Source organism: Periplaneta americana, chromosome 4 (assembly GCF_040183065.1).
Source record: "Periplaneta americana isolate PAMFEO1 chromosome 4, P.americana_PAMFEO1_priV1, whole genome shotgun sequence".
NCBI lineage: Eukaryota > Metazoa > Arthropoda > Insecta > Blattodea > Blattidae > Periplaneta > Periplaneta americana.
The window spans coordinates 158,899,488-158,952,354 of record NC_091120.1 but is presented as its reverse complement, the minus strand read 5'-3'; the positions used below and the strand labels follow the sequence as shown (position 1 = coordinate 158,952,354).

The following is a 52,867-nucleotide window of genomic DNA, read 5'->3' as shown; positions in this document are numbered from 1 at the left end:
TCAACTTCAAAATCCATTAAAATAATTATACAGTGATGGTTTTGGATTTATAATAAAAACAGCATGAATGTAATTTTTTGCATTATTTTGTTGATGAAATCACCTCAGTATAAAAAAAATTATGGCAAAAGTATATGATGACGAAATATCTTCGGTGATTAAATCTCCTCTCATGATGGCAAAATAAATTTAATGATCAAAAAACTAATAACGAAAAATAGGTGACAAACTATAATGGTGACGAAATTTCTGGTTACAAAATGCCCTGAACCTGGAAACCATTACATCTCATATTCACAAAAAAACTAAATATATGATATTTCTGTGTCAATAAATGGAGAAAATGACCAGAGTGAATCCCTGAAGTTATTGCTAACCAGTCAGTTGGTTGATCAGCCAGAAGCACTGAGTTGTTCAGGTCAGGTCAGATCAGTACTGATAATATCAATCTAAGCAATATCCAACATTTTTACATATAGAAGAATATAATCAGAATGAAATAACATTACTCTGAATACTCCTTGCTATCAAGTATTGAGTTTGGTTACTTTCTTCAATTTTTAAATATGGTGCCAAAAATCTACAGTTTCTTAAGGAATAGTGTACTGAAGATTTCATAGCGATATCTTTATTCTAAGTTAGAAATTCAGTATATTCCATGTAAGTGGTTACTATATTCAAATGTGTATTATAAACTGGTTAGTTGGTTGGTTTCTAATGTGGAGTCACATCTATGAATGAATCCGTTAGCAATCTAGCTTTCCAGTATTTTGTATGATGTTTTCTTCTGCTGTGAGGGCTATACAGGATATAATGTGTTGATCATCCATGATATCTTCTTCGCGACGTAACACACAGTTTAGAGAATATTATAAACTTTAAAGTGATTTTGGCGCAAAATAGAGTTTTTACGTTTTAACTTACTAGAAATAAGCTATTTCCTAATGGTTACACCTAGAGTAAAACTTTGCACGCATATTCACAACAGGTCTGTGCATGAAATACTGCATTCAGTTACACTTCTGATTATTATTATTAAGGGATAAATAAAAGTCAAATGTTCAAGGTCGTTTCCCTGCTTCAATTTTGAATATTTCGTAGATCCTTGACTGAATATTAGCTGGTAAGCTACTTATGACACCTCAACAGTAATAATTAACTTTTCCTAACGTCAGTGATCACACGTGACTCTGAGGCTGCAAATTTCTAGTTGCTCCAATAATGAACAAAGTGAAACGAAAGAATGACTCATAACAGTGCTTAAAGAAAGGTATTGGTACTGAAATCACGTTATCCTTAAGATCATGGATATTACAGGGAAATACAGTTTAAAAATAAATTCGTATTGAGTGTAAGTCCGTGTGTAACTGTTGCAAAGTTAATTATCTCTATTCTCTTGATGTTAAAAAGACAGGAAATATGAGTTCACTAAGATTGAAGTGGTTGGGGTAATTTAATTCGTCCATTTGTAAGAGAAGAGGTTCCGATTTCTACGTCCAGTAAGATCAGATCTCACAATAAAATTTTGAATCAACTGCGAACAGTCGCCTTATTAAGATGAAAAAAAAAATGCTTGCCGGTTTCTAAATGGAAAAAAAAAAAAAATTACGAAAACTGATTACGCCTATTTTAAATTAGCCATTAAAGAATGAAATACCAGAGATTTTTTTGATGGCCTTTATACGCAAAAGAATATTTTATATTTGTTCATTTCATTTATTACAATCTTGACAATCTTATATACAGGATGTATGTTAACATGTGGGAATTATTTCAGGAATGGATTCAGGGCTATAATAAAAAAGAAAATGACATGAATATACATTTGATTTTGCCTTGTTTTAAGTTAACAATCACTTTTATGTTCTAATTGTTTCCACAAACATAAATTATTTAATTAAAATATGTTATAAATAACATTTCATAGTTCATAGAGGGTTTTGCTGCAAATTATTTCAACCAGATCTTGCAGTGTTCTTTAAACTGTTTCTTGTAATTGTCTTAATAGACAGCATTGCATTTCAAACTTGTTTAAACTGTGTACTTTGTGATAATGAAAGCTAACTCAAATGAAGAGATGGTGGACATACATCTTTTGTGTGGTTTTGAAGAATGAAAAGCAGCTATGACAAGACGTATGTACTGTCTGCATACCAGGTTAGAAATCCTCATTCCTGGTGAAATGGAGAATGACTGCCACATGAATTTTACGATGTCTATAGTTAGTGACGGTTGGGGATGAGTTTACAGTTTACTGAGAAAGTATTTGGCCCATGAGTAAACAGCCAGTATTCCACAATATTGTCACAATAAGCAGGCCCGAGTTCAAATCCTGGTTGGGACAAGTTACCTGGTTAAGGTTTTTCCGGGGTTTTCCCTCAACCCATTAAGAGCAAATGCTAGGTAACTTTTAGTGTTGGACTCCGAACTCATTTCACTGGTATTATCACCTTCATCTCACTGAGAAGCTAGATAACCACAGTAGTGGCGATAAAATAATCAATTAAACAAAAATAAACATTAAGTTGAACTATGATCAATGATTACATAGCAGTAGGTAGTAAAATCTCTGTTTTCAATCAAAATCTTTGTTGCACTTTAAGACCTCCAAACATTCCAAATTGAATCAAAGAGGTGTTGCATGAAGTAGAACAGGTCTCTAAACATCATCTGCTGAACAGCAAAACCTTTCTTGGGATATATAGGCTTTTACAGACAACTGTTATGTTATTGTTATCTAATGGCGAGACATAAGGATTCAATCCATGGGTCTTCTAGCATTCCAGTACAGTTTTGAGAGGTTCTTTGTCTTCTGGAGATTAAGATCCAGTTTTCGGCATTGAAGTAGATATTGTCCGCGAAACTTATCTGGGCAGTTAAAAGAGAGACGCGCGGGGTGTAGAGAGGTCGCTTCTAGTGGAAGGGAGGAAGGAGAGGGGAGGACAGTCTACGAGACGGGTAAAATACATTTGCTTGCTTAGCGTGATTGAAGAGTTCAATGTACTTACAGTTATGTATTATTATTATTATTATTATTATTATTATTATTATTACTACTATTTTACGGTATACTTATTAATATTATACGATGTTCTAATAGAACATATTCGTGAATATACTTATAAAATCATTGAAACTTAATTTTTTCACAGCCATCCAATATCTAACAAATTTTAACGTGTGTTTAATTTTGTATAATAAAAAATGCTTGTATCATTATTACACTTACACAATATATATATATATATATATATATATAGTCAACAGTTATTTGTATATGGTAGCTAAGACACTTAACATAACAGAAAAATCCATGGAAACAATCAAATGTAATAAAATATATGTAATTTTATTTTAAAGTTCAAGGGGGGGGGTTCAAACCTGGTAACCCCCCCTTGCGTATGCCCCTGTAACAGATCTATAGCTCTTCTACTTGGAAGACTTCATGTATCGCATACCATCAATAGTTCATGGTCAGATACGAATTGTAATAATTGGAGTTCTGAATATAGATTACTGTATTGTATGCAGACGAAGAAAAATGTAATTTATTTATGTGTTATTTTGTGAATCCATACACTTTCATCTACCATAGCCAATGGAATGCAATGAAAATAAATACTGAATGATGTTTTTGTAACTGTACGTACAACTGCTGCAGCGATGGTCAGGTAGCTAGCAGATAGCTACAGGACAGTGAGAGAGCACTAGGGAACCCAACTGTCTAGGTAACTTGCATGGACAATAGACAACTGTTATTTCAAATGAATTAAACACTGAAATGACCCAGCTAATGTGTAAAAGAAGCTGTCTGTGAATCTGACAACATCCAGCAACTTCAGTAAATTTTTATCAGGTTTACATTCAGGCTCATGGAAGTAATTTTGAACATACTTTATAAAGACAACAAGTTAGTAGTTAAAATACAAAAATGGTCGTGACTCAGAGCTAAGGCAAAATCAGATCTAAGTTTACGTGAATTTTTTAAAACTGTGTTCAAATCCAGAATCCATACTTGAAGTAGTAGTTCCACATATTATTACATACACACTATATAACACGATAGGCACAAATCATCTAAATAAAACTACATGCTCATGTTAGACTTAAAAATTTCAGAAAAGAAAAGTGCAACTTACATGAGAGTGAACAAGGGGAAGATATCAAGTGAATAAATATGGCACTTTGTACAACTGTCAGTCTTATCTCAAACATAAGAATGAAGAATGTCTAGCTCACCTCTTTCCGCTAACGTAGTCAAATCTTGCACACATTTGTCACAACTGCCACATACACAAGGCAGCTTTATATGGCATCCAACACTCTTCAACTTTCCTATTGATACTACAAATATTTCACACAATGGCAGTGTCCTGCTTTAGCAATATTACATCGTAACAATGCATTATGGTGCAGGTAAATGGCCAAATCTCAAGAGAATTCTAATGAGATCAATGAAAATAATTATTTTGGATGAAACAGAGGGGTCGGTTCTCCAAATATCACTGAGATAACCTCCACACAGTCTTAATTTATTATTAAATAAATACTTATTAAAAGATATAACGTTGTGGTTAATATAAAAATGAGTTGAATTTTTATATAAAGTTAATTATGGGAAATAAACTTTTGTGAGAAATGTCCAAAAGAATGAAATGAAGAAAAATTCTTGAAAGTTTATATGTGATACATAAGTGATTATTCTTCAGTGTTAAACTATGTTACTAATTTCTTGTAATTTTCGGCCTTTTACTTACTATAGTTAATATCAGCGGTGGACAACCCGTGGCCTGCCACTATGTTTGCTGAGTCCCGAAACTAAAGTTTCAAAAAATATTTGAACAGACTTGTATTATTAAATATTATAAATTACAGTAATCACTAATTAGTAAGACATTTATGTAAATTATTTATTATTGGAGAATGTCTGTGGCCCTCCAAAAGAACTTTTTTTTTTTTAAATAATGGCCCGCAGTATTCATAAGGTTGAGCACCGCTAGTTAATATCATCAGTCAATCTGACTCTAGAACTGTTGTGGTAAATATGTGTCACTACACGTACAGAATGAATCAAACCAGAGCCATAAGATTGCTTTTTGAAAGGCAGTGCATTGGGTTTTTCTGGTTAGTTGTTTCCTCTAAAGTTCACAGCAGGACACACTGCGTGGGTTTTCCTTCCTAACTGTTAGATTAAGCCAACAACATAATTCTAATGGTATTTTACAATGTCAGTTAGTGAGCTGTCTGAACTGTATTGGGAAATAGATATTTTTAACCACAGTTAGATACATAGTACAATAAGGTATTTCTCTTGTTTAACATATCTACATAGGAAATATGTCATATGAGTTGCGTTTATGCAAATTTAGGTGTCTTTTTCAGAGGCTACACAACCACTGAAGCAGTGTGTTAAATTATTAAATAAATAGCAAAAGAAATAGGTTCTGTTCTCGATAAGAAGAAACGTTACTTGAAGCATGAACACTTTTATGACTTCAATATGTATGTATGTATGTATCCAATGCCTACCCACTTCACTTTACATGATTCAGGTTCCGCATATAGTGGATAGATGGCAGGACTGTGACCCATTTTCTAGTTGCACACCACTTCGTCGGGCCATGTTGTACATGGTTGAGAGTTATGTCATGTACTAGGGTGAGTGTATGTGTAACTGTTCATGTAATGTAGTATATGGAATGGATGATGATGATGAGGAAGGGAGAAGGAGAAACCTGGTGTCGGCACGTAGCCTACTCCTGTTGAATAGCACCAAGGGGCCGCCAGGCTTTATGTCCCCATTTGACATTCAACAAGGAAAATGCATGTTGAATCTTTCGTACACTACTTTTAATACTTGAATATAAATAATTGATTAAATGGCGATCTTACTCGTGTTAATTATGTAAGCATGTGCGGCTTACAGCTGTTTCGATGCTATTCGACACCATCCTCAGAGCCTACTCTAGGCTCTAGGCCTAGGCTCTGAGGATGGTGTCGAATAGCAAACAGCTGTAAGCCGCACATGCTTACATAATTAACACGAGTAAGATCGCCATTTAATCAATTATTTATAAGGAAAATGCATTTTTGTACTGTGTATCCAACTATAGTTGAAAATACGTTTTTCTCAATACAGTTCAGACAACTCACTAACAGAGACTGACAATGTAACAACAGAATTGTGTCATTGACTTAGTGCAAAAAAAAAAAAAAAAAAAAACCATGCATCATGGTGCTTGTCAAAAAAAACAGCTTCATAGCTCTGTAAAAATACTAGTAACTCATGTGTATTAATATACGGAAAAGAACTACATTAAAGAAAACGTTTGCTGAGATATAAAAAAAAATACTCTACATGTGATTTATTTGATTCTTTAAAAAGAAAACACAAATTAAATTTTACGACTTACTAGATTTTAAAAATTTTCAAGAAGTAGAAACAACACGTGGGAAGGATGGACGAATATCGCCACCAACTGCCAGAGATCCACGAGATATTGGATTGAAAAAAAAAAGATTTTACAGCAAGAGAACATTGACTTTAAAGTCTCAAATGTTGATGCTGATGATGATGATTATGTAAATTGCTTTTGAAGATCCTGATCTGCCACAAATCACCAAAATGCATGTTAGTATGTAATAATGGCAAAAGAGAGACGTTTAACACGTAAAAATGGTAATTCTTTAATAGATTACCTGTCATACCCATTAGTGAAGGACTACCTCTCTGGATTTTCCACCATTTCACTATACAACAGTTAAAATACTGTAAAAATGGTAAGAAAGTGAAAAGAGACATAAAATGAAGTATGACCACATAGCTTTGATAGAGAAGGGAGAAACATTAAAACACAATGGCAACAGAAGACTATATGGATGCTCGATATAATCCCTATAACTTCCGGAAATCAAATGCATTTGTAATAACAGCTAATGAATTACAATGTGGTTAAACAGAGGGATAACTTAATCGTCATCCTGAGTTGGCTTCACTTGCTGTTGCCGAGACAAATCTTCAATGAGCTCCAGTGCCTGCCCCACAGGCTCGGGACGGCCATCCTCCCCGATTCTGCATGGCTGCACGATGCCATCTCTGTTTAAGAGTACATAAAGACAACTCAATAATTGTAACAAATATCAGCGCAATTTAATCTGTACATGAATATGGAACCAATGTTCCCACGGAAATTATATTATTCACATATGTTCTTGCAAGGGGTTGATGTGTCTCACCTTCACGTGTAACAATATGTATGTTGTAACCGAAAGAGACAAAATAATGCCATGCAGTCCAATAAGCCAGTGAGACAAATAGAGTGTATAACACAAAAAGCTCTTATAAGAGCTAATAAATTTCTAAATTATAGACATCAGCTCAAAGAATTTTGAGTGACCACAAGGGTCCTGAATACAATGAACATGTACAATAATGTGATGTGATACATTAAAGAAAAAAGAAAGTTAATTGTTGAAGGCAAATATAAGTTGATTAATTGAAATAGAGATGATAATGTAATATTTGAAGAGAATCCTTGATAATATTTATAAGAATAGACATTACATAATCAAAAGGAATGTGAAGTTCCTTAAGATAATTCCATGTGAACTTTGTGATTGAACCTCTACTGCCAAACAGCAAACCAATGACGGACCATTGTTTAAGAGGGACGTTGTACTTTTGAGAAAGATACGGCAGACAAGGTTCATATATAGACTTCTTCTCAATATAAACTTCGGTGGCCTGATTTAGGTTTCTTTCGAAACGGATAGTAGGGTCAAGAACAAGAGCCCGTTTTAAGTGTCCGTTGATAGCAATAATGTCTGTCCGTCTAAAAGAACCATCTGATGATACACAATGTACTTCCTCACGAATCTCCCAATTTAAAGTTTTTAACGATATCGCCAAAGCATGTCGTACACGATGATGTCTAGCATTGATCAGCAGCTCGCCTTTGGGGCATTGTCCAAGCACGTGTCCAATTGTTTCAAGCTCGCTACAGTCTGGATGACGGCAGCGGGTTGTGCTTAGAGTTCTGCCCGGTATTGCTTGACATTTTTAAAGCATTGGTCAGGTATACCTGTCCTGTTCTGGAATGAAGGAGACCTAACAGCAACAAAATATTCAGAACTGAAAAATCCGAGAGAACGCAAATATTTTTGAGTTGCACAAGCTAGTGCATCAACAAATAATAAGAAGTAATATTGTAGTAGTACATATCTATTGCTTCTCCATTCGCCTTCTAGCTTCCCAGTATAATTTAGAGTCCAAATCCAAAAGATTTGATGCCAAAGCTGGACATTTTCGTTAATATTCTTGATTCATCAAAGAGTCTTCTAGGTTACACAGGATGCATTTTGGTGAACCAAAAATTCCAATTTTAAACAGGTGTTCTGCTAAACAGTCATGGCCAGTTAGCATCCGAAATTTTGCTACTGCATCATGTCGAGGAGAATCAGGTATATGTTCTTTTTCAGTAAGTAATAATGACCAAGATTTATTATTACTGTTTTCTTGAAATTTCTTTAGAATTTTGATTTGAAATTGTGTTTGTATGAACAATTTGGCACTGTGATAAGATATCTTCAAGGATACTTGTAATATTTTAGTTCCTTTCTTTGCCGAACAATCTGCAATCTCATTGCCCATAATACCACAATGGGCAGGGATTTATTGGAGATAAAGGTTTTCATTTTGTTTTGCCAGTATGTGTATGGATGATTGCATTTCCGCGATTTTGGAATTTGTAGGAATAATGACTGAAGCTATGGTTTGGTTTGCAGAAATTGAGTCGCTAAATATAACAGCATTTTTGAATATATTAACTTGATAAATAAGTTGTGTTAATGCCCTGTTGATTGCTGCAATTTCTCCATCAAAGTGAGTAGAAGGACTCCATATAAAGTAATATAAAATACAAGACTACAAATAATACCGTATATATTCTAGTCAGACATAGACAAATCTCATCCAGTAGGGCTATCAATCAGCCAAAAAATTATGATCGGTTAAGTGGATGCCTTTAATCAGTTAATCGAATTTTAATCGATTTCAAACACTGTTTGTGAGTTTATTTTACAATAATTCCATATGCAATAAAGAACACGTGTTTTCACAAATATTTTAAATTTTTGTATTTTTATTATTAATATAATGGTACAGACATGTTAAAAGGGTGAAAGATGGAAGAATACCAAAGGAAATCATGCGATGGAAACTAGACGGAAGGAATAGGAAAGGAAGATCTAATGAAAATTGGTTGCCCAAGTTCAGCACGAATCAATGTTCTTAGTGATATACCTACTATTCTTGATCAAGCTACAATGCTGAAGTATAAAGTTCCAATATCTTTATGATTTGCTGAAAATATTCATCATTGCAGAGTTAGTAGTATGATGGATGAAATATGAAGAATTATGGAACTGAAAGGACTATAAGATACAGATACATTAGACAGGGACCAATGGAGGAAAAAAATTAAATGAACAGTGTGACTCCAGCTTAACATGGGAAAAACATATCGTTATTTATTATACGCTGTTTGATTGAAGGAAACTACAGCACTGTAGAAAGTGACTCACGTGTTGTCCCCTGCCTAGATAACGCTATACTCGTATGGATTACAAAAAATGACATGATCAATTAAAGGGAAAAATTACAGGCACATCAAAGACAGAACAGATATATTCAAGATGTCAAGGAAAAATGCAAAGATGATGGAGTGGTTCTTGACAGAAACCATCTAGAAAAATACAAGGACTCAGCAGCAAAAGCCTGACAGGCTTATATTGGGAAGCTAGAGGAAAAATGATCTCAGTCAACTAATCCCCAGTGCCATTAGTTAGTAACAACATGTACGAATTGTTGCTATTTTTGAAAAATACAATATTATTCATGCTCTGCATTTAAACGTTCTCCAACATCACAATAGAAGTAAATTTTATTCTTCTCTGTCAATGAAGAACTATACCTAAATATAACGAAACAAAATGCAAAACATTGGAATTGCATCACTAACATACTAATGAATTGTAAAAACATGCGACTTACTTGGCCAGTTGATCTATCATCTGGACCAGCCGGACGGCTTCATATTCCTTCTGCTCCTCTGTCATGGGGGCCATGGGGTCAGGATGGGGCTTCTCATAGCAGCCAGTCATGATGTTGATTCTGGCACAAGATAGTGTACACAAATTGTTATATTCACTTACTTTGCTAGCAGTTTGTCAACTTGTTACTACAAGTCCCATTTAAAATTATAAAGAAATAGATAATGCGACAATGAAGGGAAATATTCCCCTTCTTGTAAATATCCTCGGTCCACTGTTTTCAATGGAATTTTATGACTGCAGACGCAGACAAGGTTATCAGTGCATTAAAACAAAGCGTTAATTTATGATTTGGTGATGCAAATTTGCAATTCTAAAGATGAATTTTACATTTTATTTATTTTTGATAACGAGAAAATTATGAGGATAAAACACGAAACTTAAAGGAATAACAGTAATTTGTTTAGCTGAGATCAGTCATTTCTTACAGTTCATGACTTAGCTTAAAACAAAAATAACTACTGCATTCAAACCTATGGGCTATTCCATATGAAATCTATCAGTAAAAAACCTCGCATTTTTTTATACTCTAATTTTTTCCCTATTTATACAAGGTGCTGAGGAGAGTGCATTTTCAAAAATATACCATCGAAAGTCAAATTGTTTTCGTATCATTGAGCGACAAATTTAGCGTATTTTATAAAAACAAGCCTTTTTCAGCACTCAGAACTCTGGAACCATTTACTGCAGAACATTGAATGACAGCTTATTTTGAAGCTGACATTTGGTAGGTTATGTTAAGAAGTAATCCTTATTTTTATTGTACACAGAGGGACAGATAATCTGATTTTATTTACTTTTAGGCTTTTTGCCAATTTGTAAAAATGTAAAAAATATTGAGAAAAAAACCTTGCATTATTAAGAGCGATTCGGCATTGTTTGCTTAGTGGCACAGCAATAAGTTTCGAGGGTATTAAATAGATTATTTCCACACGCCTGGACTTGAATGGCACAGTACCACACGCACTGGCCGAGAGCTGAAGATAAGCGAGCACTGGGCGTCTTTTACTCCTGTGTTTATGAAAACCTGTGATTAAGCTAGCACAGCCATGACTGCTAGACGATACATCACGTGTTTATGTCTCCTGGCCTTGCTTACCTCAGCTAGCTCCCGCCTCACAGTCAGCTGGTTAGTTTTCACGCGTGTACTATTTATTTTCTTTATTTGATTTTTCAATACTTCCTTATCAACGTGCCATCAGTAAAAAATATGTGTTTATTTGTACTTTCAATGCGGAATCTAACTATATATTTTTAAAATATTTTTTCCTTGGCAAAGGCGTCTTAATGAGGAAAAATCTAAATTTCTCCATTTTCATAAAAAGTAAGAAAATCTGTTTAAATGTCAATATAAACTTTAATTTCTCAGCATCAAAATAAACCACGATTTTGATCACTGGGTGAAAGGGTTTTGGAGCTCTATCAGTTTAAAGTTGCAAATTTTATGAAAATACGATAAATTTAAATATTTTAAATTTAAACACTAAGAAGTTCTGATGCCTCAAACCTTGCACAAAGCATTGTATCACAGTTCTCTACGTACAAAAAAAGTTTTATTGTATTTAGAAATTGTAAGGTCAATTTTCTCTATATTTCGGTCGATTTGAGATGGAATAGCTCCTATAGTTTTAGCCACTGGGAAAGAAAAGAAAAATTGCGGATGTATGAAAAAAGATGTTGATGATGACGATCATGGTGATATACAGAACAATTTTAAAAGATACAGGTACACTATAGTGATGTGAGGTTGAATCTGCCACTTACTGGGGTTTGAACTTCTTGTACTCCTCTGTGTCACTATCTTCACTGTCAGATGAGTAGTGCGCCCCAGAGCTGGAGCCAGAGTTGCCACTGCCACCGAGCATCAACCCTCTCTTCGCCAGCAGGCCTGCCGCATTCCCATAGCCAGTATACTTCACCATACGCATCACTGCAACAGTTACGTGGAGCCATTTTAATATCACAGACATGTTTTGCTTTCCTAAATCACGTAATAAAAAAGGACAACATACAAAACTATTCCAAATTTCTCGGACTTTTTATAGACTCCAGTTTAACATGGGAAAAACATGTCGAATATATATGCACAAAGTTATCAAGAGTTATATATTTATTACAGAAATTAGTGACCTGAGTTTCTCAAAATTATTTAAGATGTGCCTACTTTTCATTCTTTCAGTCGATAATTCGGTATGTTTTAATTTTCTGGGGAAATGGTAGCAAAATTGGGAGTGTCTTGATTTTGCAAAAGAAAATGATTAGAATTCTGTGTCAGTCAAACTATCTTGAACATTGTCGACCACTTTTCATACAATCACAGATATTAACTGTCATAAATTTATATATATATATATATATATATATATATATATATATATATATACACACGACAGTCTTTTACACTCGACAAAATATAGAAAATTACTCAATAGCACCGGTAGCCAATATACATGATCATGAAATTAGAAAATAATGAACAAATTAATATTCCATACTGTAGATTACATAAAACTATAGATTACATAAAACTAGTACAAATTTTTCTGTCATGGGGATGAAATTATATAATAAGCTTCCCAGTTAATATTATAAGTTACCAACCAATAGTTTCAAAACTAGATTTTATAATTGGCTTTTAATTAATTCTTTCTACTCTGTAGATGAGTTTCTTAACATGAATTCATACGGAATTGTTTTTTAATAAATAAAGTCATTTACATTTAGTTACAAATGTTACATTAAGAGTGAAGTGTTTTCATAAACTTTTAGAGTTTCAAAATGTTTTGTGTTTTCATTCTAATTAAACTTTACTGTTTTCAATTATGTGTGTATTTTCAAAATGTATGTCCCCCCCCCCCTTCTGTATTGTGGCGAAGCCTATTACTATATGTTTAATGGCTTAATAAATTGAATTGAATATGCTTGAAGTATGAAGTACCAGCTTCTCAACATGTGAATCAAGAAACACTTCATTCTGACAGTTTGTATTACTGACATTTATAATTTGGTCTAGTGGTAACTATGCTTGCCATTAACATTCAAGTTTGTAATATCTGCTACTCAAATAACATCTCATTTCGAAAACCATTTAGCATAATTGTATTTACTGCGCATTTTTACGGAACTCGGAGATTCACAGTGTAAATTTTTGTCATTGAATATATGCAACTCCATACATTTGAAGTCATGAGCCACCACTGCAACTTTAGTGAGCCAAGGGAAACTTGCTGCTTGTAAATGTCCAACATTGGTGAACTTTATGCCAATACGAGACGTCAAAGAAAGGAGAATGAGGAGGAGAAAGAGGAAGGAAAGGGAGAAGATGCAAGAGAACAGAAAGGAGAAGAGGAAGACTAGGTAATTTTTTTTTAATTGGTTATTTAACGACGCTGTATTAATTACTAGGTTATTTAGCGTCAATGAGATTGGTGATAGTGAAATGGTATTTGGCGAGATGAGGCCGAGGATTCGCCATAGATTACCTGGCATTCATCTTACGGCTGGAGAAAGCTTCGGAAAAAACCCAACCAGGTAATCAGCCCAAGCAGGGATCAAACCCACTCCCGAGCAGAACTTCAGACTGACAGGCAAGTACCTTAACCAACTGAGCCACGCCGGTGGCTGACTAGGTAAAGGAAAGAACTAAGATGAAGAGGAGAAGGTTAAAGACAATGTGACTGTGAAACGAGTGTGTCCAGGTTCAAATCCTGGTTGGGATAAGATACCTGGTTGAGGTTTTTTTTCCGAGAACTTCCTTCAACGAACTGAAGTCGAATTGGTGGGTAACCTTCAGCATTGTTGAACTTCGGACTCATGTCACTTTCATCATTACCACAGTCCAGACTAAATTCACGGTACAGTTTGCTGTATATGTACAAGAGCACAACATTTGGCAATAAATATCATTCACAGAAGGTAAGGACAATAAATGTCAGGCTGCAGTGCAAGACTTCGAGCCCCTTCTCCAGATAAAGAAAAAAAAGTAAATACGTAAATAAATAAATAAACAAACAATAAATAAAAAGACGATAGAGAAAAAATTTCAGAGCGTAGCAAACCATAAATTCTGATTATTTTAAAAAGCACATAAATTTCAATGAGGAAATAATTTATTTTAATAAATATATAAATAATCTACACTCACCATTTTCTTTACAGAGAATGAAGAGAAAATTTGCAGCCAGATCACACACTTGCGTCACAGGAGTGGTGAGCAGGCGACAGAGTTTGTTTCGTAGAGTGCTGCCCTCTTCAGGCCGTGTGTGAACTTCTGTCAAGGGAGGTAGCACCCGCTGCCGCATGAACTTGCGCAGTGCACGGTGATGACGCGCACACTCCACAAGCACAGACAGGATGGGGCACAGCAGTTCGTGCTGAGACCTCTTCTTCTGCAGAGACACAAACAATAAATCATCACAGAGAGCGATGCCAAGAAGAGAAAAGATCACTCTGTTCTACAATGCATGCACCCCACCTGCTCTGCCAGGTTCAGCTTGTAGTTCAAGAAGTCTAGCAGAACAGCCACTGCCTCCATGTTCCTGCCATCATACTCAAACTCTTTTGGAGGATCGTGGGGACTCCTCTGCACAGGGGTCATCAGCTCCTCATAGCAATTACTAGGGATGCTCATCAGAAGGTTCACTGTGTGGCTGGAAAATACAAATACAGTTCATGAAATCTTCCAACATAGTCAGTTATAAGCTTGGGTTTCTCATGCCTTTTAAAACAAAATTTCTTGAAAGAAATTGGAAGTAGGAGGTATATCAATTATTACTATATTTATTACTATTAATTATTATTATTTTATTTATCATCGATCATGTTATTTTAAGTGATCATGCTTAATTTAATTTAGAATGCTCCCTGTTACTATTATTATTATTATTATTATTATTACTACTACTATTAATTATTAGTATTAATTTATTATTAATTTAATTTTTTTATTAATTGCCATTATTCAGTGTATTTAGTTACCACTGTCACCGGGTATTTACCCATTTGCAATGTGAATAAATACATACATAGATATATACTCTTATTATATCACGAATATCATGGCAGAAAGCACAACTTCGTAGAGTCAAATGTTCATTCACTTATAGTCTTCTGCCCAAGGGCAGGTCCTTCACCGCAAACTCAACAATCTCAAATCTTTCCTATTTTCTGACTTTCAAGTCAAAATATGTATATTTAAAATACAACTGAAATATAACAAAATACAGCGAAACTTCTTTTATACGTTTTCCACACTAATTCATATATATATATATATATATATATATATCTCGCTGAAGTCCTGGCGAATTTCCTATGTTTTTCATGTTAATCTCATCACAATTTAGGTATGGTTAATTTATTAGGAGCAAACAAAAACAATCAATCCAAAATAATCACATGTAATTAAAAAATGCTATATCAGGCGTTACTAAATGCCAAGTTATAAGTTTTTGTGACATGAGTGTTTTTAGACCCCCATAAAAACATATAAATGAGGTTTTACTGTAGTTTAATTCTAATGGCCTGGGTTAATCCACCAGCACTCCAATGTAATATCTTTTCGGAATATGTATTACATGACTTTCTTGTGTTAAATTCAATTGTACCTAGTTTACATGTTTCAACTGGTCGTTGCTGGTCTTGGCGCCTCTTGTTTTGTTTCCTGTGAGGGTGTGTTTGTGTGGTGTAATGTGGAGTCAAAGAGTGTGTGTGTTCTGAAATTGAGTTGTGTGTTGAGAATTTCATTGGGGGTGTGTTTTTGTGTGTCTGTATATTTCATATTGTTCTAGTGTGTTTAGTTTCTGGCTTTTTGGATGGATGTGTAGTATTTCCATGTCTGTGTTGATGTCTCTGTAACCACACTTACAGATGTGGATGTATGCTTACTTACTTATGCCTTTTAAGGAACCCAGAAGTTCACTGCTGCCCTCACACAAGCCTGCCACTGGTCCCTATTCTGAGCCTCCTCAAAGGTTTTTTTCCATCTGACCTCCCAACTAACACGCTATATGCATTTCTGGATTCACTCATATGTGCTACATGCCCTGCCCATCTCAAATGTCTGAATTTAATGTTCCTAATTATGTCAGATGAAAAGTACAATGTATGCAGTTTTGCGTTGTGTAACTTTCTCCATTCTCCTGTAACTTCGTCCCTCTTAGCCCCAAATATTAGATAGTAAAAATGATACAGTACTATTATTTCTTAAATATTGTCTGGTTCTCACACAAATGCACGAAAATGCCTGAACTGTATAGGCCTACACATACAGACATAGTACAGATATGGAGAATCGAACTCAGGTCAGAAGTGTATTAGCCAAGTGTGTTATCCAATGTCACAAGCAACTAGGTATGTTAAAAAGGTTGAACTTCAGTTAGTACTTCTGGGAAACAAGATAGATGAAATAACAGAATAACTTTAAATTCGTTATCTTGCTAACTGCACTCTCATCTGAATAGAGATGAATGGACTTCAAATTATTTCAGCCTCAAGAATGTGCTGAATCATTTCTGATTAACAAATGTGTGTCTCAACGCAGGTGTGCATGCGAGTGTAAATACAAAGAGAACATTATCTACTCGTATATTTGTTTTTTTTATCACTCTTAAAGATTAATTATTTATTACACACATTGACATAAAATAGCTGAACAATTTTCCTTAGAAAGTGTAAGTTCATGCTATAGGCAATGATACTTGCAGAAAGTATATTGGTGGCACAATAATACAGAGTGGACCACTCGAATGTACCTAATTTCAATTGTAAGTGACTGGTAAATGATTGAAGATAGAAACCTACAGTAACGTTTATATGAAAGGAAAATTCAACAAGTTTCGATATGCACATCACCATATCTCTACATGAGCTCCAGCTATCACTGTGACGATATCGAGACGATTTCTTGCCAAGCATATTGGAGCATGTCTTCTGGAACGCTCTCCATAGCCTCTATGATGCGCTCCCGAAGATCACGAAGGTCTCTGACTGGGATGGTGTACACTTTATCTTTGACGTAGCCCCAGAGAAAGAAATCGAACGGTGTTAAATCCGGAGATCAGGGCCGAGACAGTCTAGCATCGTATTGGCGAATTCCACTCGTTTGGGTTTGTCATCCGGCTCCAGACGTTGCATTAACTGCACTATGTATGCGTACAGTTTGAGACATTTGTGGACAATTCGTTGCAATGTTGATTTTGGTACTTGAAGTTCCCGCAAAGTCTTCTGAATGACTTCCGCGGGCTTCGCACATACGTGGCTTGAACATTTGCAACCATTTCATCGGATGTTCTACAACCACCACATGCTTCTTCAACACTGATCCTGTAGCTAAAAATTTATCGTGTCACTTCTTAATGCTTTTAGCAGTTGGAACATCATGGTTAAACACTCGCTGATACTTCCTTTGAACTCTAATAATTGATTTAAACTCCGCATACCACAACACAGTTTGCGCTTTCATCTGCGGTGTCGCCAATCGATTCAATCTACGAAAAGAATCCGTGTCTGCGCACCATCTACAGACAGGATTCGAAACTTGTGAGTTCTTCTTTCATATAAACGTTACCGTAAGGTTCTATCTTCAACCGTTCACCAGTCACATACAATTGAAATTAGGTACATTCGAGGGGTCCACCATGTATAACATTTTATATTTATTAAATAAAAATTATTTCAGAAAATCTTCCAACTTTTGGAGAGGGTATTATATGTAACAAACCCTACCACATACTACCAGAAAATGAATCTACTGACTAAGAAAAAATAATACTTAAAAGCAAATACAACAGCTAGCAACAAACACTCACTTATGAAGTTCGTCCTGCTTTTCACAAGACTGGCATTCACACAACAAGAGATCGTGAAGAATGGACACAAGGCGCAGAAAATGGGCTTCTTCTTCTTCGTCGACCGAGGTCTGGTCACCAGACTTCACTGTCAGATTGAAGAGGACCTTCAGCACCTCACATGCGAGCGTCACTTGATCATCCTGGAGGTGTCAATCAACACTCATTATCTTCATAAAAAAACTCTAAAATTCTCACATATGGGGGGGAGAGAGAATTTTTATTTCAAACTTACATCAATACAGAATAAAGAAACATATTCTGTTACCATCAAACAAAATGAGGGCTACTGGAAACAAATTTCAACAAACTATAATTCCACGAATATCATTCCAAGAGATTGGAAATGTGTGAAGTTCTGCTATGAAAACATAACGAACCATGAAATCTGGAAATGACATAACCTACAATCCAACATAAAATGTACCGGTATGCAACAATGAATTGTAACATTATGCACATACATGAAATACAAACCTTCCTCTGCATACAATCAGAAACAAATTTACTCACCATTTTGCTTGCAGAAACAATATTTATTCTTCTTTATTTTGATAAATAATTATTTAGGTCTTGATTGCTAAACCAAGTTCAACTATGTTGAACTGAGATGTCAGTTACATTTGGTTTTAGATCAAGATATAACCAAAAATCTAAGTTCAGCTTAACTGATAGTCATTGTCAATGGTTATTAGAGGAGAAAAATTCGCTCCGGCACCGGGGATTGAACTCCGGCGTAGCTCAGTAGTTAGAGTACTTGGTACGTAGAACCAAGGACTCGGGTTCGATCCCTGGCGTCAGAGCGAATTTTTCTCCTCTAATAACCATTGTTTCCATAACTGATATATTCTGTGGAACCAAAAATTAATCTTTATGTAGATTCATTGCCTGAGCTGAGGTAAATGTTTATTCACTAATCTTAAAAAAAAAAACAACAAAGTGGCTAATTTCCTAACATATCTGACAAGCCAAAAATATTCAAGTTTTCAATCCTCATATTCATACTAACAGACAATGTGATCTGTATGTCAGATGAGGTGGCCCCTCTCTCATCACCATGGTCCTCTCCGCCTGCCTCCTTCAGAATGAGGTCCAGTGTCTCCATGAGGTAGGTTAGTCCGTGCAGCTCATTTTTCAGCTTGGGTCTCACTTCGGCACAGAGGGCCGTGATCAGGAACAGCATCTTCATATCGAACACCTTGATCTCGTGGGGCAGCTCTGGGTCCCGGTAGGTTCGCAACCGCATCACTACACCCTCTATCGAGTGGTTCTTGGAACTCAGAGCTTGTGCACACGGACTGTTGAAGATGATGTTGCACAGGCACTTCTGTGCTTCCAGCATCACTGAAAAAGAGTAAACATAAGCAAACAGAACCGTTCTGTGAGATGCAGAAAGATAAACAGTAACTTAAATAAGTTTATATATTTTAAACATGTAACATGCATAGGAAAGTAAATAACCATCATCATCATCGTCATCATCATCATCATCGTCGTCATCATCACCATAATCATTCGGAGATTAGACTTTAAACCATCTTTCTGCATCAGATATAATTTCAGACTACAGTTCATTACATCTATTAAGAATATATCTTTGACATCCATTCTGTTTGCATGGTCATACAGCAGCGTGCAAATTAATCCGAACACGACATATTTTTACATTTTCTGTCATTGTTGGCCTCACAGCTGCTCATACCGCTTTAATTGACATCTGTAGTACGTGTAATTCCATTGTTGAAGGTCTGTCATTATTTTTTTTATAATATGTGACATTTTGCCTGTCGTTTTGTACTTAAAAGCATTTCAGTTGTGTTGAAGACTTAATACTGCAATCCTGTGTACATTCTGTCGTCTTCACAAATGGATACAACTCCACGAAAACGGTCTAAAATTATAACATTAGCAGAGCATTCTTCTATGACACAGAGGCAAATTGCTGCAGAATGTCACATCGGTTTGGCTACTGTTAATTCGATCATAAATCGATACAGGGAGACTGGATCCATCACACCCCAGAAAAAAGGAAACTGTGGCTGGAAAAGGAAGACTTCACTTGCAGATGATCGTTTAATTGTCAGGAAAAGTAAATTAAATCCTAGACTAACTGCTGTCGACTTAACCTGTGAGTTAATGGCTACCACTGGGGCGAATATTCACGTCACAACAGTGCGGCGTAGGCTTTTGGAAGCTGGACAAAGGGCTCGTAAGCCTATTAAGAAGCAACTGCTAACCCCTGTTATGTGCAAAAAACGCTTAATGTGGGCAAAATTACATCAACACTGGACAGTGAATGACTGGAAGAATGTACTTTTTTCCGATGAGTCTCATTTCGAGGTCCACGGCCACCGTGTTTCTTACGTACGGAAAGGATCCGAAAAAGTAACAGCAGCTCATCTCCAACAAGCACCCAAATACCCCTCTGAAGTAATGTTTTGGGGTTGTTTTACACATGAAGGGCCTGGAGCATTAATACCTATCAAGGGAATGATGAATTCTGACAAATATATTCACTTATTGGAAACCAGAATCGTACCCCAGCTGCAAAAATCATTTCCGGATGGCAGAGGTGTGTTCCAACAAGACCTGGCACCATGCCATACGTCTCGAAAAACTACAGAATTCTTCAACAGAAGAATATTCAGATACTCCCCTGGCCAGGCAACTCACCCGACATCAACCCCATTGACAACTTGTGGTCCATTTGCAAAAGAAGAATGCAAAAAATGGATTGTTCTACAAAGGAGAAGTTGATTTCTGCCCTTGTTGGTGTATGGTTTCGCAATGAAGAAATGAAGAATATTTGTGGGAAATTAGTGAATCCATGCCAAATCGTCTCAGAGCTGTTATTAGGAACAAGGGAGGCCACATAGATTACTGAGGTTTGTCTCAGATCCTTTTTTTTTATCCCGTTTGAGTGTTTTTGCATAAGTAATTACGTTGTTCGGATTAATTTGCACACTACTGTATTAGTCTTGGATGGAAGACCAGTACACTAGTGCTGAGCCATGGATGCAGGTGAAAGGATTAGCAATTTTAAGTTATAATCAGAGCTACGAAGTTGGTACCAAAACGATTAACTTGTATGAGCTTGGACTATATATCTACCAAATGAACATAAGTGATGCAACTCTACATTTTTTTTTATTATTATTTTAGTAGGTTATTTTACGACGCTTTATCAACATCTAAGGTTATTTAGCATCTGAATGAGATGAAGGTGATAATGCCGATGAAATGAGTCCGGGGTCCAACACCGTGCAACTCTAAACGTCAACATACCAGCAAAAGAAACATGTACAGTCGGGCGGTAACTAAACTTGGCTTTGTACCAATGGTCCACGGCATAGAATAAAAAACACAGCAAGGAAATATTATAAAGACACTAATTGTCACTTAGAACTTCGTAATTTACAATCTAAAATAATTTATGCATACGTAGAAAAGTAACAAATGAAATGCATAGTGATATGTCTATAGACTTGTTACAAAACTTAATAATGTACATTTTCAGTTATGGCATATCCAGTGAGGGTAGTAATCGAAGAATCGACATAATTGCATTTAAACCTCCCTCTCTTGAAGGTTACATCATACACCCTACCTCAAAATCTGTGCTTCAGTGGCTGGTCATGATAATATCTTCGAAAAATATTGGAGTGCAAGAGGTCAAATGATTTTATTGTCAAACGCCTGGCATTAGAAAACAACAACAACATCATAGACCCTACTGTGAGATTCGAATCGCATGAACACCAGCCAGAAGAAGTACATCAGGAAAAAAGGAATATATATATATATATATATATATATATATATATATATATATATATATATATATGAACTCTCCATCAGTTTTTATAAGGGCAAATAGTCCACACCTGTGGAGTAACAGTAAGTGCGTCTGGGCGCGAAACCAGGTGGCCTGGGTTCGATTCCCGGTCAGGGCAAGTTACCTGGTTGAGGTTTTTTCCGGGGTTTTCCCTCAACCTAATATGAGCAAATGCTGGGTAACTTTCAGTGCTGGACCCCGGACTCATTTCACCGGCATTATCACCATCTCATTCGACGTTAAATAACCAAAGATGTTGATAAAGCCTCGTAAAATAACCTACTAAAAATACCATCTGGAATCCATCGTCATTACAGGACTAATGATAGGAGCCCGTGGGACCATGCCCCGGTTCCTAGTAGACTTCTGTAAATCTTTTGGCCTGCAGAAAGATATTTTAAGAGATCTAACAATTGCAACACTTAAAGGATCAATAGCTATTTGAAGGCATCATACATATGGACCATGACTTTAATTGGCATCTTCTTGACGTTACTTCATTTATTATCATGTGTTTCAATCTAATTCAAATTATTATTTTTCACTCTAACACTCTAACAACAATTCAAGGCACTTACTCTATTTATTGTATCATGGTACTCTTTCTCAATGGCAACCTGTAGTAGTTACAGGAAGAAATAAATAAAAGAAATACTCCTTCTGTATTCAGAAGAACTAATTGTATGTAGGAAACATTCGTTCTATGTTACAAGACGTGACTGGAGTAAATCTGAAATATGATATAGTATTTCTTACTATATCAAGTGAACAACAGCTTTGTGAATCTAAGAGTGCATCCCGTAAGTGGCACATCATATTAATCCATAATTCATTTCAAGAACACTTTTCATATTTTCTTTAACGACTATAAGGCCATCTGCAGATTGATAAATGATTGTATACTTGAACAATACTATTCTTCCAGGTATTTCATGGCTTCAGTCATTCTCAAATTTCTGAACTGCAGCAGAATGATTGCTGTCATAGACAATTCAGTTGTTTAAAGGCATATTGCAACATACCAGCAGTGTACATAATCAATAAAGAATTATGTATACTTGACTTGGGTTTTGAAGAATACGATTATCTTCTTCACTGTTGCATTTCCCATGTAAAAAGAGATATTCCAGAGCACAGTGTTCCTGAACTACTATTCGTTTTATAGATTATATTTTCACATTACATAGATAATTTCCAGTAAAATGTTTCTCCATTTGTTAATATGATTACCAGCAATCTTTTTTAAGAATTGCATTCAACTTCGTGTGATTGAGGATTCAACTTCTGTTATGTTGAAAACCGCTCATTAAACTGCACAGCTCCACTGCAAACGTTAGTACATAATGTTTCTCTACTGTGCATATTATTGTACGTAGTAAGTGAAGTCATCCACCCAGTATTGCAGATATACTTGCAGGGGCAATTTCTCAGGGCATGCTATGCTTGCTGCGCAAGCCCAATATTTTCGTAGAATGTGTATTTCTCAAAATGGGTTTACATACATTAAAATTTATTTTGATATTTGGAATATTGTATAGGTGTAATACCATCTGCAGGTTGCACACCGCAAGTATCGCAACGCTTGCTCGTTTCTCGGAGCTACAGGAAAGATGTAGAATCAGCGAGAATATGATGCACACGCAAGTGCCTTCCTCCTTAGTCCGTCCTAGGCGCACATGCTTCTGTTATGTGTTGTTTGAAGCTCTGGTCCGAGAGCTACACCAACGACTACTTAACGTTACACAGAGCAGTATTGACAGCGGGAATGTGCTGTGATTTGCGAGTGCAATGTAAATGTATGAGCGGAATGCATATGTTGTTAGCTGCTGCATGTATTATTAATTCTTGCAATGAGTTCGGAATTGTGTGTCATTGAAACCTTATTATTAAATCCATTTTCCCGAAGGACTATTCAAGAGAAGACAGACATTATAAAGAATATGTGTGCTCGTTCAGTGCAGCTCAATATAACAATATGCATTGGTTGACAGGGTCGAAAAAAACTAAATAGACTGTTTTGTTGGCCATGTTTGTTATATCATATCGAACTTCTACATCTGATAAGCGAATATGATCCATGACTCATAATGATTTCATAATTATAAAATAAATTATTTATGTGGGTCTGATTATTTTTATTCTTCCTCTATGAATAAAAGAGCAAGCCTAACTTTCGTGACTAGCATTCGCCCCTGATACTGCGAGTTGTTTATATGAAGAGTATAGTAAGCTAGTTCAATAGATTTATATGCCTGGCTGCACTCAACCTGAAAACAGGTGTTTTAGTACGAACTTCCTAAGACTGATTATAACCCCCTCCCTAATGATACCAATAGAAGTTTATGATAGTGCAATTATAATTCTACTGCACTAAGCATTCGCAGAGTAGAAAGATAAGAAAAAGGCAGTAAAACTCACCTTCAAGCTTTCAAGTCATGCATGTGCGCAGCTCTGTCATGTTACAGTAGCACTATATGGTTTACCTTCATAATCGACAGGTGACTCATTGATCTTGCTGAGGGCCTCCTCCTGGGACACCAGCCCAGCATGCCGCAGTAGAGTTTCCAGCCATGACCCACACACCAATTCATTTAAATCAGTCTTGTCTCGACTGCAACATACCAACATGCCCGTCACAGTCATACACAACTCAGCATTGGTACGACTGTCATTCTGCCAGTCTATAAAACTAGTGTTAATAGGAAGGGTTCAGAGCCATAGTGGGCCAAGCACCATGTATTAAAAAAGGAGAAAACAAGAATTAAAATTAAGTGAGTACCATAATTTAACGAAACATATAGCAAGTAAGATGAAGTATGCACATTAAAATTAAATGATATGTCAATCTTCATTAAATTATGGTATTTACTTAACTTTAACCCTTGCTTTCTCCATTTTTAATAAATGGCGCTTGGCCCGCTATGGCCCTGAACCCTTCATATCACAAAGAAGATATTGTGAATATACTTAATGTACTCACAATGTAACTATTTCACATATGCCTATTGCCTATACTAGTTAAATTCAAGAGCATGATAACGAAAGATAAGATCATGAGGAACAGAAGGTTGCTAGGGAACACTTCCATCAGAATGGACAATGACTGGAGTTATGAAGTAAGGACCAGAAGACGGGTTTTGGTCCCTTTCCTGAAAGAAGCTAGGAAAAGAGGTCAGTTTGTAAAACTGTATAGAGACAAATTAAATATTAACAACTTAATCTTTAGTGTAGAAGAATGTCTCGAAAGCATTGAGGAGTCAGAAGTACATTCGGAAGAAATTGAGAGAAACAGAAGAATTCCGAAGGAGGAAATTAGGGGATTAGTGTCGAGAAGCATTGGAAAATATATCAATTTGGGCAATATTAATGAAAATAGCAAGGTAAACACAACACGGAGTTCATCAGATAGACATGGAATGCAGGAAGAAGTAATCTTAAATGATCGAGAGAAGCCTATGAAGTCATCTGACAAGGAGGAAATATCAACACTTAGCGTAATTCTACAAGCACGTTAGAATTCGTGTAGTCAGAATCTTGGGGTGATTCCAAGGCAAGTACGAGAGTTGCGAAGTCAGGTAAAATAACAAGGCAAGCGAAGAAAAATGAAACTGATCCAGGGTGCAGTGATGAAGGAATGAAGGTGAATAGTAAAAAGAAAAAATCTTATGATTTAAGGAGTTGGTATAGTGGGGAAGTAGTGGGGGAAAATACAAGAAAAAAGTAGGTAGTAGAGGGGGCAAGGATATCAATGTGAAGTAAGTGAAGTGAGGAGAGGATATAAGTGTGGGGGACAGTAGTGAAGAAGTGGTGAAATAATAAATAGATAGATAGGCTGGTGACAAGATGACAAGATACATTTAAAGGGAACATGAGTGGAAGAGAGAATGAAGTAAGTTATAACATGCATAAAATTTGCTGTGTAATAAAGTGGGATGGCACTGTATACAAAATATGTGAAGTACCATCTCACCAGAAGTAAGTGCTTAACGACAAATATATATATCATATCATAATAATATCATATCATATCATATCATAATATCATATCTTATCATAATATCATATATATCATATCATATGCCTATTTAAGAGGAGATTGTAATGTGTATCCCTGCCATATTAAATGTGTCACATAGACACATACATTCCTTAACAGTAGTGAAAAATGTTTTATGCTCGACCATGCCGAAATGTAGTAATTATACACCTGGTAGCAGTCCTTTAATGCATGTCATTAAAGTACACCTATTCATTAAAGTTCAGGTTTTCAGGATATGCAATCGAAAGACGAGGGAAACATCACGGAGGCTGGAAATCCAATACTGTCGCAGAAGGTTATGTTCTGTTACTATAATAATTAGCGTTAATTGTAAATAATATTCAAATAAATTCAATTTGTCATCTCGTTTTTAAATTCTAAATCAATTTCCAGGTTATATCAAAATTAGTTCATGTTATTCTTTACATTACATCAAGGTCAATGACATTATTGTTCCTCGGAAAAAATCAATACTTTCGCGTCTGCGCACATCTCACAATATACGAGCTATGCACAAGGTCACTTCCGATCTTCAGTCAGATACAAATAAAATGAATACTTCTGAATAATTTCAAGTTAGAAATATGGTCGAGCATAAAAAGTTGTATGAAACTTGCTATCATTATAGGCTCGTTGCATAATGTACTATAATTATTTTCCAAATATTTCCTACGAAATAGGTGGGCTTTCATATGTTAAGGAAATCGTATTGAAAGATACAATTTTTTCTCAGTGGCATATGGCAAACTGGACATTTAAATGTCATATAAATCTTTTAAATACCACTTTGGTGCAAAGGACTCTGTAATATTATTAATTACGCTTGTTATAGGTTGACAAATATTTCCTACGAAATAGGTGGACTTTCATATGTCAAGGAAATCATATTGAAAGATACAATTTTTTCTCAGTGGCATATGGCAAACTGGACATTTAAATGTCATAAAATGTCTTTTAAATATCACTTTGGTGCAAAGGGACTCTGTAATATTATTAATTACGCTTGTTATAGGTTAACAACTGGGAAAACTCCGTTAAGGGAGGTTACTAAACCTTACCACTGCGCTGGAGGCATAGTCAGAGTTTCCCTCCATTAATCTGAACCATTGTTGCTACTCATTGACAAGTCATCTGATGCATCACTGCTATCAGTTAAACATTCTCCTAACGAAATTATTCTGTCTATTACATTAGCACTAGAAAATTATTGTTCTTTGTTATTTTTAACGTGCTCAACACATTTCTTCCACTTGTCTTTTCCATAATCTGCAAAAAGGAGGTGACACAGACACAATCGTTCCTTTATGTTAATAAGGGACCCAATTTCTGTTACAAAAATCCAATTGGAAAGACTGGAGATAACTGACTAAACATTTTAGTCTGTCCCTTTAAGTAAATGAAACCAATCAAAACAATCAACGCTTATTTTTAAAGAATGGTTGGGTTTTGAAAATAAAAATAATGTTTATGTACGCACTACTTGACCAACAATGAGCAATCAAACATAAACTTAACAAGTGATGATATTTTGATGACTCATTCTATTAACATGTTTTTTTTTTCAACATAAAGTAGAATCTATTTAGACAATTTCATACACTGCAACTAACCACTTATCTCTTCAAGAAAAAAAGTTTCTCGCTGATCGTTTTTCTTCTTCAAAAAACATTTTCCCACACTACAGTAGTATAAAACAAACCTCAAAATTAAGAAGTTTTACATCTGAAGACATTATTACAAAAACAGCCCTAGTCATTTTAATCAAATTGAGTTAAGGACACATTTTCTACTATTTCAAATGTTTATAGACTCCAAAAATGATCCATGTCAGGTGCAACAGCCACAAGGATAAACACCAGTTCTACTGAAACAGCTGACATGTGTTATTCTATTTATTTTTTTATTGTTTTCTTGAAAAATAGCAATTTTGACAAGGGTTGTTTTTGTAATAATGTCTTCATTTGTTATATTTTAGTGACTCAAACATCTTAAAAATCTGCAAACAATTCTCTTCAACATGCCTTTTTCCTTATTAGAATCTGACTACTACTTTAAGTATAAAAAATGCGAAAATATTCTGCTTCATTGAAAGCTTATGTAAGTAACGCTTTCTCCCATTATTGGCTGACAATTAGGAAGGAGGAGGTGAATAGTAAATTGTGTCACTCTTTAAGATTGACGCATGCACAGATCAACAGTTTTCTAAGTTGAACATGATATGTGGGTCCGACAAACTCTTTTACAATAATTGGATAGGTATGTCCGTCAAATTGCTTATCAAAATCACAATGATATAATTAGCAAAATATTACAACATTTACAGTGTTAAACGTTTTTGGTACAAACTGCCATCTTCAGAACACGTAACAATTCAAGAATATGAATACTTCATGTGGAAACATTATGGCTAAGATACATGTTGATTACATATTAAAAATAGGCCTATTTAAAACTACATTGTACATGACATTGACATGGAAGTGGTAAGACAGGATATGGTCAGTGGAGTTGTCTGACAATCCTCTCTGCTAGGTCATGTGGACACGTTAACCAATGGCAGATGTGGTTCTGCAAACAGTTTGGGGCTTACATGTAGGTGATATAACCACTATAACATAAAATATGGTGCCTACATTAAAACATTTATTCTTTTTGCTATATCACTCTCCTATAATGGGGAGGAAAACAGTAATGGCATTATTGCCAAGAACTCAGCATTGGCTAACAACAATATTCTGTGTCATAGAATTTACTTCGGTGGTTTGGTCATGTTGTTCGAATGCAGGAGAACCGAAAACCACAACAAATTATGGAAGCGAGACTGCAAAGAACACGAATACAAGGACGTCCAAGAGTTACTTATGAAGACTGCATAGCTTGGGAGAAAGGCATCAAAGACTAGAGTGGAGCTCATGCATGGGGTTGGCACTAGACAGAAGGAAGTGAAAAATCTTTACCTAGGACTTCTAATGCTTCAAAAGGCATATGGGGAAGATGAAGTCATGTAATTTGGGCATTAATTCCGATATTTTGAGCTGATTTTAAAGTGCTAATCAGTTCCTTGTAGTCTCGCGCGTGGTCTAAGTCCGTATGGAATACATGCTGGCTCAAGTCTTCATGAGAAAAGAAAATTCTGTTAGTGTATGGACTAGTGTCAACTCAGCATCGTAAACAAAGTGAGGCGCTACAATGATTAACATATTTCATTCTAGTAAACTAGCCTTAAAGGCTGGAGGATCAACATGCTGATCACATTTTAACCCACTTATCAGATGGTCGTTCATCTCTACTTAGGTAAAGATGCATGAGCCAGGCCGGAAGTTGGCTGATAGACTTTGGCTCTATTACAGCTGTTGCATCATGGATTTAATTGGGTGTTTCCGTGATGATGATACAAACTATTAGGGATGATGGAGAAGGGCAATTGTATCAACTTGAGATAAGGAACCCTGGTCTGAAAACGTCTCCATCGCATGTTATAAGCCAAAGCTGTTTTTCGTAAGTTGCAGGTGATATAACAGTAGTAAGGGTAGGCAAACCGACCAACATCTAGGCGTACATATGAGGGATTGTAGGAAAAATCCGACCCATACCATGTTTCCGAGATTTTTCCAACAGTTAAGGGAAACAGAGCAATTGGTACTACAATACCACGACCGAAGAGAAAAACGAACTGTACAGACTCCCGACATTGATGAAGCAGTACTTGATTGTGTGGCTGAGGAGCCTTCAATAAGCACTCGATCAGTTGTGTTGCACACAGTACTGTTTGGAAAGTAATATGGGAACAGCAGAGCAGCTGCACCCCAACCACCCACAGAAAGTGCATGCTTTGACTCCTGGTGACTTCGCATCTCGTGTCGTTTTCAGTCAACGGTTACTGCAGCACTGTAGGGTCGATCCTCACTTTCCTGCATATAGGTATACTTTTCATCGATGAAATCTGTTTCACCAGAGACGGAATGTTAAATAGTCGGAATAGCCGATAAGAATCCCTGCACTACAGTTGTAAGGTGTCATCAACACAGATTTGCAGTGAATCCTATTTCTAGGTTTTGAGAGGGCTCTAGAGAATAGCTCATTGGGACTACTAAATTTAGCTATCTTATATTCACAGAAGAGGCCCTTGTAGGATGGCATGGGCTATTTCCATTTCTATATGATTTTTAAAGTCATCTAGCCAAGTAGCCTACAACTAGAGTTCCTGGGATCTCCCGTACTTGCGCCGAATTTTTAACAGTCTCCCGACTCTCGTATTTTTCTTCTTTTCGAGCATTTTCTCCCCTATTTTTCCATAATGTAAAGATTTTTATTCTAAACATTTGATTTTGCCGTGAATGGTAACTGTTTATATGATGAATTTTGTTGTTCAAGAGTATGCAGTCTTTATAGAAAGTAATGCTTGCCAAGAATAGGTTTCAGTGCTCACCCGTTTAAAATCAAAGTGTTAATGTTATAAATTTGGAAAAACTGGCATACCAAGCATACCAAGTACTAATGCTCATACAAAGAGAATGTTCTATCTCATGAACAATAATTGGACAGGATGTTCGAAACAGGAGCATGACCAGAGCCTTCTTCAGTTACAAGCCAGAGCCATACGTCGGTAACACTGTAATTAACTGTCAAGTGGAGGACTACGATCCAGAATGTGTTTGTGCTAATGCCGATTTTCATTGTAAATTAATGTTACAATATAAGTGTGTGTCCATGGAATTATGTTTGCGGTCGTACCAAATGTTAATTGTTGATGTATTATAAACTAAGCGCGTGTTGGCGATAAAAACAAGACAATAAATGAATATATGGCTGCAGTCAATTTTTATGGTTATTATTAATGATAAAGTGATCGACAATTCTCCTAGATATTAAATATTGTATAAACTACATTTTTAGTCTTACTTGTGATTTGTGGTGTATCAGAATTCTGGTCAAATTGTTGGGTCTCATCTGATATATCAAAAAATTACGCCGTTGATTTTCAAGTTCATTGTAAACAGCTGTTTTATGATCCCATAAATGTTGCAGCTTGGTTGATGATTCGGAATGCCTGCTATATGTCAGAACTACCTATATTTTGTAAATGCATATACTCACTTTGTTGGTTTTCAAGGTTTGTTTATTAATATTATTTCTTTTGTAATAAATTAGTTATAAACATGTTTGTTTTCACTTCGTATTTACAGGATTTAAAGTTCACTGAGTTTACACTAATTGGCACATACTTAATAGATAATAATGTGTTTTGTTACGTATTATGTTGAAGGTATGTTCCTTCATTTTTTCATAGATCTTTATACTTGGCCTAACTGTATTTACATCCTCATACTTTATTATAATATGTCAATAGTTTCCTCTCTTCACATTTTTATTATACTTGCATAATTTACATTCTTAGCTTGTTTTCTGTAGTTATATACCTATATTTAAAATTATATTTTAAAAAGTTTATAACAAATAATTTAGGATAACAGTATTGTTATGGTGACTAGACAGGTTCAAACTAAAACTGGCTTCCTAGGCATCTGAAATATTTGTAGAAATGCACGACAGATAATCACATGAAATTAAAAGTATATATGATATCCTAGACCTTTCACGTCAGAGGTGAAACAACATAAAGCAGCAAAACATTGTCAATTTACTAGCCACATAATGGTTAATTGATTGGAATAGAGTATTACGAAAGTACGTCGTTATTTTATTTATTTTTGGTACAAATAACATTTTTTAAGTATTTATTTATTTTCCCTTGTACTATCAATAAAAACATGTATGGTTTTAGTTTTTTTTTAAGTTGTTATAAGTGGCTGTATGCAAGTACTTACACGATATTCTGAAACTCAAATAAAATACCATTTCGGATTTCGTAATAAATTACGTACATCAATACACTGAATCATGATCATATGCACTTAGTTTTGTATCAATTAATGTCGAAAATGTACACGTGACAACGAAATCAAAGCACTAAAACGTCAAACGTCAAGCCTTTATTTCGCCTCTGCCCGCCTCCACTCAGCATTGCCAAACCTACCCATGCTCCGACTTGTAACTGAAGTTGGCTCTGGCATGACACACTTAATCAAATCAGAGCTGAAAACTGTAGTAGACTTCAACTATTACGCGAGACAAAATCTGTCCCAAAATACTTTTAATTTAAGCCTTGCTGCTGAAGTGTAAAATAAAGTTGTTTTTCAGTAACTGAACCGATTGTTTATTTTCTAAGTGAAATTTTGCTGATTCCTTAGTCTCTCATATTTTTTTCAAAAAAAGTTGGCAACCCTACTTACAACTGCAGATGAAATCTGAGAAATGAAAAGGGCCAAATGGAAATGGGTGATAAAAAAAAACAATGTTATAATGTGTATCAAAAGGAATCTGGCAAGTTTCACTATATCGTGTGCAGAGCCTCAAGCTCCATTTGGCATACATTTGATTTTTCAGGAACAACTTGTAACTTATGACACTGTAGAAACCCTTATGAGAATTTCGGCAGTGCCAGGTATTGTCGAGATCGCATAGGCCCAATAATTGGATTAATTATTGCAGAGAGACCATTTAAGAGTACATTATACTTGTATGCATATGAAGATAAAAATGGAGTGAAAACATTTCAATGTTGCCATTTTTCTTAGAGGTCAATAAGCTTAAGGAATGTGTATGCCATGTGAAGCACATAAGCTTAATAAACACTAATGGTAAACAATGTGGCCATTAATGCTCTGAAAACATTCATCACAACATTATTAAATGCACTGCATTGACATAGCCTATCAAATACAGAGACTATTTGGAAAACACAATATCATGTGTTGCTGCAAGAAACACTTGAAGACTATTTACAGTGTTGATTATGAACAATGTATCCCATTGCAATTAAAAACTTCGTTTACATTTAACACGTGAAAGTGATCATAATAAGTATATTAAGTGATATAGTGTTAAAAATTGTGTAATCAAGATGTATAAAAAGTCGCGCTTTCTCCTTTTGTTTTTCTCATAGCAACACAGTACTAAAAATCATGCTTTCAGGAAAATTTGTCATCAAAAGAAAAAGAAACCATGTAGGCTATCTGTCTCGTATAGAATCCTCCAGAAATTAAAATGTGCAGAAGGAAACAAGTCCTCCTTATTAGGACAGACAAAACACCACCAGAGGAGTGGTGACTGACCCAGAGTTTCCCATTACGATTCTCTTATTAAGTGTGCTACGAGTATATATGTCTGCTCCATGAACAAAGCCGCACAAAAGATTCTCTGTATACTGTATGTGTCCGACAATGATAGAATCTAGTTAATTATCGGGAAATATTACACCTAATTTATTGAGGGACCGAAGTGGCAGGAGATGGGCGGAGGCAAGCAGCCATTTAACAGTACGGTCACTTCTAAATTCTGACAAAAGTATTACGACTCAGTTTTGGAATAGCCTATACTAAGATTTCAAGGATCTGCATACTGACATGAAAGAGGTATCTACAATAGGCCCTTCCAGTGTGAAGTGTTCAGACTTGATCTATCCTGCTTATAGAGGACAAAACCTAGCCTATTATCTTTCTTGGGAGTTATGTCTACTTTTCATCTACGTACAGCATGCATAAAAATCAAACGCAAGAAATCAAATCAGACACTTACCTCAGTATTCTTATACAAGTTAGACAGTTTTTGTAACAAGGAACCTCTGCCGGATTCTCCAAACGATCAAATAGGCAGCTCCATAATTTTTGGCGTCTTCCATTTTGATTTAATTCATGGAACGTGAAGGTCTGATTGTGCTGTAAAATTGCAAAAGAAAATAAATAAATAAAACATAAATATATGTATTCTTTCAAATTATTAAATGCATATTTCTTTAAAAGGCTACGATCGCTCAGAGATCATTTGTGCTCACTCAGAAACGAAATCAGCTGATCAATATGCGCGCAAGAAAGGCATATTTACATTACCCTCGCCACCTGAAGGCTAGTGTAAAATAATATTTGAAGCCTAATATTTATAAAGATGTAAATAGGCCTACTTCACTGAAGAACAAAATATTACCGGTAAGAGGTAGATGCTTTATGGACTTCAGGTTTGCTGAAATCTTAAAATATGAGTGCACATTCAGTATTACAATAACTTTGATGTGATTAGACGTTTGGATAATCGTACGTTAGTTATGCAATAATAAATAACCTACTATTTTGTTTTCGTTACTAGAACTGTCAAACATCAATGTTAAGCGAGAAATGGCTGCCGGTTATGTATAATTATTAACAACCTACTATATGAAATGGGTGATTACTTCCTCAATAATCATCAGTTTAGTTGCCCGTTACCAAAAAAATATACATAACACTTGTGGGCCAAGTAAATCTCGTTTACCATAACAAATCCGTTGACAGTTCTGAAAATGAACCCTTCCAAGACGACGCAAACTTAATAAACTTAACTTGCCTTTTCTATGAATTTCTTCAATATTTCAACAGCATCTTCTGTTGTTCCCGTTTCTAAACTTAACAAATCACAGTCTTCCATTTTCTAATATTATCATTAAAACTTCTTCTCTTTGCAACAGTCTTCTACACATTTACGATTTCAATCCATTACGACGCCATTACAGAATCATGGTGGCCAACATTTTCTCAGTTGACTGTGTGATACAGAAGTTTGTTACCTCTTTCTTGTTGCTCTGTTGACTGAGTGAAGGGCATCATCATTTTCATAAAATATTGACAGTTACACAGTTTATATCTATTACTTATTATCTGATATTATTCTTAGTTATGTTGTAAGTTAATTGTTCTACGTTACGAGTAATGTTGCGAAGCCTGCTAGTATATGAAGTATTCATCTGCGTCACTCGTTAGATGTCACTAGTACAACAATTTCCGAGTTGTGTGAGCATCACGTACTACAAGCTGGAAAAGCGGGTTGCCTGAATTTGTGTTCTCTACGCTACAACAGAATTCAAACCCGCAAGTCATCGATTAATGGATAATTAAATTGATGGAGAGCATTATTAAATTGTTGAGAAGGGGGAATGGGATTAAATATGTATAGCGTGGTTATGAATAATAGAGTAGGAATGTATAGTCATGAGGAGAAAGACGATCGCAACATGTTTTAGGCATTCTAAGTACATTAGCTGTCAGAAATGCAAGGATGGGGGAGAGAAGAGGATTTATGCAAATTATATAGACGAAAGTGACGGCTTTGATTGATATAGAATATGTATAACTAGAATTCAATAAAGGGAACTACATTACGATTTTAAAATTCGTATGAATTAACACGTGCACTACTTCTGTTTCTCAGCAGCTACAGTTATGCCATAAATTGGAGGATTTATTTCAGCACCACCATTTCTTTATTTTAGATTAGAGATTTTATTTCGCAGTGCTAAGCACTGGAAAAATCACATTGATTCCTTTTAAACTGTGATCAATAATTTAAATGCAGAGTAAAAGTAGACCTATTAAAATATTTAAAATCACTTCACATAACTTATTACTTAGAATTGAAATCAATTTTTTATGGTACACTTTCTCCTGGTTATAGGCTACGAAGTTTAATAAAGATATATTACTATCACACAAAAATAATTTCAAGATTTTCACGGGCTTACAGATTTTCTACATAACTTGTTTAATAACACTTCTGTCAGTTCGATTTACTAGGTATGTGGTCCTTCTCTTCTGAACTAGTTAACGAATTTTATTTTAAGAATTAGATCATCTAGATTCTAGAATATCAATAATTTTCGCTAAGCATCGGCATTTTATTAAAATATGTAGTAGTTTAAGTAATATTTTAGTTTTTAACTAGAAGAAATTATTGGGGATCATTAGTGTGGTTTTAGGCATAATAGATCGACTATTGGTCAAATTTTTTGTATTCGACAGATATTGGAGAAAAAATGGGAGAATTAGGGTATAGTACATCAGTTATTCATAGATTTCAAAAAGACATATGACTCAGTTAAGAGAGAATTTTTATATAATATTCTTATTGAATTTGGTATTCCCAAGAAACTAGTTCGATTAATTAAAATGTGTCTTAGTGAAACTTACAGCAGAGTTCGTATAGGCCAGTTCCTATTGGACGCTTATCCAAAAGCAAGGAGATGCACTATTACCTTTGCTTTTTAACTTCGCTCTAGAATATGCCATTAGGAAAGTTCAGGATAACAGACAGGGTTTGGAATTGAACGGGTTACATCAGCTTCTTGTCTATGTGAATGACGTGAATATGTTAGGAGAAAATCCAGAAACGATTAGGAAAAACACGGAAATTCTACTTGAAGCAAGTAAAGCGATCGGTTTGGAAGTAAATCCCGAAAAGACAAAGTATATGATTGTGTCTTGTGACTAGAATATTGTACGAAACGGAACTATAAAAATTGGAGATTTAACCTTCGAAGAAGTGGAAAATTTAAATATCTTGGAGCAACAGTAACAAATATAAATGACACTCGGGAGGAAATTAAACGCAGAATAAATATGGGAAATGCCTGTTATTATTCGGTTGAGAAGCTTTTGTCATCCAGCCTGCTCTCAAAAAATCTAAAAGTTAGAATTTATAAAACAGTTATATTACCGGTTGTTCTGTATGGTTATAAAACTTGGACTCTCACTTTGAGAGAGGAACAGAGATTAAGAGTGTTTGAGAATAAGGTTCTTAGGAAAATATTTGGGGCTAAGAGGGATGAAGTTACAGGAGAATGGAGAAAGTTACATAACACAGAACTGCACGCATTGTATTCTTCACCTGACATAATTAGGAACATTAAATCCAGACGTTTGAGGTGGGCAGGGCATGTAGCACGTATGGGCGAATCCAGAAACGCATATAGCGTGTTAGTTGGGAGACCGGAGGGAAAAAGACTTTTGGGGAGGCCGAGACGTAGATGGGAGGATAATATTAAAATGGATTAGAGGGAGGTGGGATATGATGGTAGGGACTGGATTAATCTTGCTCAGGATAGGGACCGATGGCCGGCTTATGTGAGAGGGGGCAATGAATCTCCGGGTTCCTTCAAAGAAATCTGTAAGTAAATAAGTAACTTTATAATTAGGCCTATTTTGCTACTCGGATAGGCATTGTGTAATTGCAGAAGTAGGTATCAGGCTCATAGATCCTCAAGTGTTAGGAACCATTAAGTTGAAGATCCATCTCACGCTCCTGCGGTGGCTGAGTGGTCAGACGTTCAGCTTGCAGGTGGCCCGGGTTCGAGTCTCGTTCAGGTCTGGGATTTTTTCTTGAAAAATCCATAGTGTCATTTGTGGAGGACAAGGTCATAGTTGAGATTTTCGTCGTGATTCCCCTATTTCTCCATATTGGGCATCGGATAAGCAGCATCTCTTCATTTCATCGTCATTCCATATCATTCTCCGAACTTCGCACAATGGAGCAACGGGCCCTGACAGTTGGCATTAAAACAAATGAAATAGCATACAAACATTCGTTTCTATAATTTTTCAATATGTCACTATCCTATGCATAATGAGAGCGCTATCTTACGATGAGAAGTGCAGCTCTTATCTCCGCCAGAGCTCTCGGTTGAAGTGAGTGTCTGCCCAGCAGAGTAGGCGAGCCCTTTGATCTTGCTCGTGCGTTTTTTTAAAACGTTTCAGTAAATCGCAAAAAGTGGGTAAAAAACGCAATTCGGTCAGCTGACTACAAAATGGTGGACAATTAATATTGGCTTCTATTACTGCAGTAATAAATTTAACCTTAAAAGAAACGAACGTGTTAAATAGTTTGGAATTCAATGATAATGACTAGTGCTGTTGATCGATCAAAATATTTAATCGATTAACTATACGAATTTAATCGAGTTTTGATCGAGTTGAAAAAATGTTTTAATATACTGTAATATACAATTATTGTTAAATTTAACTTGTGTTCGGTGATAAGCATAAGTATTAAATGTTGTATATCTATATATATTGTATCGTTGTATTACAAAACAACTATTTTAATTACTTACTAACGTATTTATTATGAGGCTTATAATTTATTGTGTAACTTTCTCCAGGAATTTTTGAGACATACATAAGTAACAAAAAGTATGAAGACTCATTTAGTTAATACTGCTTCATCCATGATTTTAAACATGTGAGTGCATTCACATGCTCCGAATTAAGTGCCGCTCTACGTTTAGTAATAATGTTTCCCGCATCACTAAACATGAAAAAAACTTTTTTTTCTGTCAAGCACTTCTCCACGATCGTTCAATTTAAATCCAAACGTTTCACCGAGTTTACCTCTCAAATTCTCATATCACAATCATGATGGAGTTTACACTTTTCACAGATTACATAAAACTGATTTTTTTTCCTTTATCAAACTAAACACACAAGCTTCATATACAAACTCAGTACAGAAACTGCGACTGTGGTTCAGCGGTCGAAACAGAAGACTGGTCCCTATTGTAATCGAATTACCAGATTTTAGAAAGAGAAGAAGATAGTTACGCTCTCACTTGCACACATTGTAGACATGGCTATTTTATAAGGGATGAGGGGGACGAATCACAGAAAAGTATGTATTTCATATGCTAGGGAGATGAGCTGACAACAAGGTGGAAGTTTATACAAATCTAGCTTTCAGGTAGTAGCTCCCTGTAAAGCAGGTTTGAATAATTTCAAGGAAAAATTGTTCCGGAGCCGGGTATCGATCCCGGGACCCTTCGCTTAGCGCGCGAACGCTCTTCCCACTGAGCTACCCCAGGAACTATGCACGACACCGCCATAATTTTTCCTTTGTATCCACACGACTCAAATGAGCTGGCAACGCCAGAAGTCAACTATGAGTGCACACAAATACTTGTGTGACTTAACTGGAGGTACGTTAACAGAAAGCCACAATTTAAGTCACACAGTACTTGTGTGCACTTATAGTTGAGTTCTGGCGTCTTGTCAGCTCATTTGAGTCGTGTGGATACAAAGGAAAAATTGTAACGATGTCATGTATAATTCCTGGTGTAGCTCATTCGGAAGAGCGTTCGCGCGCTAAGCGAAGGGTCCCGGGATCGATACCCGGCTCCGGAACAATTTTTCCTTGAAATTATTCAAACCTGCTTTACAGGGAGCTTCTACCTGAAAGCCAGATTTGCATAATACATTCGTTACTGGAGGTACGTTAACAGGAAGCCACAATTTAAGTCACACAAGTATTTGTGTGCACTCATAGTTGAGTTCTGGCGTTGTCCGCTCATTTGAGTCGTGTGGATACAAAGGAAAAATTGTGACGGTGTCGTGTATAGTTCCTGGGGTAGCTCAGTCGGAAGAGCGTTCGCGCGCTAAGCGAAGGGTCCCGGGATCGATACCTGGCTCCGGAACAATTTTTCCTTGAAATTAGGGGAGAGTCGGGTAGTATCGGACATCGGGTAATATCGGACAGTGAGTTTCTTTCATCTACCACACGATGATAGTACCTGATTGACATGGTTACGTTTCTGTGATGTCGCATAGAGAAACGTAAGCATGTCATTCAGGTACTACCATATGGTGGTAGATGAAAGAAACGCACTGTCCGATACTACCCGATGTCCGATACTACCCGACTCTCTCCTATTCAAGGTGGAAGTTTTCTTGGAAAACCATAAAACTTAATAAGGGTTTCGCATTGTGTTTCAACTTTCAATAGAGGTGTTTGTGCAAATATTTCCCTACCCTATCTGGTTTACAGTTAGAAAATAACAGTACTATTGTGCTCTTAAGTAGGCTAAGTAATTTCCGAGAGAGAAATATTGTCGAAATTTTTAGTGTGAGTTTCTATTAACAAAATAATAATTAATATCAACTACAACCGATTAGCTATTAGTTCACACCTGAGGAGTAACGGCTAGCGCGCCTGGCCGCGAAAATAGGTGGCCCGGGTTCGATTCCCGGTCGGAACAAGTTACCTGGTTGAGGCTTTTTCCGGGGTTTTCCCTCAACCCAATATGAGCAAATGCTGGGTAACTTTCGGTGCTGGACTCCAGGACTCATTTCACTGGCATTGTCACCTCCATCTCATTCAGACACTAAATAACCTAAGATGTTGATAAAGCGTCGTAAAATAACCTACTAAAATAAAAAATACAATCGATTAATTTTAATCGATTCGATTATTCGGTTAAATATTTTTGATCGATTAATCTTACAACAGAAATTGATTGATTAATCGATTATATCCCACAACACTAATAATGACAAGAAATTATTATTACTAGACGATTTTAACAATAATCAGCGTTGCAAAAGACCAAAACACGCATTCCGCCATGGTGGATCGTGCAGTAAACTCGTAAGTTGGCGTTTGGATTTGCTCCACGGTTGCTGCAGCGCTGCTGCAGCGAAGGTAAAGCAAATGCAACGAGTTAGAAGAGAGTAATCTCTCCTCTAACTCGTTGAACAAATATAATAAAAGAAAGGTCTTGCTGCAGCGCTTCACGTTTCACTTAAAGAAAAAACACACGGTACGTCTGCCCTGATGATGGAACCTGTATGTAGTTCTGAAATGTTGGAAATGTCAAGTTCCAGGCCACGGTGAAATGCTAAAAAATCTAATTCTGATGACAGTGACCATGAAGGCCTAAAAACTCTCATGTATGTTAAGTTGTTACTCCAGGGAATTCTTCAATTGCAAAAGTTTAATTCTACAGGACAATTATTAAATATAGCCTAAGTAATGATCTTATGGTGAGCGTATGTACTGTACAGATTTATCATAAACTGATTTCATTAATTCTGTACTGAGTTTTAACACAATTTTATTTTATTGTAGGCCTACATAAAAATCTATGATGAACTTTCGTATTTAGTTTCTTTTTGACATTACTTACAACTTTTAATCTCTTTGTAACTGTAAAAATTAAAACATGCTGGTCGTTTGTTTATATATTTACTTCGACTGTACAAGCAGGTGAACATTGACTTTCTCCTATATCGACGGAGCAGTGTATGGCTCCCAGCACTCCCAGATATACAGGCCAGTTACTTTATGGTGACAGCTCTGGCCTCGCGACGCAGTGGTTTGGGCGAGTTCACTGTTTGTTCGAAGGGGTGTTCCTTTCAGTCTTCCCCTGGCTGCGCTAGCGGTCACATCTCGGGAGCGTTAGTGTGGGCGTACAGTCGCGCTAAGGACGTGCTACACCACCACTGTCTTGTATATTGCAATTTAGTGTGTTTGTTACGTACATTTCATTTAGTTACTTAAATAGTTGTAGTGCTTCTGTTTTCTATTGTTTAGTATGTAGTATTTATTTTCTAGATTCACAACTATTTTCTGTTTGTGAAAATGCTGCCTGTTAGAAGCAAACTGAAAGGTCGGGTATTGCATTCGCAGTCGCGAGAAGTCGTGAGCAACGTGTAGCGCTTTATGAAGATAGCGTCGGAAGAAAGAACGTAAAAAATGTTGGAAAACTAGTAGCAGAGTTTACCGCTGTGTCTGAGAGCTGTGTTAGCCAAATAATAAGGGAGACTAAAGACATTGATAATCGGTGCCAAAATCAACTGAGGACAACTTTAATGAAGCTGTCATAAGATGAACCAAAGCACGAGTTCTATATTTCACAGAAATAGCGGCCTACACTTATTGAAATTGAAAGACTGTCGACTTTCAGGGAGGTATCTCGACTTTGAGGAAAGTTATTTTGAAATTAGGATTTCATTTAAAAAAAAAAACACAAAATAATCGCCAAATTCTGGTCGAGCATCACAGCATTAGGGCAAAAAGTTTGCAGTATTTGAGGAAAATAAAGAAGTACAGAGAAGAAGGCCGCTCCATCTTTTACATGGATGATGTTGATGATGATGATGGTGGTGGGAAAGGTAACACTGAAGCACTGATGAACATTACCGATATTTCCGCATGAGTATATTTCATTGTTAATTAGTGATTAACTGTTAAATATAGTGATTCGATTGCTGCTCAGTGTATTTCCACATTATGTTTATTAGTGATTATTGTTTCGAACTGCTGCTCATTGTATTTCCACATTGATTTACTTCTTTATTGTTTATTATTGTTCCGAACTCCTCTAATTGTATTTCCATTAGTTTACTACTTTAGTGTTTATTAGTGACTATTGTTCCGAACTGTTGCTCATTGTATTTCCATGTTAGTTTACTATTGTTCCGGAGTATGAAGTGAACACAGTGACAGGAGCTCATTTCTGATATGACTGTATTTCCCTCCCTCCATTCGCTCCGTCTCGGATCGGTCTCCCTCCCACGGTCGAACCTTCTCCTCTCTCGCGTCGACGAGCTGTCACCATAAAGTAACTGAGCTGTACGAGTAAATACAATACCTTTAAAATTTTAATAATAATAAAATATGGAAATGATTAATAATATAACTGCTTCAAAAGGCAAAAGTATGTATGCCTTATACTGCATTTTAACATGCTAACAAAGATCTAAGATCTATCTATCAATGGTTTATCTTCATCTTAGAAATTCTCCATATTTTAATGTCCTTCATTAACATCGTGAAAAACTAGCAAACTATATCTTGCGAAAGAAATGTGTGAAATTCGAGGTGCTGTATGCCGGAACGAGTAAAACAATAGCTGTAGAACTTCCCTCAATTCCAATCATCAAAGAACTAATAATGACAAAACCTGGCGTTCAGCTTTCTGCAACAAAAGACGGGAACCACATTGTATGTACAAACTAATCTTTAAGGAAGGGTATGTGGCATGATTTAGGTCGGGCTTAGAACATTTTATCTGTTTTTAACAGTGTTATACGTGCATTCCCCGAAGCGTATCTTCCTTTGTAGCCAGAGTGTGATTACTTTGATGGAGAGGAAACTGGGAAGCAGACAAAAAGTTTCCAGCTCCGACCTTCGGCGACAAAACAATTTTAACGATAGCGATCTGAATGTGCGCGGGCCTGTCTCAATGTGCATCTAGGCCTACAGCAACACACGGGTGTACTGCAATTTGCGTCACAATGACGCCTGTCATGTATAATGGGAACAGCCCTTGAAGAATGAACTGTGGCTAATATGCAGGGTTGTGCATGGAAATTTTACGTTTATTTCTTTCATTATTATCAATTAATCTTATGTCACCGATATAGTCAGGAGAAACGTTCTGGACTCTTGAAACTCGGGAGTGGATTCATATCCCATTACGGCTATTATCTTTTTTTTATTTGGTTATTTAACGACGCTGTATCAACTACTAGGTTATTTAGCGTGGGTGAGATTGGTGATAGCGAGATGAGATAAGGCCGAGTATTCGCCACAGATTACCCGGCATTCACCTTACGGTTGGGGAAAACCTCGGAAGAAACTCAACCAGGTAATCAGTCCAAGCGGGGATCGAACCCGCGCCCGAGCGCAACTTCAGACCGGTAGACAAGCGCCTCATCCGACTGAGCCACGCCGGTGGCTGGCTATTATATAGTTAGGTTTTCTTAGAGGTATCTCCCAACTGTAAGACGAATGTCAAGTGATCTCATGGCTACTTGTCGGTTTTATTTTGCAGAAATACCACCTTGCTATTACCAATCCTACTGACGTTAGACAACCGCGGATTTCATACAATGTTGTTGCATAAGTGATCAAATCTAGGCTTACACAGAGAACTCCATAGGCAAAGGACTTCACGGAACATTGCCTCCCACAGTATGCCTGTAGTACGCATCGAAGTTCAAGGACGTTTATCGGTCATTTCATGCGTGCAGTTCATCTTAACCTATTATGAGCTACTGAAGGAATTACTCATTCGTGAGTAATGTAGTGCAAGCTATTGTATTTTTCTAATTATTTAAGAACAATTGTGTTACTCAGTCCCGCGTAATGCAATGCAAGCTATTGTGTTTTCTAATAACTGTTTGAGAACACTGAAGGGTTTCGTACAGTGTGTAATGGAAGCTATTGTGTTATTTTCTAATTGAGAATGATGTATTGCATATTGCACCGAGATTTTGTAGTTTTAAGTTATGGAAAAGTGGGAAAATAGTCAAAAAGTAATTTCGAACATTTCGAAAGAAGAGATTGGTCCAGTATTTCAGGATAAGCTTGAGAAATGTCAAAAATGTATTAAAACAGGAGGAGAACACTTTGAACATACTGTATTTTGTAACACAGGTAAGATGCATTTGTATTAATTTTCAAGACTTTTATAAACATTTTCCTTGCTAAACAGATTTTAGAAACTATAGTTACTACCGTAGAAGTGCTAAGCTTGCGATGGCGCTGAGCTTACTGTGTGAGGAAGCATCATATATGGAGAATTCTGTAATAAGTCGTCTTGGTCCGAGATAGAAAAATTGGCGTTTTTATTTTTTTGAAATAACTGGCTCCATCCCCTACAGTTTTATTGTAGTAATACAGTCGCCTTGTCGCAAACAATAGGAATAGTTCGTGATACAAAAAACAAGCGTCTTTTAAATTACGTATATTTTCAGACTATGTTACGCAGAGATTGAAATAAAAAATACAATAAGAAAAATTTAGTAAAACCATCCAAAACCCTACATTTTTATGGAGGAGCAGCTTGAAGAGCAACACTGCAACGTCTAGTGGGCTTATTGTGCCTTACCACTCCTATCGCAAGAAAGACGTTTGAAGTCTGAACTGTCGAACTAATGTAGATTATAGTGACACAGCTTTGTCGTGCCATCTTTCGATTTGAGCTTGCACTGCGTTAAGGTTCTGATGTAGCCTCATTGCACTGCCTTCTATCCCCCCCCCCCCCGAAAGCGTGCTATCACAGGCTGATGCCATCTGTATGTCAGTCATAATACTATATGACGCTGGCATCGTTTTGGTAATGCTATTGTAATGGTGCTAATACATATGGAGCGTGATGGTGAAATGACAGAGTGAAATGGGAAATCTTTAGTTTTGTCCACTACAAATACGACTCCGTCATCACTAGGATTCGAACTTGGATCCGCAGTCATCATAAGATTACCTCATACCTTACAAATTTCTTTATTTCGCAAATATACCCAATTCATACTTCTGGAATTCTCTAAGTAAGGTAAGGTAAAGATAGCCCCGTTACATGCCATGAAGGCACATGGGGTGCATGGAAGTAAAGTCCCATGCCTTCTTGACCACGGCACTAGAAGGAGGTGGTGTGGTCGGCACCACGCTCCGACCGCCTTTTTACCCCCGGGAAAGACCAGGTACTCAATATGATAATTCTCTAGGTACCTGATTGTATTTCCTACATCTCCGATACAAAATAGGCTCCTGAATTCCCACAAATTATCTTTCGGGTTTCCAACACATGTAATTAACGTTTAATGAAACTCAGATAAAAGGGTCAAAGTGAAATAATCCAGCAGATTGAAAGGAACGATAGCGTACACTTAAATGGAAAGAAAACCTATATTACGTTTTGTGATTAAATGCACGGTTAGCCTAATTAGAAAATTATGTTAGAAGTTTCAGCTGTTTGACAACATCGCCGCTTGCACACTGCTCTTTCTTCTCGTAATACAAATGTAAAAAGTCAACGAACTCAGGTCTGTCTCCCTAGGTGAACTACCTCCCACCTCCCTGACTACAACGTTGCAATCTGTTCGCATCGTTCAGTGGCTTGAAATTAGTGGCTTTCAAATTAGGTAAATGTACACGAAAACAGTCCATGCTAGTGAAATACGCCAGAGGGATAAATGATTCTTAATTAGATTTTCTATCGATACGGATAAAAATCACTATCCTACTCGTAATAGTTATCGAATAAGACTGTGTTAAATATTTACGGAAAAAACTTTTTTCTTAGAAACTATGAGCTTTCCACCAATAATAAGTATTACAAATTTTTATTACATACAGTACAACATTAGGTATTCGCTCTGAAAAGCTGCAGGGCTATTTCACTTCCACTCTGTATAAAATTGGTACCATAGAAATATAAACTCTCAAAGTTTTGTTTGTTTTGTTTTGGCTTTTGTTGTTATTCATCAAAGATGAAATGTTAAAAAATAACTATTCTAAAAATAATTCATAATTAAAACCATTCAAATAAATGTATAATATTAAAAACAATACTAAAACAATAAATTCCAGACTTAATAGTTTGATGCATTTTGGTAAATAATAATAATAATAATAATAATAATAATAATAATAATAATAATAATTAAATGTATGTACGGTTTAGGCAATTTCCGATATCAAGCATTTTGCGGTTGCTATCTCTTCATTGATCGTACAACGCTTTTCTCTTGGAGTTGGTAGCTATAATTTTTTCTTGGTATACGGTGGTACCACTGTCGCGCATTGTTTGTAGACGACAGACGAGCGTTTTGTTTTTTTTTTTCATGTTAACTCGCCTACTTAGGATCAGAGAGACGTATCTACAATTTCCCCATTTTTTAACTGACACAACTGTAAGAAACCAGGATTGAGGTCTATCTGAGGATCAGACAAACGTATCTGTATCTTAACTAGTTCCAATTTTAGGTGCTAGCGTATCTACATTTGATGAATAATAGCACGGATCAGACAAACGTAAGCGCTTATCCGTTTTGGATTCTAAAAAGCAATGCCAATATTTGAAACGTAACAGCGCTTACGTTTCTCTGATCCTAGATAAATTGTTATAGTTCGCATCATTCCTCTTAAACGTATCGACTATTACCCATGTTCTTTCTCAGCAACGCATTAATTTAAATGATGATTTGTATCAAGAAGAGTGTCATGCAGAAGGGAGGGTAGCAGAAAAATTATGGTTCTATCGGCAAATATTCAAAACAGAATTCAATCTGAAATTTCATAGGCCTCGAAACGATAAGTTATGTGTGATAAGTGTTTAAAATTTGCAAGAAAAAAAAAAGGACGACGGTTTGGAAAGGGAATAGGGATATCACATTTAAAAAAAGAAATGGCAAGAGACTTAAAAATGTTCAGAAGGAAAAGGCAAAAAAGGTGAAAGTGTGTTAGTTGAATTCGACTGATTTGGGAGCTGTGCTTTGCTGTCCAAAAATAAATTCAAAGGCAATATTCTGCAGAGGAGATTATCTGTTTATAACCTTACTGCTCTAATGTAGAGGTAAACAAAGCATATTGCTACGTGTGGGACGAAACGATCGGAAAAGAAGACTCGGTAGATGTGGCTTCATGTGAATGGAATTTCCTAAAAATCACGGAGGTGGGAAAGAAGTAACTTTGTTTTCCGTCATATGTGGGGGCCAGAATAGGAATGTGAACTTCAGTATTATGTGTTTACATGCAGTGAATGTAATGGATATTCCTATAATTAACCAGTGTTTCTTCGAGCCCTGACATTCACGTATGGAAGTGCACTCTGTCCATGCTAACATAGAAAGAAGAAGTAAAAATGTGATGTATTCGATTTTACTGGATGGTATACTATTGTGAGAATGAGATCAGACAAGCATATGGTAATAAAGATGGATAACACTCACTTTTCAGATTTCAGCCAACTCCATAAGAAGGTGATAAACAATAAGGAAACTGCAGAAAATTGTGATACTGTAACGTGGTTGAAGATGGTTTAGATAAAATACCGGAAAAAGTTCCTTGCACGATACTCTACTAATATTCCTACAATGACGCATTCTAGGTTCTACGAACCAAGAAAACAGCTGGTCTACGAAGGTTATCAGAATCTGAAAACAATATTATTCTTTGCTCCACTTATGACGTCCCCCTCTGCATAAGCAGAGAAAAGAAAAAAGATTTCCTAGATTTGTGTCATAAGAGTATAAACCCCTTAGGTACCATGCATTCTACCAGGGTCTTAATACTTCTGACCTCGTGGGGGATGAGTCAGTGGAGGATAACTAGGAGTAAAATACACAGTTTTATTTTAGTTTTCATCACAGATTTATTAAATTAATTGGAAGTATTATTATTCTGATATTAATTTATTAGTTTCTAAGTGAAGTATGCAGTATTCATTTAACTATATTCTGTACTTTATTAATGCTTATTTTTTAAGTTTGGGTGAGGTATCAATGAATGAACGATGTAGTAGAGCCTAAATAATATTAACAAATAATTTTGTTTAGCTAAATATTCTGTACTATGTTAGATACAAAACCTGGTAATGACATTTACTTCATAATTTATTATCTCAAGTTCAAAGTCCTGTACATTATTAACGTTTATGAAAACAATTCAAGGACTTTCATTATTGTATTGTATAAACACCAACTATATTGGAGAGGAAAGTCTTTGTTACTGTATTTCAGTCTCTGAATCTCACAGACTCATGTTTATGCAATTCATGTCCAACAGCTGCAGTGAAATCAGATCTCTACACTGCGTTCCATAATGTCTGACAGGAGACTTAAACATTGTCGGCAGAGGTAGGGAGGCGCATAATTGCTACGCAACCAACGGCAGAGGTCACAGGCCAAGGCTTATCTTGACATTGGGCGGACAGAACGCTTCAGACCGCCCAACTTCAAGATAAGCGTGGAATGTGATCTCTGCCATTGGTTGTTTAGCAATTATCCGCCTTCCTACCTCTGCCGACAGTGTTCAAGTCTCTTGTCACACATTACAGAACGCAGTATAATGTTACTTAATACTGTAATGCCCTTTTTGATTGCCGTAAGTTGAACTGCAATTTTGAATTTGTTAAGAATCAGACAAACGTATCTACATACATATATTAAAATAATAGTTTATTACAACTTATTAAATGGCATAGGAATAAGACTATCAAGTCATAACATCATAACATTAAGTGTAATGAAGATTTACAGCAGAATATTCGATGGAAAAATATTACAAAGTATCTAAATTCTAAGAGCAAATCTTTAAGTCTATTTATCTCAAAACTATGATTTTGTAGATACGTCTCTCTGATCCCAAGTAGGCTGTCTGTAATTTAGTGTTCAACTACATTTACAGAATTTGGTGCAGAGACATCGAGTGAACCTACAACTCGCAAGTGGCACTCCAATTTTAAGGTAAGGGGGATGTCTTTGTAAGAGGAATCGTGAAATCAACCAGACGCTAGGCAGTAAGCGAGGAAACAGTGAAGCTGATATTAGATCAAGAAAATTCCCTGAAAATTACATTCGTCAGCATTTGTTTCTTAACCAGTATATCAATCTAATGGCAAAGAAAACGTGACATTAGCACTTGTTTCGGAGACAGAATTGACACAGTCATTAAAAAGGTTTCACGAGTTACGACTTAATTTGGTTGTGATATAACTGATATTGATTTAATTTTATTAAACATAAGTACAAATAGTTCCCTTTAGCATAAATACTATTCGGAAGATCTATTTATAAAGATTCTATTTTGCCGTTTTTTTAATTACTCAACACATAACATGCTATTAGTGTCGAGAGAGTAGGATATTACATGAATTACAGGTTGAAGATGTACAAGTTCACGTGCATTTTAGATGACCGATATCGGTTCTTAGTACTTAGTACCTCCAAATTTTGAGACGAGCTAGAAACTTTGCAAAGGATTTTTTGAGCCTTGAATGAATGAATGAATGAATTAATTAATTAATTAACAGAGGAAATGAGGCACATTATCATGTAAAATGGGGTAAGACCGCGTGGAAAATCAAGACACACCTGGCATGTGACACACAAAACATATATCAGTAGAGTCAGAATGTACCCGAACTTCGATTGGCAACGCCATGCTCTGTAGGAAACTTCTCTGTCTTGTCCATTTGGGATATGGTCTATTCTCCTGGCATACAGACTCTGTGTGCCGACCGATCAAAGGGGGAAGTAATGCTTGAAGTGTTCTTCTATATACAGGATCGAACTGTTAGTAAAGAGACGTATCTATTATGTTGCGTTTGTATCCGTTTTCTTGTGCTATGTATTTGATTGCGTTTAGCTCTTCTTTGTAATCATGTTGGTTCATTGGTATGTTGTTATGTTGTACCATTGTTCGGAATGAAGCTTGTTTGTGTTGTGTTGGGTGGTTGGATGTGTTGTGTATACACATGTGTGTTGTTGTTGTGGGTTTTCTGTAGGGGAGAGTCGGGTAGTATCGGACATCGGGTAATATCGGACAGTGAGTTTCTTTCATCTACCACACGATGATAGTACCTGATTGACATGGCTACGTTTCTGTGAAGTCGCATAGAGAAACGTAACCATGTCATTCAGGTACTACGATATGGTGGTAGATGAAAGAAACGCACTGTCCGATACTACCCGATGTCCGATACTACCCGACTCTCCCCTATACTTGAATGTGTGTCTGTTGTCGACGTTTATTATTGTGTTGTCTAGAAAATTTATGGATTTGTTGTTTTCAATTTCTGATGTGTAGTGTAGCTTTGGGTGTACCCAACATAATAGACAACATAATACGAAAGACAAAACATAATCACAAAAAACATAAGAATACAACACAAACACAAGAACACAAAAAGTACATCACACTAACATACGAAAACAAAAACACACACAAGATTGCAACCTCATTCAAGAAATTAAATTACAGCATCGCATACAGAACAAATAATACTCTACAAAAACATCTCAACACACAAAGAATACAAACAAACAAATACAACCACACAGGCGTATACAAACTCAAATGTAACACCTGCAACAACTTCTACATAGGACAGACAGGCAGATCATTTCAAACACGTTACAAAGAACACATCACAGCCATAACAAAATTACAAAACACTTCCACATATGCAGAACACATCACAAATGCTAACCACACCTACAGAGACCAACACCGACATGGAAATACTACACATCCAACCAAAAAGCCAGAAACTAAACACACTAGAATAATATGAAATATACAGACACACAAAAACACAACCAAATAAAATTCTCAACACACAAATCAATTTCAGAACACACACACTCTTTGACTCCACATTACACTACACAAACACAGCCCCATAGGAAACAAAACAAGAGGCACTAAGGCCAGCAACGGCCAGTTCTGAAGAAGACCAATAACAGGTCGAAACATGTAAACCAGGTACGACAGAATTTAACACACGAAAGTCATATAATACATATTCCGAAAATATCTAAATTGACAAACAATGATCTACATGGGGTTGACAAATTGGATGGCCTCTTTCTGATTGGCTAGAACCAGTTATCATGACCTCCATTAATTTTTTAAGTTAAATATAATTATACATAAATAATACTAATACTGGGACGATGAAATAATGAATCCTTATGTTTTCTCTAACAAAATTATGGTAATTTTTAATAAATATCATGAAATCTTCCGATCGCATCACCATTCTGATAGCACTGAATGACTAGATTTTGAGAAATAAAACTTTAGCTACATTATTAGGTCGACTTCTGTGTGCACTTGGCTTGTAATTAAGAATTTCTCCATGAGTTTCTAACTTCAGACACTTTTAGTAAATGCTCATACCAACTTTATAGTTTTATTTCCGACATTTCTGCAAGAATACAAATATCTAGTTATTCTTTTGATGCAGCAGAGCGTATTCAATTAGGAGAGTTAAAAAATCTCATTTTGGATTATTCAAATTAGTAAGTAATAATAGTAGAAGTAATAGTATTATCTATTAATTTGAGAAAAATTCGTTTCAACGCCGGAAATCGAACCCGGGACCTCTCATGTGTGCGAGCTGAGCGCTCTTTCCATCTGAGCTATAACGGGACACGATCCACAGTGCCGGCCGAACTCCTCTCATTGTATTGTAGTATTAGTTTATCAGCGATCATATTGATGCCAGTTTTGGCATCTCTAGACTTTTATATTTAATTACGTTATCACACACACACACACACACACACACACACACACACACACACACACACACACACACACACACACACACACACACACACACACACACACACACACACACACACACACACACACACACACACACACACACACACACACACACACACACACACACACACACACACACACACACACACACACACACACACACACACACACACACACACACACACACACACACACACACACACACACACACACACACACACACACACACACACACACACACACACACACACACACACACACACACACACACACACACACACACACACACACACACACACACACACACACACACACACACACACACACACACACACACACACACACACACACACACACACACACACACACACACACACACACACACACACACACACACACACACACACACACACACACACACACACACACACACACACACACACACACACACACACACACACACACACACACACACACACACACACACACACACACACACACACACACACACACACACACACACACACACACACACACACACACACACACACACACACACACACACACACACACACACACACACACACACACACACACACACACACACACACACACACACACACACACACACACACACACACACACACACACACACACACACACACACACACACACACACACACACACACACACACACACACACACACACACACACACACACACACACACACACACACACACACACACACACACACACACACACACACACACACACACACACACACACACACACACACACACACACACACACACACACACACACACACACACACACACACACACACACACACACACACACACACACACACACACACACACACACACACACACACACACACACACACACACACACACACACACACACACACACACACACACACACACACACACACACACACACACACACACACACACACACACACACACACACACACACACACACACACACACACACACACACACACACACACACACACACACACACACACACACACACACACACACACACACACACACACACACACACACACACACACACACACACACACACACACACACACACACACACACACACACACACACACACACACACACACACACACACACACACACACACACACACACACACACACACACACACACACACACACACACACACACACACACACACACACACACACACACACACACACACACACACACACACACACACACACACACACACACACACACACACACACACACACAATCACACACACACACACA

General features: G+C 36.4%; 1 protein-coding gene across 1 annotated transcript; it reads right to left on the bottom strand.

The window, feature by feature from the left end:
* Positions 1-6,203: 6,203 nt before the first annotated feature.
* ric8a (ric8 guanine nucleotide exchange factor A) lies at positions 6,204-34,582 on the bottom strand. Its single transcript, XM_069824210.1, has 10 exons — positions 34,271-34,582; positions 33,470-33,609; positions 24,276-24,403; positions 18,967-19,301; positions 17,919-18,100; positions 14,585-14,759; positions 14,255-14,498; positions 11,875-12,040; positions 10,052-10,171; positions 6,204-7,096 (listed from the first exon to the last, which is right to left on the bottom strand). Exons 1-10 carry the CDS (start codon positions 34,349-34,351, stop codon positions 6,970-6,972), a joined length of 1,698 nt encoding a protein of 565 aa, XP_069680311.1. The 5' UTR covers positions 34,352-34,582; the 3' UTR covers positions 6,204-6,969.
* Positions 34,583-52,867: the final 18,285 nt, after the last annotated feature.

Bases quoted from the DNA above. Each gene is read 5' to 3' on its own strand.
- ric8a (XM_069824210.1), bottom strand. From the start codon at position 34,351: ATGGAAGACTGTGATTTGTTAAGTTTAGAAACGGGAACAACAGAAGAT. The intron at 19,302-24,275 runs GTAAACCATATA...ACTCTTTTTCAG, and splicing joins GTCACCTGTCGATTATGAAG to TGATGCTGGAAGCACAGAAG. The intron at 14,499-14,584 runs GTGGGGTGCATG...GTGTCTCTGCAG, and splicing joins AGCTGAACCTGGCAGAGCAG to AAGAAGAGGTCTCAGCACGA.